The sequence below is a fragment of the Rhineura floridana genome, chromosome 8 (genome assembly GCF_030035675.1).
Source record: "Rhineura floridana isolate rRhiFlo1 chromosome 8, rRhiFlo1.hap2, whole genome shotgun sequence".
NCBI lineage: Eukaryota > Metazoa > Chordata > Lepidosauria > Squamata > Rhineuridae > Rhineura > Rhineura floridana.
Genome location: NC_084487.1, coordinates 91,513,974 through 91,586,062, shown reverse-complemented (window position 1 = coordinate 91,586,062; position 72,089 = coordinate 91,513,974).

Below are 72,089 nucleotides of genomic sequence, written 5' to 3'. Positions count from 1 at the left end.
GAACTGTTGATTGTTCTCCGAAAAGAGAAAATGCCTATTGGTCAAATCTCCAAGGCCTTGATGCTATGGTCTTTGGTCTTATATTGTCCTACAGATTTTAATAGAAGCTCCTTTCAGGGACTCAAAAAATGAGTGAGGACTCAAACTGTACAGTGGAAGGGGGTAGATGTGCCAGCCCCACCACCAATATTGGTCCCAGTTGCTCCTCTCAACTGTTTGCACACCCCCACCCTCTCCTCTTGGGAGTGGGAGCAGCATTCACACCTCTGTGCCCCTTCCCAGTTTGAGTTCTTACCCATTCCTTTGAACTAGGGATGGAAAGATCTGTCACTTGAAGTTCTCTCAGTTTCTCATTTTTCCCAAGCTTCAATTCAGGTCTCCACATTTCTGCAGCAAGTTGCAATTTTTTTAAAAAAAATCCTCATGAAAATTCTCCACCGTTTTAGTGTAAATTTCTCCTAATAAGCACATTTTTAAGTCAGTTCTGACTAATGTACACATTTTTGCAAGCCATTTCTCATCATATAATATATTTTTGTGTGTTATTTTCACTCATATATTCATTTTTCTGCTCACCTTCTTCTAACATATGCATTTTTGTAAACATTATTTGGTTGGCGAACTGCATTGCAAAATTCAAATAAGTGTGAATTTTGAAGGATGGCTATGTCTCAGTTCTCATATACATTTTGGAAAGTGAGGATTTGATAGATTTGGCTTGTAATGCAAACTGGATCAAATTTCTCACCCATCTTTACTTTGAATCCATGAAAAGGGCTTTAGGTGTCACCAGCGTTGTTAACAGTACAAAGTGTCTCTGCATGTGGCAAACAGAGGTTTTGATCCTGCAGGGTGCTGCTATGAAGAAGGCTCTTAGTCAGAGAAGGGGGAGGAGCATCTCCTCTTGCAGTCTGTGGAGGCTTCAGTCCCTGATTAAACATGCAATTGGGAGGGTCGGTGGGGAAGGAGAGGCTGCCATTGCTCACCCCCTCCCAACTGCATGTTTAATTAGGAGTTAAAAGCCGGATTAAACATATGATTGGGTGGGGGGGAAGGAGAGGCTGCCATCCTCCTCCCCTCTCCCCCTAATTGCGTGTTTAATCAGGGTTTTAACCCAGAAAACCACAGGGGTAAAGCGATGACATTAGGGGCAACATACTGGCATACAGTCCTTTCCCACTATTTTCATGGGGGAACAGAAATGTGCATGGGTGGAAAGAGTGGGGGAGTAGCAACATGTCCAATGGCATTCATTGTTGTGTCATACCACGCTCACTAGTGTGGATGAAATACAGTGCGGCATGGTGGCATATTGGTCAAAAAACCCACAGTTCCATAATGCAACAGGGATTGCAGTGTGAAAGGAATGTCAGAAATTGGGACAGAAGTGCTATCATTATAATCAGTAAAGCTAATGCAATAAAGCACCATGCCTGAATGCAGCTTATATTTGGACCTTTGAAGGAAACATGGCTCCAACATAAAACAAAACATGAGGTTATCTCACACTGTAACAAGGGTGGGTAAGTGACTATCAGGCTGAAGATAAGGAAGGGAAGCAGAGATTGGCCATATACAGCTGGCTCCAGAGCACCTCACCCCCCCAAGGATTTGCACCCAGCTTCACACTTCATGGGAGGCCCCCCACCCCCACCCCTTTTGGTGGAAGGAGAATGATTGCTTCATTTCATATACAAGCACATCCACTAAATTTGATCCCATTTTAGGACTGTGAATCTGAGTGAAGTATAGATTTAATATGTACTATTGTTATTTTGAAATTCCTAAGAGAAAAAAATCTGAGTGCCATAAGGGATAATTGAATATTTTGCAAGATTACAAGAAGTGGAACGTGGTTAAATATGTCAAATGAGACCGAGAGAAGTGACACTTCTTTTCTTAATGGAGAATTTACAACAGTCATACAATAGCTGTTTTTGCTTGCTGGCTTTCTGTGGTACTGGGTATACCATCCAGGGTTCCTGGAAAGAAGGATGAAACAACAACCTTTAGCAGCAACTACAACTACAGCATATTGCTTTGCATAATAAAATATTGTTGATTGTGTGATATAATGGCTAACGTTTTTTAAAAAATGCCTGGTTTCTCTGTGATTTGAAGGGCCACAGCTCAGTGGTAACTCCCAGATTCAGTCCCAGCCTTTCCATTTTAAACAACCTCTGGTTATGGCCATTGGGAAAGGAATGATCTCTGCCTGACATTGCATAACCAAGGTGTCCTTTGTAGTAGGCAATACTTCTATGGGGTAATTTTTGGAGTTGCCATTGACTCCATGATGCAGTCAGAGGAAGTCAGCCACAACAGGACATGCACACAAGCCACGGTCATTTCTGCAATATAAATTTAAAGAAGTGGCTGGCTGGCTGGCCAAAGTCACTATGCTACTTTGCAGGCAGGTGGGTCACTGTTGCTTACCAGAAGGGAGAGATGAAGGGGCGAGGTGATAAGAGTGTTGGCAGGATGAAAATGCGCCAGCATAGCCAATCCGGCACTCCTGCCAACATATTTGCACCATGCCAAACTCCCCACCCCCTCCCCCTCCTGATGAGCAACAATGACTCACCTGCCAGGAAGCTAGCATAGTGGCTCTGCCCCCCCCCGGAGAGCCACTTCTGATACTGTGAGTGGAAAGCATAGGGTTGACTATCAACCACTTACAAATGCTTGCTCACACTGGACAGGGAACTCAGTGGTTCCAAGGGGAGGCATGTTCCAGCAAGCTTTATTATGGCTCTCAGTTATAATTTTCCAGGAATGACAGCTGGGAAATTTGAAGTGGCATAATATTGTGGAATGAATGAGCCAGAGACATAGAACAGGATCCCACACTGCATACTTTAACATCATTCTGTGGTAGAACAGAATCATATAGGACTGCGATCCTATCCTGAAGGACACTTCAAAAGATGCCCAGCAGGTTTTGCCTTTTTCTGTTGTGTGGGGTGAAGGGCATTGAGCTATTTGTATTCTTGTTTACTTTTAATTCTCCTTCATCCTATAATTTAACTTTGGAAATGGCTGCACTGGTCCATGTGAAGACGCCTTATCTATATGAGGATAAATTTAAACGTAAGAATGTTGTATTCCAAACACTCTTTTGGTTATAAATAGCTAATTGTGTGATGGGGATGTTGGTTTCTTCTTCCTTACTGAAGCCAGAGAGAAAGATTTTGCTGAGGTTCTGTTGGCAGTCTGCCAAGAAGCAGTTAAACTGATTCTATTGCTGAGACGCTGATTAGAATAAGAAAGGTCAGGATGTGATATGCGATGCTGCTGCTTACCAGGATGGGGTGAGGCAGCAAGGGGAGGGGAGGGGAGCTGCCACTACTGTCCCTACCACTACTGCATGGTGGGGTCACAAATCTGGGGTTCTCCTGACCTTGCCACTGCCTTGCCCTGCCCCATCCCTTTCCCAGTGAGTAGCTGTTTCCACTGCTGGGAGGGTACCTCTGTTGCTTAACATTTATAGGCCAACGAGGTTGCAGAATTCCAGTGAGAATCTGGTAACTGGTTGGAGGGTTCAGACTGGAGAGAACAAAAGGGCAGGATCAGCACTGTTCAAGGGAGGCTGTGAACTTATTGGTGGACTTAAGAAGAGACTCTGAAGTAGGGATGGGTGAGAAATTCAATTTGGCTCACATTTAAATCTGCATTTATCAAATTCGTGCTTTCCAAAACAATGCGAGAGCTGAAACACAGCCATCCTATGACATTCTAATTTATCCGAATTTTGCAATGCAGTTTGACAACCAACCAGTGTTTATGAAAAAATGCATATATATGTTTATAAAAATGCATATATTAAGGAGAAATGCATATATTGATGAAAATGGCATTCAAAGATGCATTATATGAAAAATTTCTTGCAAAAATGTGCACCCTAGTCAAAACTGCATACAAAAATGTGTTTACTAGGAGAAATTCACAATAAAATGCTGAAGAATTTTCATAAGGATTTCTTTTTAAAAAGCACAAATTTCTGCAGAAATGTGGAGAACTGAATTTAAGATTAGAAACATGGGAAACAGAGAGAACTGAAAATGACAGATCATTCCGTTCCTACTCTGAAGAGATTAGAGGCAAGTCTGACAGAGTTGACCTTAGGGTTGCGGTCACCAGAGGAAGCAGACAGAGTCCCGAGAGGGCCTAGGAGCTCAGGATGATCATTAAGCTCTGCAGAAGAAGCCTTGTTTGCAGCCCCCTCACTAAGTGAGATTCATAGTCCAGGGATCCAGGGCAGGGCTTTCTCTGGAGTGGCTCAGTGACTCTGGAATAGCCTCCCCTCTGAGTTGTGGCAGACCCCTACATGGCCAGTCATCAAAATGAAAACAAAGATGCATTCCTTTGACCTGGCCTTTGTAGAGGGATGAGGAGCCATGTTGCTTTTATTTCGCTTTCCACTGCCTGTGGACCTGCCTGTGATTGTTTTAGGAGTTTTATGATTTATTCTTCTTTGGGTTTTCTTGAAAATGGTTTTATTGTTTACTGCCAGCCTGGAACCTTAGGGTGAAGAGTGGATTACAAATCTCTAAAATATTGAATAATAAATAAGCCATTAATAAAAATCACAAATTAATAAAGCTGAAAACAGCAGCCGAAAGAGAAAAACAGCAAAGAGAAGCAGTAACAATCAATACATTGAGCAGCAGGAGAGTCAAAAATCTTGGTTAAAAGGAACATTTTCATTTGCCTGCAGAAGGCAGATAAAAAGGAAGATGGTCTAAGCTTTTGGGGCAGAGAGTGTGCCACCACAGCCAGGATTGGCCCCAGGTATGCTAGGGCCCTTGGGCACAAGCCTGCCCCGGGCCCCAGTGCTCCCCTTCTGTGATTCGCGGCAGGAATCCTGCCATGGATTGTATGGCGAGAGCTTTGGAGCCCCCAACCATTCCCTTGCTTCAACCTACCTTTCTTGGCTGTTGTGTGGTTGTGCGTGCAGCACTGCCATTAACCAAGATGTCAGCTGAGGTTTCTCTAACGGGCTGAAGCCTCTGCCACCATCTTGGTTCATAGCAGAGATGTGCGCATGTAGCACACATGCTCCCCTCCCCCTCCTCCCCTCTGCCCTCCCTCCCCTCCCTCCTCCTCCTCCTCCTCCTCCTCCTCCGTCGCCATCCCCTGTGGTCAGTTTCACCTATCCTAAGCATGATTGCAGGGGAGTATATCCCACTGAAATCAATAAGCATGCAAATGATCAATCAATTCTCAGCAAACTTGCACAGGATCCCATTTCTTACCTCCAGGATTAAAAAGCAGAGAAATTCACTAATAGGCAAAAAAAACCATGTGGTCTAAGAACGTACCAATAGCCCACAGATATTTCTATTAAACTTTAAAAAGCAGGGAAATTGGGCAGCTATAGTGAATGCACCAGGGGAGCAGGAGACCTGAACTCCTCTCTGAGATATTGTACTGCCCTACAAATTTGTCAAAATGCAAACACAACTTGGGTTGGTCTTTCACAGTCCAATCCACTTCCTGTGTAGCTTGGAACAATTTGGTAACATGTGCCTCTGAGCATATGGTGAGTGGTGGCAACAACTGCAATCAGCCCAAATAACAGAAAGAAGACATGTGCTGTGCTGATCTTGTTTTAGCAGGGAGGAAGCAACATTATTAAGACAGTTGATATACTTCAGATGGTCACTTTAAATATGTCTGATTTACTTTGCAATTTTCGTTAAGTTTCCTATGGGAAATCATTTTCTTTTGTTTCTATTTCTGTGAATATGTGAAGTACAGCAACACTTTGCAAAATTTACACTAAAAAAACTTCAAAAATAATTGTGGAATAATGGCACTGACTATTCTGCAGAATAGTCTCCAGTGGACATGAGGAGTGTGTCAATTTCCACAAGATAAAACAGTGGGAGGTGAAATATATTCTAGCAAAACTCTAGGTGTACTTTATGTTTTTAATTGACCGTGCCCACCTTGCCTTAAATGAAGTGGCTTAAACATAGCAGGCTGAAAACATGCATCCTCTTTTTTTCCAACAGCTAGAGTCATTGCTGAAGTAGCAACATATTGTAATCAGTCTGATTTTACATCAAACTGCAGTTTCAGATTCAACTGTTAATGCACCCAAAATAGAAATAGGACATAACTTCCAATTTGAAACACAAAAAAATGCTGTCTTCACCATCATATGACATTGACCAATAAAAAGGCTTTGAAATTAATAAAAATAAATTTGACACAGATTTCTAGGATGAATGAGGGAAATAAAATTTTCTAGATAAGATTCTCTGTAGAAACATTAGTAACACAAGAAAGAAGCAAAGTAAGAAGAACACCAACAAACATACAAAAATGTAATTCTCCATCTTTGGAGATGGCAGGTGTTGCCACCACTCACCATATGCTCAGAGGCACGTTACTAAATTCATCCAAGCTACACAGGAAGTGGATTGGACTGTGAAAGACCAACCCAAATTGTGTTTGCATTTTTACAAATTTGTAGGGCAGTACAATATCTCAGAGAGGAGGTCAGGTCTCCTACTCCCCTGGTGCATTCACTATAGCTGCCCAATTTCCCTGCTTTTTAAAGATTGATAGAAATATCTGTTGGCTATAGGCACATTCTTAAACCACAAGGTTTTTTGCCTATTAGTGAATTAAGATATCTTCATAACTTGCATTCTCCATTATCAGCATAAGTTAGTCCAGTGAACACAGTCAGGTTATCAATCTTGTATTAATTATAGTCACAGACCAACATCCACTGCAATGTTCTGGCTGCCATATCACAGTGAGACATCTTTCTGTTATCTGTAATGTGAAATATGGGTTTAGGAAGCAGGAAAGTCTGAAGTCAGAGACTAATGCCCAATTTTTGCATCGCTCTCTAAGAAAAGCATATTGCTTGTGCAATGTTGCCTTATCATTCAGGGACATAGGGTTTCTGGAATTAATTATAATATTAGGAATTAGATTTTAGCTATCAAGACATTGATTTGCACTGCCCTGAAATAGGTTTCCAGGAACCAAACCCCTCCAGATGCAATAGTTCTGGGAATGAAGACACAAGGCAATAGGTCAAGCAGGTAAATGTGGAAGGCAGTGGATTAAGTGCTCAAGGGCAGTGGCATTCTTTGGAGATTTTAAACTTTGTTACAAATGCGTAGTGTGCAGAAATGTTCCAATCCCACTTACAAATGAACACAGCCGATGTGTCTTCAGACCAACTTGACAAGTGGAAATGAGCAATGGTACAGAAGCTGTAATTTATAGGGAATCAGGAAGTGAAAACACAGTATTCTGGATGGAGGCATTGTGAATGAGGCTGCAAAAGCCTTATAAGCCATTGATTAAAGACAGGAAAAAGACACCAAGAACCGCTTTCTAATCATCACTAATGTGCTTGGCCATTTCCATAGGCATTTTTATGCCATCTATTACTGAGAAAATGAATTCAGAGTGTTCATATACTTAGAGGGAAAAACCTCTGGAGTTTAGCAGTTATGGGCTAAAGCTGTGTAAATCGGAAGAACATAGTAGCCATTTTCACTGTTTTATTTCCCCTATGTTTGCTTCATTCTTTCTTTTCCCACCCATGGGATTAATAACTCCCTTTCCCTGTTTTGGACAAATGGATTCTATTCTTCCGTTCTCCTCTGTGTAATTATATCCAATAGTTAGTATTTTGCAAAATAGCTTTTTGCATGTTGTTTGTCTGCACTGTATTCTGCCCCTTCCCCCCACCAATTTTTCATTCTATTCCATCTGGGATGCTATAATATCACTGTCTGGCCAATTGGTGGGGCTGGATGACCCTGAGCCCCAGTACTGCAGAACACGTCTTGATAATAACTAGATTTATTGATTACGATTGGAATATATAGAGTATCTACAGAGGAAAGCTTACACCTTCTCTCTCTTCCATGTTGATCTGGTCCTCTAAGATTCAATAGAGAGGCACCCCCAGTCAGGCCATCAAGGTTCCTTGGTGGTGGTGTGCCTTCCAAGCCCAGGGCAAGGACAAAAGATGTACCTACCAGCATAGAATTTTAAGGACCTGCTCCCCATGTCCTGAGAGCCTTTCATCAAATGAATGTTCATTGCCACCCCCTTCTAGAAGCTGGGCATTCCCCCCTCCCAGATTCACAAGCATCTCATGAGCTTCTGCTTCTCATTAGCTCTTTCCTCCTTTCAGAATTTGATACTGAAAGCATTGCTAGGCCACTTTCAGGATTGTCTATACTTCTTGGCTTGACAATGTTTATACATCTGCAAGGTCAAGATAGAACTTACTCTGTGGCAGGCACCCAAACTGGATAGCTAACCAACCTTGTGCCAGCACCAAATGGATACCGTGGGATTATGCTGAGTTCGTCTCTTGAGAAAGATGAATGACCAAAAATTCCCAAGCTTTACTCATCAGTGTCATCTCCACATAAAACTGCTTCTTTGCCTGGCACAACTAGTTAAGAGCACAAGACAGCAATGAAGCTGTACAAAGGCCTACTTCACAATAATACCTTATTACTGAAAATAAGAATCTTTGTAACACTGCACCTGTACTACTATCTGTCCATATTTCTCACCACAATCATGCTGTGACATTTCTATATTTCCCCTCTCCCCATTCATTAACTCTATAAATTCTTCAAAAAATGAATACTGTACACGGTCCTTCCGAAACACTCACACCCAATGGAAGCATGAACTGGGCTATGGAGGTCACATGTTGTCATCGTGGACTTGTGGTTTGCATGATCTCTGTTATGGTAATGGCATGAGACAATGTATTCTGTATGTTTCCCGTTATTGTAAAAGAAATACATTAAAAAACATTTTGGATGCAATTCAAATCTCCACCCTAAACAATAGGTCTTCATGGAAGGCAGGGCCACTACTGCAGCCCTACCACACATGGTGGCTGGAGCAGAAGGAGGGGGGAGGAAGATCACTGTACCAGCCTGGCACAGTGGTTGTTCCCAGTGCTACAGTGCAGCAGCTGTGGAACTGGCTCCAAAGGGTGCTGGGCTGCACCCGCAGAATGCCTGGCCTAGAGCTTTCCACTGGCTGCTGCAGGTGGAGAGCTTCCCAGCAGCATTCCTGCTGACAATTTTAGTGGCTGGCAGAAGGTTGGCTAAGCTGGCAGATCTGGTGGAGGGAAACCTCTGCCCAATCCACCTCCCCTCCCCAATCTGGCACAAAGTATGGATTGCTCTGCCCATCCTGAAATAAAATAGCAAAGAGAGACAAAGGGGTATGTTTTATTCTTTCCACGAGATTATTTGATGCTTTGTGTATAAAATGTGCAGTGGGTCATTAACATATTTGGCTGGGTTTCATTTAAACACAATTAGTTGGATCCAGAGTAGGGTTGGTATCCGTTGGCTGGTGCAGGTTCGAAAGCATTCCATCGATCTAACAGAGTGATGAGTGGGAAACAAATGGATACAATCTACAGTGTTAACTAAAACCAAGAAGGAAAGAAATCCAACCTAACCAAACTTAGAAGAATTCAGTTGGGCTAGATGATCTATCTGTTCAAACTTTACATGTAATTTTATTCTGTTTGAAATGGCTATCAGTCATAAGACATAATTAAAAATTCCCATATGTATCAATACAGTTCCTTGTGCTTGGTATTTCTAACAAATATAAATTTAATATACATAAACTGGCTAGCAATCATAAAACCATATATAAATTCACTAATAGGCAAAAAAAACCCTACCTAACAATTTGGGTTGGACTTTCACAGTCCAATCCACTTCCCATGTAGCTTGGAAGAATTTGGTAACATGTGCCTCTGAGCATATGGTGAGTGGTGGCAAATCTGCAATCAGCTCAAATATGGTGTTTGCATTTTGATAAATTTGTAGGGCAGTACAATATCTCAGAGATGAGTTCAGCTCTTTTGCTCCCCTGGTGCATTCACTATAGCTGCCAAATTTCCCAGCTTTTTAAAGTTTGATAGAAATATCTGTGGGCTATAGGTATGTTCTGAATCACAAGAATTTTTTTTGCCTATTAGTGAATTTCTCTGCTTTTTAATCCAGGAGGTAAGAAATGGGATCCTGTGCAAGTTTGCTGAGAATGGACTGATCATTTGCATGCTTGTTGAGTTCAGTGGGATTTACTCCCCTTCAATCATGCTTAGGATAGGTGAAACTGACCACAGGGGAGGGGGAGGGGAGCAGTCAGGAGGGGGAGGAGGGGGCAGGTTTGATTATTTGCATGTTTATAGAGTTCAGGGGGATTTACTCCTGTGTAATCATGCCTAGGATAGGTAAAACTGACCATGGAGAGGGAGGCCTTGAGTGAACAGGGGAGGAGGAAAAAGGAAGGGGCAGGAAAGGAAGAAGGGAGGAGGAAGGGAGAGGAGAGGGGAAGGAGGGGAAAGGCAGGTCTGATCATTTGCATGCTTATTGAGTTCAGTGGGATTTACTCTCGTGTAATCATGGCTAGGATAGGTAAAACTGTCCATTGGGGAGTAGGAGGCGAGTGGAGAGTAAAGGGAAGGAGGAAGGGGGAAGAGGGGAACAGAAGGAGGGGTGCGGGAAGGAGGCGATTGGAAGGGGAGGGTGAGGGGTGAAGGAAGGGGGAGTGAAGGAGCAAAAAGGAGGTGATGGGAGGGAGGAGAAGGGGAGAGCAGGTTTGATCATTTGCATGCTTTTTTAGTTCAATGGGATTTACTCCCATGCAATCATGCTTAGGATAGGTAAAATTGACCATTTAAGCTGTCCCTGGCCACATCCACACCAGACCTTTATTTCACTTTAGATAGTCATGGCTTCTCCCAAAGAGTCCTGGGAAGTGTAGTTAGTGAAGGGTGCTGCAAGTTCCTAGGAGATGCCCTGTTCCCCTCACAGAGCTTCATTCAGAGCGGCTGACTGTTAAACCACACTGGCCACTGGAGCTCTGTCAGGGGAATAGGAGTCTCTCTCAGCACCCTTCACAAACTACACTTCCCAGGATTCTTTGGGGGAAGCCATGACTATCTAAAGTGAAATAAAGGTCTGGTGTGGGTGCAGCCCCCTGATTAGGCAAGCCCAGCAGCTGTGAGTCTGGGTTTTAGAACACTGACAGTTGGTTCTTACTGAGCATGCCTGGGCTTATTATTGAGTTCAATGCTATATTTCTTAAATTAATTAAAAATCAACCAGGCATTTTTTAAAAACTTTTAAACTGCAGAAGGTGAAGGTCAGAGTATAGGCGAGGTCAGTAATAGGATTCCAGGTACTCTGTGAACATGGCTGATTTTTAATGAATTTCAACAGATTATGAGAACTCTGAGAGAAAAAAGTCCAAAAGGGGTCTAGTTTTTCTCTCTCTCTTTTTACACTTTGAACTCTTGATTGTCTCTGATTGTTTTGTGTATCATCATGAAAATTTAGAGGTTTTGTTTTGAAATGAGCTTATGGGAAGCATCAGAATGGCATAGGGGTTTTTCAATTTAACATTGTGGAATGCAAAAAAATCCATGCTGACTATAGTATGCAGCCACTCTCATGGCTGTATAAACAATCATATATAACAGTAAATTGTCCTGTGCTGAACATATCCCAAACACATTTCAACCTACACAGGTCTTCTTCAGTGGAAACTGTAAATGTTTATCACTTAAATGCTGTTGTGCTCCTTAGCATTCCTAGATCCTGTAAACAATAAGTGCAACCTACACTTTTTCTATACAGATGTATATTTTGTGCAGTCAGTTGAGACTGAAGAATAAATATGAAGGATCCATAGTAATGCAGGCCTCTCTAATTCAATGAAATTGCTTGTTATCTCAGCCAGCTACAATCTACAGTGTGCCATTGAGAGAACTGATGTGTTCCTGGAGAGTTGTCTTGAGGTCTTTGTGCAATCACAAAGATCGCTTTGAGAGTGGAGTTTGAATTAGGAAGCTGTGATCCGCAACCAGAGGTAAGACCAAAAAGAAATCTAAGTGCACCACAGAGACTAAATCTCTGAACTAGGTTCCAGATTAGGACATTGCCTGTTGAACTGCTGTGATTCTATTTGTATTCTTTGCATGCTAGTGGAGATAGGAACTGTTTAATGTTTTTAGGAATTATTCTGATAGTTTTCTGCAGTACAGTTTTGATGTTTAAGATAACATGCCTGTTAGATTTTGTGTGTGTGTGTGTGTGTGTGTGTGTGTGTGTGTGCACCTGTTTAGAACAGAAAGGGAAAATTATGTGTGTGAGAGGGCTTCCTCTGCTACAGTGGCACAAGGAAGGTCAAAGAAGCAAGGCCTTTGGTAGTAGAACCCTAGTACTGAGACTCTGTATCCTGGCTTAAACATGTTAGAAGCTCATTATCTTAGGCATGTCAAGTATGGGGACCAGGTAAGCTTCATGAATAGAGAACTTTGACTGTGAGTGCCAAGAAAAAAGAGGAAAGCTGAAGAGGTTGTAATTAACAGAAAACATGTTTTAAAGGAATGGGTTACTTTTGTACTGGTGTTGGATGGAAATGTATGTGCTATGGCTATGTGCTTTTGGTGATGTATGTTCCAATGTCTATTAACCTCTCTCTGTTATTTCACTACAGGGAAAGCTGTTAATCTGTCATTTCTTTGTAGGGCTAGGATACAAACAAACAAGGGGTAGTGTTGTAGGATCAGGGATCTGGTCTGGATGATGTCTTTGTGACTCCTCCAAGCCTGTAAATCTGTATCTGTAAGGTTGGAATCTGTAGTAGAAGGAACCTGCTGAATGGTAAAACCAATCTCTTTGTTAACATAATGGCCCTAGCCAAGTCTGTTAACATGAATAAAGAGTTGGCCATGTTGCCATAGGAACAACTGGCTAGTGATGCTCTTTCAGGAGGGAGTTGGCCTCCCCTCCTTCACCTGTCTGGAAGTCATCTTGTAGGTTGGAGAACTAGACCCAGGGTCTAGTTTTGCTAGTCTGATCCAGAGTTGGGAGCTGGAAAAAGACAGAGGCTGGACTTGCTCTCTCTGCTGAATCCAAAGGTATGCATACCAAAGGTATGAAGCCCCCCTGGAAATCTGAGTGAGCAAGATCTGTTGGAGCGTTTATTTATTTATTTATTTATTATATTTGTATACTGCCCCATAACCGAAGCTCTCTGGGCGGTTTACGGTAACTAAGAACAAATACAATTTAAAATACATCTTTTTAAAAAACAATTTAAAACACAATTTAAAAATTTTAAACAATATAAAAACAATTTATATTGTCGGTACAGTGTTGGTACTGTCAGCCCTTTCATCTTATGCTCAGCTGTATAAAAAAAAAAGCAATATATCTTAAAGATACCACAGTCTCAAGTTGCCTTCTTTCCAAGGAAACCAGATCCTGGGTAAGTGCTGGAGCCCTTGCTTGAGGTCGGCCTGCACACAACATTTGATTGGTGAAAAGGCAAATGAGAGATATGATGGAATGTATAAAATTAGTCATGGTGTGGAGAAAGTGGGAAGAAAAAACCTTTTTCTCCCTCTCTCATAATACTAGAACCTGGGGCCAGCCTAGGAAGTAGAATGTTGGAAGATTCAGGTCAGAGAAAAGAAAGTACTTCCTCACACAGCATATCATTAAACTGCGGAATTTGCTCCCACAAGATATTGTGATGGCCACTAACTTGGATGGCTTTAAAAGAGGATTAGACAACATGAAAGATAAGGCTCTCAGTGACTACTAGCCACGATGGCTATGCTCTGCCTCTACTGTCGGAGGCAGTATGCTTCTGAATACCAGTTGCTGGAAAGCACAGGAATGGAGAGTGCTCTTGCTTTCATGTCCTGCTTGTGGGGTTCTCATGAGCATCTGTCTGGCCACTGTGGGTACAGGATACTGGATTAGATGGGCCTTTGGCTTGATCCATCAGGCTCTTCGTATGTTCTTGTAGCCAACTGTTGCATGCATCCTGAGGTGATGTCCTGAGTCAGCTGCTTTGGATGGCAGATGTTGAGGGGCAGAAGTGGACAGAGCTGTGTGTACCTTGCAGCCCACCCTGTACCCTCTAAGCTAGACTGCTGTGCTCAGATGTAGTGGAAGATGCCGTCCCATAGCCAGTGCTGAAATAACATCCTACTGCTAGTCTGGTGAGCTTTCATCTATAGAATGGAAAGAAATGCCACCTTGTCCTTCACTTCAGACCACCAAGCATAGAGCACTGGTCCTGCATGTGTCTGATATACACATTTTCTGCTCAAGTTTACTTTAGGATAGTATATTGTTGGAAGTAATTGACCAAGGCTGAAATCTTTTGCCCACTTACTTGGGAATAAGCGCCATTGATCTCAACAGGACTTACTTCTGTGTCCTGTTGCACTGTAACAGACTTGGATATCTATGATGCTACGCAGAACCCCAAAATGTGAAGATCTACAGACATCTAAAGTAATTGAGTTCTAACATAGCTTGTAAAGGAGCACTAATCTTACTGAGTGCAAATACTAACACTATTCTTTGCTTTAAGACATTTCTAACCCACATTTCAGGATAAAAGCATCATAAAGCAGACTACAATGTACTCTTAGAAAACAGAGTACATAATAAAAGCATAAACCCAATATACAATATTCAGTTCTTGTATCATTAATATAACAAATAAGATAGCAGAGCAAATAAAACCTCAGTTAAAAGTACACTACACTAAAACTAACCAAATACAGGCTGGATTTTTTTTTAAAAAAATCTTTAAAATCCATCTAAAGTTCAGTAAAGAGCAAGTCTTGCTTATTTCTCTGGGGAATGTACCATGATGAAAAGAGTAGGTTTCTATGTCCCTGAAGAGAAATACATCCATGGCTCAGGATCCAGCTGTAATCTGAGAACTGCAGCAGTAGTTTCACCAATTGCAAAGAACGTTAATAAGTACCAAGCATCTCCTCCAGTCAGATCCCAAGAGAATGTAGTTAGAGAAGCTGAATGGATTACTTCTGTGTGAGCCTCACCAGTGTTATTGGCTGCATCCTACATATGACATGGTCATGTTTCTTGACTTTCAAATGAATGTTGTGGGAGATCTACATGGTACAATTGCATTTCCATGATTTCATTTTCATAGCCAGGAACAAATTATCCAGGTAATTATGTTTTTATAATATGTATTCAGATTAATTCAAATCAACTACAGTTGCATTCATGCATGCAAAAGCACCAGGGAATATTAATTACATTGCCAGGAAGAGATAAAAGCATTCTGTACTTAGATAACCTGATTAAGTTTCTAATCAGCTGGGTCACTGCTGTACATTCCACACCCACACCCCAACTCTACTAACACGGGCAAGAATGGTAAATATTCCTCATAATATGACTACTGATTTTACTTTCAGAGTAAATCATCAGTTAGTTCTTCTGTGTGTGGTAGCCATGAATTTGAATAGGATACGAGGCATTCTTTGATCTGGGGGCCTCTATCTATTGTCATGTAGTCAAGTATGGGCAAGAGGGAATCACAAAGACAAATTAAAATTTAACTTTTGCGATTCTGCTGCTTTTCCTGGCTATCAGAGCAGGTAACCTCATTAATCTTCAGAATATTTCTGTCAGATGCGTCTGTCAGCTCTCTCAGTAGACTTTTCAAGATGGGAAAGTATCTGCCTGGATGGGTTACCTACCCCAGTGCCTGGATTGTCAGTTGGTTGACTTTTGAACTTTCCTTGTCACAGGACAGGCAGTGGTCCACTCAGATTCGCCCACCATCTGCAGGAATAAACTTGGGTTCATTTCAGGTCAAACTGCACTTCATTGGATTAGTTGCAAAAACTGACCCTTAGTTGTTATTTATTTATTTATTTATTTGTTTGTTTGTTTGTTTGCTGTTGTTGTTGTTTATACATAGTAAAATAGATTCAGGATGTTGATGTTATTATAATTTAGATAGTGCTATGAATAGGCAGTGCTGTGTAATTAAGGCTGCAGTATTAATCCTCCTTTTTGGGAGTAAGTCCTGCTGAATTCAATAGGACTTACTACTGAGTAGACAATAAGATTCACCATAACCCTGCAAGTCCACCAGGTCCCATTTAACAGATGAGTAACAGAGGCCAACAGGTAATACCCAAGACTACCCAGTGATGTCATAACCAAGCTAGAACTAGAGCACAGGCCTCTCAGATCCAAGCACAAAAGAACATAAGAACATAAGAAGAGCCTGCTGGATCAGGCCAGTGGCCCATCTAGTCCAGCATCCTGTTCTCACAGTGGCCAACCAGGTGCCTGGGGGAAGCCCGCAAGCAGGACCCCAGTGCAAGAACACTCTCCCATCCTGAGGCTTCCGGCAACTGGTTTTCAGAAGCATGCTGCCTCTGACTAGGGTGGCAGAGCACAGCCATCATGGCTAGTAGCCATTGATAGCCCTGTCCTCCATGAATTTGTCTAATCTTCTTTTAAAGCCATCCAAGCTGGTGGCCATTACTGCGTCTTGTGGGAGCAAATTCCATAGTTTAACTATGCGCTGAGTAAAGAAGTACTTCCTTTTGTCTGTCCTGAATCTTCCAACATTCAGCTTCTTGGAATGTCCACAAGTTCTAGTATTATGAGAGAGGGAGGAAAACTTTTCTCTGTCCACTTTCTCAATGCCATGCATAATTTTATACACTTCTATCATGTCTCCTCTGACCCACCTTTTCTCTAAACTAAAAAGCCCCAAATGCTGCAACCTTTCCTTGTAAGGGAGTCGCTCCATCCCCTTGACCATTCTGGTTGCCCTCTTCTCAACCTTTTCCAACTCTATAATATCCTTTTTGAGATGAGGCGACCAGAACTGTACACAGTATTCCAAATGCGGCCGCACCATAGATTTATACAATGGCATTATGATATCGGCTGTTTTATTTTCAATTCCTTTCCTAATTATCCCTAGCATGGAATTTGCCTTTTTCACAGCTGCCACACACTGGGTCGACATTTTCATCATGCTGTCCACTACAACCCCGAGGTCTCTCTCCTGGTCGGTCACCGCCAGTTCAGACCCCACGAGCATATATGTGAAATTAAGATTTTTTGCTCCAATATGCATAATTTTGAAGCACAACACTTTATTTACTGGATTACACTGACATTCATCTGTATATACCAGTTTGACCTGATAAACTGCAGTAAAAAAATGGTTACTCACACAGAAAGCTATCATCTTAGCCATCCCATGGCTTGTTACTAGTGATGGGCAAATCTATCAGTTTTATCTTCTCTCAGATTCTAATTTTCCCTGTCTTAAGTTCAGTTCTATATTTCCACATCAGTTTGTGATTTTTTTCTAAAAAAAAATCCTTATGAAAATTCTTCAGCATTTTAGTATGAATTTTGCCTAATATGCATGTTTTGTATGCAATTTTGCCTAATATATACATTTTTTCAAAGCCTGTTTTCTCCAGTGCAATGCATTTGTATGTTATTTTCACTAATATATGCATTTTTATGCACACTTTACCTTAGTATATGCATTTTTGTACATATTACTTGGCTGGAAAAGTGCATTGCAAAATTCAGGGATGTACACATTTCAAAGGAGGGCTATGTTTTGGTTTGTACATTGTTTCAGAAACTGCAGATTAGGTAGATTTGCCTTTAAAATGTTGTCTTTAAATGTGAACTGAATCAAATTTCTCCCTCATCCCTACTCATTACTGCTGTGGATGATGATCCAGAAAATTGTGATGTGACAAACATGTTTTTACTGTCTTTTACATATACTTTTAAAAAAAACTGTGTTGAGGCTTTTGCTAGAATCAAGCATTATATAAAATTTTATTACATAAATGATAGTTCAAATGACTGCCCAAGATTGCCAAAATGGCTACTTCACTATGTTTTTGTAAAACATAATTGCTTGGATCATTTTTTATTTATCCTTATGATAGTTGTCATGGGCTCTGTGGAGCGTTCCTGGAGTGATCAGGTAGAGGAAGGAGAGATCTGGGACCTGGGGGAGGGATCCAATGAGTTACAACAGCAGAAGACTGAAATAGAAGGCTTCAGGACTTTAGGCAGTGACAGCTCCACCCCCTCAGTTTCAGTTGCAACTGAAGAAATGCTGCTGTCTGAAAATGAGTTGGCCTCTGCTCCTCCTCTTCCCCCTCCCTTGTCATCCCAGCTGCTGCTGCCTCTTCTGATTGAAGGGGGGATGGAGGCTGGACCAGAGACAATGTCCAAGGAAGATCTGCCAGACCTGCCTCTGCTCCCATCACCAAGGACGCATCAGCAGATGCGCCAACAGGCACTATTAACACCCACTCACCTTGTTTATAGGAGTTGTTAACCCAGTCCCATTCAAAGACACTTTCCCCACACAAATAGAAAGCCCGCCCTGAGCCTTTTAAAAAGTCTTGAGGGGTGTGTCTAGTTCCTGCAACATCTTAGCTTGAGTAGTCATGCTCTGTACTGCTGTGTAGAGACACATAATCCCATAAGCTGATTTATGGAAAGCTCGAAGATGACATTTCACATTAAACATAATGGAGAACAACACACTAGTGAGTCTGAGCCTGAATCCCACAGGGTTGGCTAGGACAGTGGAATGCTGTCCGTGGCTTACCCATCATCACAGTGACATACTAGAATTTGTATGGTCATAGTCATGATGGTCCCAGATGTACCTGCTTCTGAAGTACTTTCTGAAACTAAGCCTGTTGCCTCTCACACAGAGAAGATGAGCATCCTGTACCAATACATCATTGTAAAGATTCAAAGTGCTCTGCCATAACTAAACACAACAAAAATTAAGGGAAGTGTTATATCAACAAGGTGGGGAGCAAGCAAAGCCAAAAGTGCAAGTGCTTCAAACAAGTAAAGTACAGTAGAACCTCACTACAACACGGCTCGCTGTACTGCAGATTAAGATATACTACAGGTATCACTATGTCCTCGAGAACAATATTGTATATAGTACCGTGGTTTTTGTTATAATGTGGAACCCCTATAACACAGGTGCATCCTTTGTCCCCCAACCCCGTGTTATAATGAGGTTCTACTGAGTTTGAGTGCTGATATTCCATTCCAATCCTTCCTTTTGCATGTGACCACCACAGGGGTGTGGCAGTATTCCTAAATGGCTGCATGGAAAGATCCATTTAATCATATATAGCAGAGCTGTTGTTGATCTGCTTGACTCATCTCTTGTCTCTGTCAGTTCTGTGTGTCAGTTCAAGGATAATTTACAAGAGGCCAAATAATAAGGGATGGGTCCATTGGCTGTTGGCGAAATAAGGAGAAGTCCGCTGCTACAGCACCATCTTTCCAATGAGAGCAATAGCAGAAATCAGCGCTGCTATGCAGACATGGGCATGCTTGTTTCCACATGCATTTGCAGTTCCATGTTGGAACAAAGGTGGGATATCCATATAATAAATAGTGTTGTAAGTTGGGGGGGCATTGAAATGGATGTCTACCAGGATCCCTTCCAACTTGATTTTTAAAATTGTAGGACTGAAGTCTGAACAAGAGTCTGCTAAAGTGATCAAGCCAATTGGACAGGAGATTACCTGAATACCCCTAGCCAGGCCTGGCAAGTATCTCTTTATTATTAGCTAAATTAGAGGTGATGTGTTGCTGCAGGAACTGAAATGATCCAAGAAGGCATAGGTGATGGGTTCAGTTGATGTCCTTATTCGCCTTGCTTTAGCCATGGGGAAGAAGCAGGAAGTATTCGTATGAAAAGAATAGATTGGCAATTTGAAGCAGACTCAGGAAGAATCAGAGAGCTAGGTTGTGGGCTCTAAAAAGGGAGTAGCGTCTTGATGTGCTGGCTTTGTCCCCGGAGATCTGATGTAGAACAAAGTGGACTTCGGGTGTCTATTGAAGGGTTTAAGCTGTACCTCCACCTGAAATGGAAACGGACTGCCTTCAAGTTGATTCCGACTTATGGCGATCCTATGAATAGGGTTTTCATGGTAAGCGGTATTCAGAGGTTTACCATTGCTTTTCTCTGAGGCTGAGAGGAAGTGACTAGCCCAAGGTCACCCAGTGAGCTTCATGGCTGTGTGGGGATTCAAATCCTGGTCTCCCAGGTCATAGTCCAACGCCTTAACCACTACACCACCCTGGACCTATGCTCGGATATTTGTAAATCAACACAAATAGGAGCATAAGAAGCTGCCTTGTACTGAAGTGAGACCACTGGTTCATCTAGCTCAGTATTGCCTATACTGACTGGCTGTGGTGCTCCAAGGTTTCTCCTGGAGATGATGGGGATTGAACCTGGGACCTTTGGTATGCAAAGTGTGTGCTCTACCACCAGCCCTTCCAAATGTCTCCCGTTACCTCTTTCCGAAGAGAGCAAACCCTGGATAAGCACTGTGTTCTGAAGCCTCTTATTGCTTAGATAAGTGGAGAGAGTGTTAACAACATGATTAAAGCAGGCCTGTCCCATGGGCCTTCTGTCTCAGAAGGACAACATTATTGTTGCAAGGCACCCACAGATGTAGTGACAGAATCTGACATTTTATGCCAAGAGTGACACCATTAATTTTAGATGTTAGGAGCTTGCAATAGATCGCAACATGTATGCTGCAGCTGGCCAAAAAGAAAAAGGAAAAAAGCTGCTAATATATTAAATGTCATGCTGGTAATGAACTGTCAAAATTTTGTTACTGACAACTGAAGCTTGCCGCTTGAGTCCACAACAAAAACAACAAAACCCATATAATTTTAAAAATAATTCTGAGCTTCCTCTTTCTTTAGGCAAAATTATAATTGATTTTTTAAAAGTCTGGGATATAAACAAAACAAATCTAATTTTTTCCTCATAGCTTGTTTGAAAAGGAATATACTTTCAAATAAGAAAGCGTTGCTTATTCATTCAGCTTGCACCAAGTCATGCTTCAATAGAATCTACATGTTTGATACTAATTATTTCCCTTGTAATACATCCAGTTCACTTTGGGATCTTAATGACATTTTCTTGGGATATAGCATTTTCTTGGGTTTTGAACTTATTCTGAAATACAAATGGATTCCAGGCAGTGCAAATGTAATGGCTTTGCAAGGCATTAAATCATCAATTTTTACCATTTTAAAATAGACTCCAGATGGGACTGTTCATAGTTTGGTGTGAAAATTGCAAAACCAAACTGTGGGCACATTCCACCAAGTAATCCTGCCACAAAATTCTGATTTAGGCTGCAATCCAATACATGACTACTCAGAAGTAAGCTCCATTAGATTCAATGGGACTCACTCCCAGGAAAGTGTGTATTGGATTGCAGCCTTGGTGCTGTGTGTGTTATGTGCCTTCAAGTGCTACAGGGCTGTATTTCCCAAACAGTGGAGGGTGACAGTGCTGAAGCATGCCTTGACAAATAATGTGGATCTACAGTTCTGTATCTGTTGGAAGGGGGAGATTCGGTGCAGCACTGAATTCCACATTTCTCTGCCGGTACATGGAAAGTGACATCCAAAAGTGGCTCACCTAATGGGGCAGAGCCACTATGCTTGCTGCCCAGCAGGTGGGTTCCTGTTGCTTACCAGGAGGTAAAGGGTGACAGGGAGGCAGCGGTGAAGTTGGCACAGTGCAAACACACCAGAAGCATTGAATTGGCTCTGCCTGTAAGTTTGCACCATGATGATCTCCCCACTTCCCCTCTCTCCCAGTAAGAAAAAGTGACCCACCTGCCAGGAAACTAGCATAGCATTTGTGCCCCACTTGGTGAGCTGCTTCTGATGACATTCTGAAGAAGAATCTGGGTAGCTGACAGCTGACAGGGAATCTCAAAGGTGCCCTTTGGATTTGCAACAAAATGCGGTGTGGAGTCTTGCTGTTCAGGGCTCCAGGCACTCCATTCCATACCCTCTGCCCCTAGTTTTCCATCCCCGTCTGCAATAATTCTTTGGCCATTGGGCATGGTCATCTTCACAGAGCTGCTTTTGAGAGCATCCTCTCTTAGAAGTTTTTTTTTTTTTGTAAAAAAAAAAACTGGAAAACTTTGGGTTCTCCCTTTCTGTGTTCATGGAATGTGCCCTTTTGGATACATAACCAATGTCCGAAAGTAGAGGAAATGCCCCCCAAACACAGTGATATCCTGGCATCATGAGTAACTGGAGAAAGGAAGGCAAGGATGGCATTCTGAGAGGCAATGCTAATTGGGCCATCTTTCAGTTGTAAAGAAAAGGGGGGGGGAGATTCCTTCCCAAGAGCTGACTGAGAATATAACTCAGATATATAACATCGAATATAAGAGTGACATTTGCTTCCAATTATAATTGAAAACTGTGCCCCAGGTATCAAAAATTTTGGAATTATTGCTATAGGAATTGCACAGAAATAACTCTCAAATCTACCTGGAGCAATGGTGAATAACACCTTGCATCTCAACAGGGCTACTTGTGGAGTATGATGACTCGTGTGAAAACAGAGTTCCAAACTTCTGCCTGGGATCAATTCATAAACGCAGCTCTTGTTAGGAAGTGAAATGGCAATTGAAACTCTTTGTATCCACCAGGAAGAAAGAAATGACTTAGCCTGCCTGCCAATCTCGATGGAGCTGTAGAATACTTGTAGTTTTGTGACACAGTGTAAAAATGGTTCTGTTTCTGAAGAGCTGTCACACAATGAAGCCAAACCAGTTTTAGATTGACATTATTCAAAAGTATTTCTGTCTCAGTTGCTCCTATGTATTTTTCTTTTACAAAACAAACTTGCCCATGCATGCCATGCATTTTCATCCATACATATGGTGCTTCCCTGTAAAGGGACGGTGTTCACATGTTGAGAGATCCTTACAGAGCAGATAGGGGGAACCAGCCACAGGCAGCATAACCAATGGCCAGGGATGATGGGAGTTGTAGTCTAACAACATCTAGAGGGCCACAGGTCCCCACCCTGCCATAGAGCAGTTCATGCAGGCACCCTGTCAGGGGGCATAATGGAGAATATTATTCCTGTGGCCCCCTCTTCTCTCCCCATTCAGCAGCTCCTCTGCTTGGCCAAGAAACAAGCTCCTTCCTGAGGTTGTGTTCCTTGATGGAGGAGAAAGGAGGGGGCCGCTGGACAGAGATACTAGGGTTGCCAGGTTCAATCCCTGAGACTGATCCTGTATCTTTAGGAGAAAAGAAAGTCAGCCAAGTGCAGGTGTTCTTGCAACCTTGTAATGGGAAAAACCACATGGTGGAATTCTCCCTCCCCCTGCACAACTTTTAAAGATACAAAAGACCTCTTGGTTGCCAGACCCAGCCTCTAAGAGGTCCTTTTTCATCTTTAAAAGTTGTGCAGGGGGGAGGGAGAATTCCACCTTGTGGTTTTTCTCATTAGTGTTGCAAGAACACCTGCACTTGGCTGACTTTCTCTTCTCCTAAAGATACAGGATCAGTCTCAGGGAATGAACCTGGCAACTCTAAGAGATACACGTCTCCCATTCATTGTAACACTATAGTCCTGTTTGGACATTCAAATAATATGTTGGGGGGGCACAGGGAAAGGAGGCTGTGTGTGCCAGCACAGGGTCTGACATCCCCATGTGCACCAGCCTTGCTGATACCAAACCCAATCACCAGTCATTGACCAGAAAGTTTTGAAGAGGGATTCTTGGTGCATTCAGGAGAACCTTCTTAGAAGCCTCCCCACAATTGGGAATCCTCAGTGAAGAATCCTACTTTGGGCCTTCTTCTCAGCACACTGCCTCAGCAGTGCTGGTGCAAGAAACAGCTATGCAAGGGAACAGCTGCAGCACTGGAGAAGACCTTCCCTGGGAGGGAGTACCTGAGCATCTGGGTGCTTGCTTGTTCGCTCCTCTGGGTTGCCTTCTCTTGAGACAGCTGAAATCCCTGGTAAGTGCTGCAAGGACTGGGACCCCCTGTCTGATCCTGACTCCAGGGGCTGCAGGCAAACTTGGAAGTCTCTTGCATCAGCTTCTGGCTGGATCAGGGGGCATAAAAGCCCGGCTGCCCTTCGGCAGTAGGTATGCCACTGGTGGGGTTGCCCCTTGGGGAGTCCTGAGGGTGAAGGTGCTACCCCCTTCTATATTTTTTAAAACAAATCTAGAGGAGATTGGTAGTGGGGAGACTGTATGGCACATGTATAATTCCTGTACGGAGTGAGAGCCTGTGCAATGAACTAAACAAAGGAGAAAGTTGCTAGATGCCTTCAGAGTGAGAGTCTGTAACTGGCAGAAGGCTGCCTTCCCTGGATGTGAGATGTGGGGGGAGTAGATGTGCCCTGTGTGAAAGATATTGAGTGGGTCTGACTGTTCCCAATTCTCTCAGATGCCTACTGGGATAACTGGTTCGGGTAGGTTTTCTTGGTGGGCTCTTGTGTCCATATCAGGTGTTTAGGAGCAGTCTTAGTAAGGAGGAACATGGGTGATGCCAGCCCAATTTCAGTGATTACAGGTAGAGGGAAGTATAGCCATGGGGAGGTGGTGAACTACTATAGAAGAAGAGGACAACGCTATCTATGCCTCGTTCTTCGCTCCCACTCCTCTCATGGATGGATTCCTTGTTGCTCATCTGCTGTGCCCACTGGCCTGTGTGTGCTGTTGTTTAACGCCAGATCGATACATGGATGAAGGTGCCAATTTGGTGTGCATTACCGAGACCTTACCAGGTAGGTAAGCTGGGAGCAGTTAATCTGACCCAGCTTTGTCCACCTGGATACTCAGTGCAACACCAGCACAGGCTGCAGGGACGGGGACGGGGGGAAAGGAGTTGCTGTGGTCTACAGAATTTCCATCTCTGTCACCAGGAAACCACTCTGTCTTGGAGCTGGCTGTGAGGGCCTGCACCTGGTGTTGGAGACAGTAAACTAGGGTTGTTGCTGGTGTACTGTCCATCCTGCTGCCCCTTCTCTGACCAAGGTGGTGGAGGCTGTCTCAGCTGTGGTACTGGAGGAGCCCAGAACGATAATTCTGGTTGATTTCAATGCCCATGCTGGGGCTGCCTCTGTCATTCCAGCTTCAGACTTCATAACCTCAATGATTACCATGGTGCTGTCTCAAATTGTCACCAGCCCAACACATAGGGCAGGGCACACCATTGACTTGGTTTTTGCTCCAGATGAAGGGGTGGTTTGGAGATAGGGGGGTGAATGTCACCCCATTGTCATGGTCAGACCACTTCCTGGTGAAAATTTACAGCTCTAATCCTCCCCTGCAGGAGTGATGGACAGATTAAGATGGTCTGCCCTAGAGACTAATGGAATCCACTGAATTCCTGAATGCCCTGGGGTAGTTCCTAGTAGATAGAGCAGGTGACCCTGTTGAAGCCCTTATCATACTGTGGAACAGCGAGGCGTGTTGGGCTCTTGACACAGTTGCTCCTGAGCACCCTCTCTGGCATTGTGGAGCCCGGACTGCACCTTGGTACACCAGTGAACTAAGGGCAATGAAAGAGGCTGGATGATGGCTAGAGCGCAAGTGTCAAAAGACGTGCTCTGAGGCTGATCGGACACAAGTAAAGCATAACCGTGCCTACTGTGCGGCGGTGAGGGTGGCAGAGAAGGCTCACTTCTCTGCCACCATCTCATCCTCAAGTAGCTGTCCAGAGGAGCTTTTTCATATTTTCAGGGGTCTGTTGATATCAATTCCAGGAAATGGAGTTTTAGACCATTCAGAGGCCCACTGTGAATTGTTTGCAAGGCACTTTGAGGGTAAAGTTGCTCACTTCCATAGCAATCTTGATGACTCATTCACATCTACTGTAGTCCCCAGTGAGGTGTCCAGTGCAACGTTTGCGGCAACTTCTTGGAATCGGTTTCAGTTGATGCATCCTGATGATGTGGACAAGGTGCTTGCGGCGATGCAGCCAACAACGTATTCTCTCGACCCTTGCCCTTCTTGGCTTATTAAAGCTTGCTGAGAGGGTTGACTGAGTGGATCTAGGGTGTCGTTAATGCATCATTGTGAGGGGAGTGGTTCCAGCCACCCTGAAAGAGGCAGTGATCCGACCACTCCTGAAAAAGCCCACCCTGGACCCATTGGTTTGCAACAACTACCACCTGGTCACAAATACCCCCTTCTTAGGAAAGGTGATTTAGAGGGTTGTGGTGCAGCAATTGCAAGTACCCTTGGATGAGGCAGATTATCTTGACCCATTCCAGTCTGGGTTCAGGCCTGGTTATGGGACTGAATCGGCCTTGGTCAACCTGATGGATGACCTTGATCAGGAGAAAAGGGGGAGTGCGACCCTGTTATTCTTACTTGATCTCTCAGAGGCTTTTGATACCATTGACCATAGTATCCTTCTGGGCCAACTTGGTGAGATGGATATTGGAGGCACTATTTTACAGTGGCTCTGATCCCATCTGCAGAGTCATTTTCAGAGAATAGCATTGGGGGATTGTCTTTCGGCCCCCTGGCAGTTGTGCTGTGGGGTGCTGCAGGGTACCATCTTGGCCCCCATGCTGTTTAACATCTATATGAAGCTGTTGGGAGTGGTCATCAGGAGATTTGCAATGAGGTGTCAGCAGTACGCTGATGATACCCAGCTCTATTTCTCTATAACATCTGAATTGGGAGAGGCCGTGCAAGCACTGGATGAGGATCAATAAACTGACTCTGAATCCCAGCAAGATGGAGGCGCTGTGGGTTGGTGGTTCCTGAGTTTGGATAATTGGTCATTTGCCTGCTTTGGATGGGGTCATATTCCCTCTGAAGGAGCAGGTTCGTAGTCTGGGGGTACTCCTGGATCCATCTTTGTCTCTAGAGGTCCAGGTGACCTCAGTGACTAGGATTGCCTTTTACTAGCTTGGGCTGGCAAGACAGCTTCGACCATTTCTGGACCGGGATAGCCTGACTACTGTTGTCCATGCACTAGCAACCTCCAGGCTGGAAACTGTAATGCACTCTATGTGGGGCTGCCCTTGAGGTTGGTCCGGAAGCTGCAGCTGGTGCAAAATGTGGTGACAAGACTGCTCACTGGAGCAGGATATCTCTAACATGTCACCCCACTGCTGAAATAATTGCACTGGTTGCCTATTAGCTACTGGGCTAAGTTCAAGGTTCTGGTTTTAGTGTATGCAATCCTATATAGCTTGGGACCAGGATTCCTGAAAGATCATCTTACCCCTTTTATACCCAGTCGATCACTATACTCTGCAGGTGAGGGCCTCCTGCAGGCAGCATCTTATCAGGAGGCCCATTTTGCACAACATAGGAAATGGACTTTTAGTGTTGTGGCACCTACCCTGTGGAATTCCCTCCCCTTAAATATTAGACAGGCACCATCCCTGTTATCTTTTCAGCACCTACTGAAGACCTTCCTCTTTCAACACGCCTTTTAAGTTGAGACCTTATCCCAGTCTGTGTCTGTGTTAGAATTGCTTTTTAATATGTTTGAAACCTTTTTTTAAAAAATAGATGTTTTTAAAGCTTTTACAAAAAGATTTAAAATATGTTTTGTTTTAATATGGTTTTAATGGTTGTTTTGTTCTAATATATTTTAAAGTCTGTTTTTATGATGTTTTAGAGTGTTTTTAGTGCTTTTGTTTGCCACCCTGGGCTCCTACTGGAAGAAAGGCAGGATATAAATCTAATAAATAAATAAATAAATTGCACCACCCAAGCAGCCCCCGCTCCTCCTCTTCATCTCCCCGACCCTCACACTACTGCTACCACCTCTCTTCCTCTGCCTCTCCCACCCCCTCTTACTTTTCCATGTTGTCATTGCTTTAGTGCTGGCAGTGTTGCTGAGGCACTCTGGCTCCTCCTCTTCCTCCCTGCCTCAGTGTAGGAAAAGCCAAGAAGGTCCTTCTTCAGATATTCTGGAGATATTCTGGGCAATGCAGCCACTAGAGCACAGCTGTTGTGGTTTGCTGCAGTGGCTACAATTGCTGACTAAAAGTAGCTTTTAATTGTTGCCTTTAATGATCTTTTGTTGTTTTATCTACCCTGTGAGTTCTATTATAAAGTGGTATTACAAATATAATTAGTTAATTAATAAACTGTAATGTTACACTCCCCACCCCCACCTCTACATTTAGGCAGCATTTATAGCCACTACAGCAAACTGTGGTCGTAGCACAGTTGCTCTCATGGCCTAGAATGCCTCACTCATACGAAGGACTCCTTGGCCCTTCCTAGAATGAGGCAGAAGGGGAGCCTCGTTGGGTGGCTGGGTAGTGGTGGTGGCAGGGGTGACTGCAATGGCAGCAGCAGGGCCAGTGATTGGAGGCAAGTGAGCGGTGGACCCAGGGTGGGTACCAATTCTCCACTCCCTCTGTCATTATTATTATTATTATTATTATTATTATTATTATTTACATTTGTATACCGCCCCATAGCCAAAGCTGTCTGGGCGGTTTACAACAATTAAAACATTAAAAACAAATATACAAATATATAAATTTAAAAATGCTTTTAAAAACACATGCTAAAATGCCTGAGAGAAGAAAAAAGTATTGACCTGGTGCCGAAAAGATAACAGTGTTGGTGCCAGGCACACCTCATCACAAAGATCATTCCATAATTTGGGGTGCACCACTGAGAAAGCCCTCTCCCTTGTTGCCAGCCTCCCAGCTTCCCTCGGAGTAGGCGCCTGAAGGAGAGCCTTTGATGTTGAGCGTAGTGTACGGGTGGGTTTGTGTCAGGAGAGGCATTCCATCAGGTATTGTGGTCCCAAGCCGTGTAAGGCTTTATAGGTTTGAATCGAGCTCGGAATCATACAGGCAGCCAATGCAAGCAGACCAGAATCAGTTTTATATGTTTGAACCGTCTGGTCCCTGTTACCAATCTGGCCGCTGCATTTTGCACAAGCTGCATTTTCTGAACCGTCTTCAAAGGCAGCCCTGCGTAGAGTGCCTTGCAGTAATTTAACTTGGAAGTTACCAGAGCATGGACAACTGAAGCCAGGTTATCCCTGTCCAGATAGGAGCATAGCTGGGCCATCAACCAAAGTTGGCTACCTGAGCCTCAAGTGACGGAGATGGTTCTAGGAGAACCCCTAAGCTATGAACCTGCTCCTTCAGGGGGAGTGCAACCCCATCCAGGACAGGTTGAACATCCACCATCCGGTCAGAAGAACCACCCACTAGCAGCATCTCAGCCTTGTCTGGATTGAGCCTCAGTTTATTAGCCCTCATCCAGTCCATTGTCACAGCCAGACACTGGTTCAGCACATTGACAGCCTCACCTGATGAAGATGAAAAGGAGAAATAGAACTGCGTGTCATCAGCATACTGATGGCAACACACTCCAAAGGTTCCGGATGACCGCACCCAACGGTTTCACATAGATGTTGAACAGCATGGGGGACAGAACTGACCCCTGCAGAACCCCATACTGGAGAGTCCAGGGTGCTGAGCAATGTTCCCCAAGCACTGCCTTCTGGAGCCAACCTGCCAAGTAGGGGTGGAACCACTGCAATGCAGTCCCTCCCACTCCCAACTCAGACAGTCTTCCCAGAAGGATACCATGTTCTATGGTATTGAAAGCTGCTGAGAGATCAAGGAGAATCAACAGAGTCACACTCCCCCTGTCTCTCTCCCAACAGAGGAGACTTCATGGACACTTCAGGCAATTGCCTCAGTTTCCTTAATGGAAGGGTCAGTCCTGGACCTGAGGCTGCAGCTGAGGGATGGGGATGTCAACATCTTTTTAGGTGGATGTCTGAATAGGGCTTAAATGTCCATGTATGTGTGCTAGGGAGAGGAGGGTGGATCCTGACCTCTGTTGTGCCTTATGGAGATCCCTCAACACACAGATCCTGTGCCTATATGAGGAAGGATAGTACCCCTTATCCATTACTGATAATGTGACACAATACATTTATAGAACTCAACTGGCTGTTACAAAATCGTGCTATTACATTTATAGCTTGAAAAGAAATAATGGTGACAGGGTGTCTATTTCTATCTCTTCCTGCAGGCGTTGTGTGCCAGTCTCCAGAACTGGGTGAAAGTTGGATGAAAAAAACTATAGGATATTCAGTTGAACAGGAAAAAAAATTGCTGGCTTTTCCAAGCAAATAGCGTCAATCATGATCAAAGTCCAAGTTTTACATAGGTCCTAGGGGCAACAGATAATTAGTGGGTTTTAGTTCTGAGTCCATAGTGTTGTGTAACCCCAATTCTTTTTCAGAAAACTATTATTTTTTCTTCTGAAGGTCCATAACACTCATATCCCACCCACAAGTTCTCTTGTCTGTTCTTGCCAACCTACCCACTCCATGCTTGGTCCATTCTGCTGATTTTTTTTATTTAAATGTTTCTAGTATACAACATCAAAATTACAATAAGATCAATAAAAATATCAATTTAAAACTGGTTGGGAAAAAGAAATTCAGGGTTCAAAGGCCTGACTGAATCACACAGTTTTCATGAGATGTCAGTTTCAGTTTCAGTTTATTGTTTACTGCCTGGCCATAGGCCTTAGCAGGAGATGCCAGTACAGAAGGCAATTTAAATAAGCATAAAATTTATACAAATTTATAAATACAAAACGTGATATCATTACCCACCAAAAGCAGGGATTAAAACATGTACATAACAGCAGCTGTCAGGCCGACTGCTTGTCGGCTAGATACTTTACCCGAAGCTTCGAGGCCGCTAGGGCAAAGAGAGCCACGCGGTACGAAATCTCCGGGTCAGTATCTGACAGAAGAAACACAATAGAAGGAACTAACTGCTCTGGGCCCCCCCCAAGGCAAAAGCCCATCTAGAAATTTGGCCCGAGGGTGTTTGTAAAGTGGACATTTTAACAAATAATGAGGAAAGGTCTTCCACCTCGGGGGCTCCACAGATACATAACTGCTGGGTCCATGGAATGCTATTATATCGGCCAGACAAAGATGCAGTTGGCATTGTCTGGAACCTGAGAGCTGTAAATGCCTGTCGTAATTTCAAAACTGAGATCTGGTCCAGATAGTTTGCTCTGCAATGATCATATTTGAAAAGGCCATACCACTTGGAGAACTTAGAATTCATTATTGTTAGTATATCAAGCCAAGCACTATGATGAAAAATGGCCTCCTTGAGGCTTAACTTGCTGGTTTGGTCTAATAGAATCTGTTGAGGAATATGGTATAACTGACAGATCTTAGCCAGTTGAGAAGACCAAAACTTGTCCAGCAAAGCGGTTTCAACGCCTATTTTTAGGGTTGACTTGGAAGAGGAAGGATGTGAGCTGGCCCTCCAGTAGTTTAGTAGGGCCAGATGAATTCTGGCTCTAATGGAAGGAAAGCCTACCTCTGATCTTAAAAGGGATGCCGGGGTGCTTGATGGTAAGAATAGGAGTTTTTTTTAAATTTATTTTGAATTGACTCTAATATATCTAAATATGAGTCCTCCCATCCCCAAACTGGGGCCCCATACAGTATCTGTGCAAGTACCTTACTCTGGTAGATTTTCAATGCCAGGGTGATCAAATTACCCCCCACTGAACGAGAAAAGGTGAGTATTGAACCACACGTTCTCAAGGCGGCCATTTTTGTAAATTCAATGTGCTTCTTCCAAGAGAGGGAGTCGGTAAAATGGACACCTAGATATTTGAAGGTCCTACATTGTTCAATTGACTGACCATTGAGTGACCATTTATGGATAAGAGACCTTTTGCCGAAAACCATAATCTTGGTTTTGGCACAATTTACTCGAAGATTTTTGGAATCACAATAGCTGGCCAGTCTTGTCAGGCCCCGTCTCAGTCCGATGCGGGTGAGAGATAATAAAATCATATCATCCGCATAGAGGAGTAGCACTACTTTCCTAGCACCCAATGAGGGGGGAAAGAGATCTGGGCCCGAAATCGCTTTGACAATATCATTTAGATAAACATTAAATAAAAAAGGGCCCAAAAGGCAGCCCTGTTTTACCCCTGCTGTGACTGAGAAAGGGTCTGTTAGGGAGCCTTTAATACTTACCCTAACTCTAGCAGAGTTATCGGTATATAGTGCCTGTAGCAAAAGCAATAGGGGTCTATCAATATTAGATTTGGCCAGTTTCTCCCAGAGCCTAGCTCTATCTACAGAATCAAAGGCGGCTGCCAAATCAACAAATGCTGTGTATAGATGTTTAGTTGGGCCACTAATTGATTGTCTGGCTATAAAGGAAAGAGTGGCGCAATGTTCTATTGTGCTTTGGCCTTTTCTGAACCCTGCTTGTTCTGGAAAGATAATTTGGTTTTCCTCCTCCCAGTCCTCCAGTTTCTGCAAAAGAAATTTGGCGTAAAATTTGGCTCCAATATCCAACAGGCTGATAGGGCGATAATTATTTGGATCTTGCCGCTCCCCCTTTTTATAAATTGGAACAATAATACTTTGGTTCCACCCGTTGGGAAGCACGCCCGTATTGTTTATTTGGGTAAACAATCTGGCGAGGACCGGTGCCCACCAATCGGGAAAGTTTATAAAAATTTCAGGGGGCAGCATGTCCTCACCAGGTGCCTTCCCAGAACTAAGGGAGGCAATAAGTTCTTTAATGTGGCTGGGTGTGAGTGGAGGCCAAAATGGAGATGAGGGCTCACTTCGCAGGAGGAGGGGCTCTCGGGCTAACTGCTGAGTTTGATGGCTTTCAGCAAAGTGATCGTACCACACTCTTGCAGGGATCAGACATGGGGTCAGGGGGAAATTAGAGCGAGACCCTCTGGCAACCAGCTCCCAAAATCGTCTGTCATTTTTATCCTTGACTGCTTGTGACAGAGATTGCCAGCCAGTTCTAACAAAGGACTCCTTTTTATGTTTAAGCAGAGCCTTATAGTTTGATCTTAAAACTATTAAGTTCTCCCAGGAAAAATTTAGTGGGTCTCTAATAGCCCTCCTGGCATAATTCATTAGGTATTTCCTGGCCTGTTTGCACTCTTTATCAAACCAACTCTTGGCCCGATGATTGATAGGTCCCTGTAAAGGAGACTGGATTAACCAGGGTCTCAGAGCATTGATAATGTCTTGATATTGAGTTAGGGGTTCTCCCTTCCCTGTTATAAAGTTTTGCCGACATAATTGGAGGGGAGCACTAACCAATAATTGTGATATTGAAGCATATGTGGTTGGAGACCAGCGGATTCTTCTTTCTGTTGGCAGGTGACCCTCATGGATAAACCGGTGAGAGGGTAAAAGAGAATGGGGGATCTTAAGAAATAGCAAAAGAGGAAAGTGATCACTTTCAACCCTATTGCCTACATCGAAACTTAGTACCTCTGAAAATAAAGCCCCCGAAACAAATATATAATCACACTAGCTCCTCTATTGGTCAAATAAGTATATGCTCCATGGGATATATCCAGCTGGAAGCCATGAAGTCACTCCAGGTGGAGCAAATTGATTATCTCGGCTAACCTGCATCCCTGTTTGTTGGACTGAGTATCCTGAGAGACCCTAGCATCCAACTGCGGTGTAAAACATGGGCCCTGATTCGAAGAGGCCTCAACCAAGGAGCTGCTAGTTCCCAATCTAGCATTAAAATCACCACATAAGATTATATTCGTACCGGGAAATAGGCGCCCCACTTCCGTCAATGTATCAGACAATTGGTCCCAAATGGAGTCCACTATCACAGATCTAGCTATAGCTGGAGGAAAGTAAACATTAATGCAAATAAGTGGGCCAAAATGATTATCCTCCAGTCTAACAACTTGCATATATTGAAGACAGCCAAGGGACAAAACCTCCGCTTCTATCAGAAGATCAACAGAAATAAATGTACAAAGGCTGCCACTGGCTCGACCTGTAGAACGATATTTAATTGCAGGGCTGGAAAAAGCTCGATATCCTTGGAGGAACGGAACTTTCTCAGAGGACACCCATGTTTCCTGGAGGCAAATGATCTTATATTTTTGCAAATAAGATACCCATTCTGTGTCGTAAAATTTATTGTCCCATCCCATTATGTTCCAAGAAAGAATGGAAAGAAGTCAATCTTGGGACGTGGTGATGTCATCATCCTCAGGAACGTAGACGCAACCATTCACCTTAATATGGGAAGTTGGGGGTTTCTGGCTCGGTGTACCACATTCCCCCAAGTTTGTTCCAGCAGCACACAGGGATCCCTCCACTCCCTGATCCATTCTTCCTTGTGGCTCAGCCAGCTTTGCAGAGCTTAATGCCTTTGCCTTGATGGATATAGGAACAGGGTGACATCTCTCCACCTGGGGCACAGCCGGAGGGGGGGAGTTGCCCAATTCACCTTCCTCAAAGTGCCTCATCTTTTGCTAGGCATCTGGAGAAATAGAGTTGACCTGCACTCTCTTTAAAAAAGGGGGAGGGGTAGTTTCCACAGACCCTGCCAGGCAAAAGTTACACCCAGCTTGGCCACTTTCCCCCAAACTGGATCCTGCTTCTGGGCAGCCGTTGGTAAAGGGGGAAGGTTCATACCCCTTTCCATTTTTTTCCCCACCCAATGAGGATAGAGGCATAGATGACTGCACATGGATATTCTCAAGGTGGAGCTTCATTTGATCCAATCTGGATAAGATCTCCAGTCTGCCTCTAGATGGGAGGGAGGAAAATGAATGTAGCAAGGCCTTTTCGTCCTCGTCAAGGGGATCGAAAGGCCAAATGGTCGGCTGTTGCATGCCTTGTAAGGCTGAGGCCAATAAACGGTTACTTGTGGAATGTCTTTATCACCTGAGATGTAAAGTTCAGCAGGATCCAATGCGGGCTGAACACTCAAGCTCTTTGAATTTGGTTTTGAAGCTTGCGAGTGGGGGTCACGTTGCGTCTTTTGAGGAATCAAAAGGTGAGGAGATGCTTTGTTTTCAAAATATCAGTGAATGACAACACCTTGCCTTATTAAAGTCTGTTTAAAATAGAGAAGGTCTTTGGGCAGCTTCGTCGAAGAGAAGGAAACTACTGCTCGTGCGTTAATTCCGTTAAAATATAGATATTCCACCTCTATTATGTCCCTCATTTGGAGGGAAATTGGGACGCAGAATGATAAAAACTCCAATAAATGTAGTTTCCGATCAAGTTGGGACAATAGGTCAGGTGGCTTGGGGAAGTTTTCGAGGACAATCTTACGTTGGACCCAAACTAACTTCCACTTGTAAGGAAATAATGGGTCTGGCTGGTCAATAGGTAAAGCCTCCATAGATAGGTCCTCATGTTCCGCTACCTCTCCACTGAAATTTCTTTCTTGGCCCCTTGCTGATTCTTTTTGTTGCGGCATGGCCAGGGCAGAAAAATCAATCTTTGATATAACGACCTCTAGCTGTGTCAGAGAGTCCTTCTTTAAAATGTCTTGGGTGGGGACATCCTCTTTACTCTTGGCCTGCGGCTGAGGTTGACCCAAAAGTGCAAATAATTTCTGAAAGTTCATCTTATTGCCTCTTATCGTCTTTAAGTTTTTCAAATTCTTAGTTTTTTTTGCCTTGGGTGGAATCTTTTTCTTTTTCTTTTCCTTCTTAGTAGCCTCACTGGTAAAAGAAGATGGGGCTAAGGGGGCAACTTCTGAAGGAGCTTTTACTGAAGGGATCACCCATACAGAGGCCGAGGCTTCCCTCTGGGATTGAACAGATGATTTTAAGTGAAACTCCATGAGGGTCGTTAAAAGCTGATTACATTCAGCAAGAAAGGCTTTTATGTGAACTAACTCAGCAGCCAACTTACACACACCCTCAAATGTAGGGGAATGCTGATTACAATCTATCACACTTGCTTGTGTTCCACAGTTTTGTAGTTCTAATGTCTTATGAATATTAGTGATGTGTCTCTTCGGCCTCTCCTCTGATTTTCTTGGCTCCGTAGATCTGCCACTTTCCATGAGAGAGCTCTCATTCTCCAGAACTCCTGCGTCAAGAGGGAGTTGTAAAGCTCTTTCCAGTTCCTCAATCTCTACCCTCGCTATTTCAGAAGCCAGGTTCAGGGTTGAGGACAAATCCTCTTTCCAGTGTATGAGGCAGAGCTTGGAAAAGTTACTTTTTTGAACTACAACTCTCATCAGCCCAATCCAGTGGCCATGCTGGCTGGGGCTGATGGGAGTTGTAGTTCAAAAAAGTAACTTTTCCAGGCTCTGGTATGAGGTCTTTAGTTGTAAAAGACCAATCACTGGGCGTTGGAGTTGCCAAAAACGTTTGTATAGGCGGGTCCTCCTGCTGGCTGTTTGAAAGGACCGGGAAAAAATGGGTAAGCTTTTGCTGGTTTTCTCTAACATCATTCTCAGAGGAGAGCGAGGGGCTCAAGGCCATCTTCTTTCTCTGCCTGTTGTTCCCGGAAGATATATCTTTAGGTGGCAAGCTGACGTCTAACATTCTCCGAACCTTCCTAGTCAAAACCATTTATGCGGATAATTATAATATATAAAAGTTGTAAAATGTTCCGGTTTATTTTTTATAAAAACACACACCGAAACTGAGTATTTAGACAGCACTGTGTTCTTCTGTCCGGTGTACAAGTAAGGATGTGGGGGGGGTTCCTCTTGGCTGCGGCCGGGAGTTAAGATACTAGCAAAACTTTAATTAAAACATCCTCACCAGAATAAATCACTGACAAGGTCTGTGCTAATAGACACTATGGTGAGGGAGTGAGCGAGTTAAAAGGTTAAAAGACCTGAGTTATATATTAAAACAAAAAACAAACAAGAGCAGGGAAAGTCAGCAACTCACCCTGTACTATGCCGGAACCGGAAGTCCCATGAGATGTCTAAAAGTAGGCAGAGATGCCTGCCAAGTCTTGGGAGTTAGTGCCATTGAACTCAGTGGCACTTCCTTTTGAGTCAACCCGGTTAGGAATGCATGCGTTTAGTGGCGTAAACCCACTCTAGCCCATATAAAGTAATGACACAAATGTGTTCATTGTCATTGGAATAAATGGCTTTTTTCTTATCATCTTCATTATCAGTGATTATGATTACTATCATCATCATTATTAGTGTAGTCTTAATGGATAAGTATGTAGCCTTAACATGACTTTCTTTCAAATAAGTAAAAGAACCAAATGCTTACTTTGTGGTGTTTCTAATAATTTTACAGGAATTACTTAGCTGTGATTACCAGTGCAATCATCTGCATTTTATTCCATTGTCTCCAGGTGCTGTGAGGCTTACTCTCATTTTAAGTTTATGTAGGTGCCAAGTACTTGTACAGCTGCAGTGCTTAAGTGTCCATAGTATTTTTGCAAGGAAGGAGGATGGAGAGAAAAACTGACCTTCTTGGCCCCTCCCACATGACTGCCTTTGCTGCCAAGTTGCCCCAGCAGGTCTAATGGCCGTCAGCTACCAATGTATGCACTCATGCATGTATGCATGCATGAATAAATAAATAAATACATCTGAGTAGTCAGGATTTAGGTTAAGCCCCATTGATTTCAATGGCAACAAAGTACATCTAACAGCACAATCCTAAGCATGTCTGCTCAGAAGTAAGTCCTATTGAATTAAATGGGGCTTATGTCCAGGTAAGTGGGGTTAGAACTGCAGCCTAAGAAAGTCTGGATCCAAATCTATGTGCCTAAACACTGTGCCTGTTACTAACGAGTGTGTATAGGAAAGATTGGCAAGGCATCTGTGCTCAGAGAGTCTAGGGAAAGAGAGAGACTTTGCCCAAGAATGTATGCTCCTCAGAAGTCCATTCCACCTCTCAAAGTGGAGAGAATGCTAGCAGTTGGATGTGTGGGAGATCTTTTAAAATAACTGTGCATAGGTGAATGAAAAACCTGTTGTCCACACACATTCATTTGAACTGGAATCATGACATTTGAGCAAATCATGTATTCCTTACCTGGGAGTAGGGATGGAAGGATCTGTCAATTTCAGTTCTCCCAGTTTCTCATTTTTCTGGTTTTAAATTCAGTTCTCCACATTTCTTCAGCAATTTGTGATTTTTTTTAACAATGAAAAAATTCTCATGAAAATTCTTCAGCATTTTAGTGCAAATTTAATAAACACCTCTTTTTATGCGGTTTTGACTAATGTAAACATTTTTGCAAGCAATTTATCCTAATATAAGCATTCTGGTATGATATAATCATTTTTATGAACACTTTCCCCTAATATATGAATTTTTAAAGACATTATTGGGTTGGAGAACTTCATCGCAAAATTCGGATAAGTGCAAATTTTGAAGGATGCCTATGCTTTGGTTCTCATGTTGTTTAAGAAAGTGTGAATTTGATAGATCTGTTTTTAAATGCAAACTGAATCAAATTTCTTCCCCATCCCTACCTGGGAGTAAGTTCCACAGAGCTAATTGGGGCTTAGCTTCTGCATAGACATGCATAGGATAGCAATGTATGTCCCACTGAACTCAGTGGGACTCACTCGTGAATAGCCAGGTATATTATTTCATTGTTAAAGGGATGGATGATATCAATTCTGCACTTCAGGGAAACCTGGAGGCGGAGAGCTTCCAGAGAGCATACAAAGACATTCTCCTGGGACTGCTTCCCCAGAGTTGGGAGCTGAAATGTTCCCTGAAGCCCTAAATCTTTGTGGGGCTTTTGTACACTTCCTTCTACCGTTCGGGACTTGGAAAAGAAATAGTTTTGAGGGAGGCAGTCCAAAGCACACTGCAAAAAAGAAGGTGCTTCCCATAATGAAAGCAAAAATAAAACGTTTCTTCTGAATCATTTATTACTTGAGTGTTCTCTTGCCTTTACTCCATGGAGCTCACAGCAGTGTACATAGTCCCCTCCTCTTTTATACTCCCTATAGCCCTGTTCCTAATCCTATTAGCCTGAGAGAGATTAAATGACCCATTAGATCAAAGCAGTGAGCTTTGATGAAAACCACACATACATCTGAACGTGCAATTAATCCCATGAGGGAAGTTTCTAGTGGTGCCTATGTGTGATTTTCAATGGGACTGCAGCAGGGGGGAAAGGGTTACGCTTACATCCTGTTAAACTATAAACCATAGTTAAACTATGGAATTTTTTTTTTTTTTAATAATTTTTATTCAAATTTTTCCAAAAACAAACAAAACAAAGTCAAAAAGACATAACAATACATCAACAAAAAAATGAAAATAAAATAGTTGACTTCCGATTTGTCGCAGATCAGCTATAAGTATATAATATACATCAAACCTGTCCCTTAATGTATACATACAGAGTCCCTTTTCTCCATAGGCTGTCTTAATTAATCGTCAAATCCCAGTATCATCATTTTATTTTGATCTTTCAACAAAAAGTCTAAGAGACTCTTAGACTCTCTTAAACTATGGAATTTTTGTGGTTGAATGAGGATTTGAACCTGCATCTCCCTGGTCTAGTCCAACACTATCCACTACACCACAACGCAGATCTGCTCATCGGTCCCAGTTGCATCTGATCCAAAGATATGTTCAAATAAAATATGTTTAAACCTCTGGCCTTGGGGGCAGGCTCTTTTATATGTTGGTGGGACAGACCAGAGAAAGGCTGCCTCAACCTAGAACTTCCAAGCCTAACTCTTGTCCTCCAAGTCGATGCTGTTTGTGTGGCTGGCCATGAGGGAAGCGGGCCTGATGCTTCTAGCAGGCAAGCACAGCATGAGCAGCTGAGATATCGTGGCATCACCTTATCTAGCCTCCCTATTCCACACCTACACACACCAGTTCTTCCACTATCACCATTATTGGACAAGAATATCATTGCCAGTTTATGCTTTGAGTCATCCCAACAAAATGTGCTGTGTCTTCTTGATGGAAAGCCTGAGTTTCTGTAAGCAACTCAGAAGATAAGCTAACTGAAATTGTGCAGACGTGCAATATATAAAATGAGTATTCTGCAAAAGTGCCTTCTGAAGCATATCTTTCCCCTGTAGCTGTTCTGACCATTCTACATCTCTTTGTTTATGCACTATTACCTCTGAATTTAAATCTGAATCTTCAAATGAAACCCTCAACTGGGAAGTATTTCCCCTGAACATTTTCTACTAATGTTTGTTTTACACTGATCCACATTGGACAGTCACACTGGAAGCCACAGTAAGTAAATAGAAATGGCCTCACTCTTCAAAGAATTTTGCATATTCCATTCCTCTAGGCAACCAAATGATTCCTTTTGGAATATAAAGAGAAATAGAAAATGGGCTAATATTTTCACACTTAATTCTCTTTGACGCTCTTGTTTGTCAATCTATTTTGTGTACAACTTCAGTTGAACTCATTTATTCATCTTTTTTCCCGTCTTTCTTCATGTTTTTTAAAAATGTTCTCTGGTAGAGTTCCTGCCAAATTTCACCTAGGAGTGAATTCTGGTAGCAACTCAGGCTGATGACAATTATCCACAAGAATCAACAAAGCTGTGTCTAGGGTCTACTAGACCAGGGGTTCCCAAACTGTGATTTGTGGACCACCAGTGATCCGTGAGATTCATTCAGGTGGTCTGCAACATGTCACATTAAATGTTCTTTTTTATATTTAATTGTATTATCACTTATTTTATTTCTTGTATTGTATTTCTATGGAATGCAAACTGTAAAACAGCAAAATACAATATAAGAAATAAAAGAAGCAATAAAATACAATTTAAAAATTCATAGAGCATCTAGCACAACATATTACAATTGGTACAACAGGAAGGGAAATCATTAAGTGGTCCACCGAGACCATCAGCAATTTTCAAGTGCTCCGTGGTGGAAAAAAAATGGGAACCACTGTTCTAGATTTTTCATTCCATATAGTGTCTTTCTTTAAGCAGTGAGCTGAAATCATAACTGGATCAATGTCACTCCAGGAAACTCAGCTGTAGTGGCATACAGTATACATCATCCTACATTCTTATTCCATTCAATAAAAAGGCATGCTGACCACAGGCAGTGTTAGAAATGAAATCTGGAAATAAGACAGATGTGACACATTCTCTACGTATCTTCACATCTAAACAAGCACATAGATGGGTTTCCATCCTTTCTTTCAAAGCAGACTTGTCCTCATTTTGATGACAGACACTTGTCTGGTGTTATGGTCAGCAAGAGAGTATGTTTTTTCCACTGAATGTTCCACCATTCAGTCACTCTAGAAGAGGGACTCTAAAATGAAAGAGATAAGAGATATGAGAAAAGTATACCCAGTGATGGAGAATATGTTGTACAAAGAACAGGTTCAAGGAAGTCTTCATGCACTTAAGTGAGGCGACATGCTCAGGTTGTTGGCTCTAAACCTGATACGGAGATATTTCAGACCAAATAAAGGATTATGTAAGCTTGTCACTGGTCTTTTCATGAAGAAAAAAAATTCCAGGGCTTCGTGACAGATGTTTACCTCAGGTTTGCTGCCCGGGCAACTGGTGGAAGCATCCCTACTGCAGTATAATTTTGCACTTAACTCGTGTTAGTTGGGTGATTAATTGCTGCTGCAGGTTCAGCCCTTTCCTGAAAGAGAAACAGAATAAGTATGTGATTAGTGTACACCCTAGCAGAAACATTTGGAAACAGTTGCTTTTTCAAACGCAGGGCTGTAGGCCAGCCTCCATTCCAAGATAACCTGGGGAATCCCCGTTCTCAACTTTGATAAGACACTAGCCTTATTCACTTGTTCTCTCTTCCCTCTTTAATTACTGCTCTGGGAGAGAAAGAGCAGGGATGATCCCATTGGCTCTGATTCCTACCTCCTGCAGTGTTCCACATGTTGAGGCCAGGGCAAAGAACCTGATCTTAGGGGGGGGCAGATCCTTATCTCCCCTACCCATCCCAGGGCAAATTTGACACATAGGTGGGGCTTCCCACCTATCAATCACTTTATGTCACAATGATGTAAGGTTATTATTGTTGGGATTTCAAAGCAGTGGTGATGGTGACACAAAACCAGATGAGTGTGGTGCTTTGAAGCACTGCTGATCAGCAGATCTGAAGGCTTTCTGGAGGAACCGGCTGCACAGCTGAGTTCCACATTGGAGGGGGGATACTGGCAGCAGGAAGCTGCTCTACTCAAGTAGGGACACCATGCAATGTAGATCTTCCTGGGTTCGTCACTGTGTGGACAGCCAGTTCAGGAAGAGCATGCTGCAGTCAGCCTCCAGCATGTGGGAGAGTTCAGGGATGGTGATGGGGATTTGCAGGATGGGTTTGGCCACTAGACTTGCATTCATAGGGGCGGGAGATGAGAGTGCATGAAGAGGGCTATAGTTGAGGGTCACTCCCCTTGACCCACAGCCGGACTGGGAAGCAATGCACTCAGAAGCATACTTCTGCCAGCCTGAGAAGGAGATTGGCAGTGTGAGAAAACAAAGAAGTATCATATGGATGGGGAAATCTGATTCACATCACTGTCTGATCCTTATAACTTTTGCACTCCCCCCCATAATTCTGTTCCATTTCAGTTCTGTCTTAATCTGCCTTTTAAAGAAGCCTGTACTCAAAATATGTCAACATGCATTTTAAGTATTTAAATGCATATATTATCTCAAAATTCATATTTAACGGTGTATTTTCTTTCAAAGAGTAAAGCACCCAGCTCCCTAAGTGGTACACAAGCTACCACTTAAGGGCTCATTTGGAAAACCACACAGGCTTACTTGATACCAAGAAATATGGGATATTAGCTGCCACTTTTCTTCTTAGCATGAAGGCAAAGTAAAGCAGAAGATCAGTAGCTTAAATCGATGCTGTCTGAGTAAACAGTACAGAAGGAAAATATTTTTCTGGCTGCAGTTGATGTGGGAATAAAGTAATGCTATTTGAAAAGTTAGGTGGCAGTAAATCAGCTCCATGGCCACGTTTATTCTTCTTTTCAAAGGAAGTTCAAAATTCAATATTGACCAGTAGGCAAAGTAGTGAATGGCATTGAAGGTAATCTTTTAGATTTTCTACTTGTTTTGCTAATCGTTTGGCAGTGTTTTACTTTGCTGGTTTTCTGCTTAGATAATTAACAGGAGTATATTTTAGTATATGTTTTTAATGTATTTCACATAACCACCGTGCAGTTGCCTTCTTCAAAGGTTTAGCCTAGAGAGCCACAAAATGCTGTGGGTTGCTGAATAATGCAATTGTCATAAAACTGCATATATGTACAACTGACACAGTAAATCAGGGTCTGTGAATGAATATGTTTACATGTTAAGGAAAAAGAAGCTATGTTCTCCTAAACCAGCTAGTGCATAGGCTGCATAGGGATTGGTGAGTCTCTTTTTCTTGAATTTTTTTCTACAAGGATTAGATCCAGACATGATTAGAGTAAACCCACTAAATCAATGAGACTTAAAATTAGCCAGTCTCACTGATTTCAGTGGAACTACTCCCACAGCTGGATCAAACCATAGCTCTATTCCATTTCACTTCTGCATTAATTTAGGTATGTTTGCATTTAAATTGTCTCCAAATACATGTTTTAGCATGGATTTAAATGCTTATTCTCTCTGAAAAGATACATTTAAACAGTGTTCTTTGGTTAAGATGCATTTAAATGCATATTTTCAGATGCTTCAACTGCCAAGAACTGTATCGAAGGACTTAGAGAAATGTGAAATCTGTTGGACAGCCAAATTCCAAACCCTACATTAGTCTCAGAGGTATGGATCAGGGCATGCCATATAGGAATTTGCAGAGATCAAATTACTCAAGCAAACCTAGACCTTTGCAGTCCCTTTCAGGTATGTAGTTGTAAATGCATGTCTGCTGTTTTAACACTATTGAGACTGAGGATGCTCAGAAATGGGAGTATCCTCCTTAAAATATAGGATATGCCAGTGGCCAAACTCACACAGATTTGAATGAAGCTGGAAAGGGCACTCTTGTTTGAAAGCTCATAGAAAATAGTGTCCCTCAAAAATATGCCCTTCTTCACTGCCACTATTAATGAGAGCTCTGCCCCCCTTCATGACTCATGTATTTCAGTTCTCATGTGGTTGCATTGGGTGAAGATGAACACAACTTCACTAATATGAAAAGTGCAGAGCTGCTGGACTCCATTTCTGTGTTGCAGAGTAGTTTTTTGTCTTGCTGCGGGAAGGCAGATATGGCTATAATGTTTAAACTCAGGGGTGTCACTACCAGGGTGCGAAGGGTGCGGACCACACCCGGGTGACACCATGAGGGGGGTGACACCCAGAGCCGCCCCAACGCCATTGCCTGGCAAAGGAGCCAAGAAGTGCTCCAGGTCAGCGTCAGAGCAGTCAACTCCTCGGAGGCGGGCGGGCAAGACCGAAAGCAGGCGCCCGCTCGCTGGCGGTGAAGCCGGGATGGGCCTTCCACCATCAGCCTGGAGCGTGGTGAATGCGCGCGCGCACACACGCAAGGCCAGCCACCCCCGTCCATGCACTTGGGAGGGCGTGTGCCGGAGGTCCGCACCCCCCACACTCCTGCTAGTGACGCCGCTGTTTAAACTGCATCTTTTACTTAACAATGTCAGCCATTACTGGTTGCAGCAGAAACAAGTAGGAAAGGTGAAAGAGAAACTAAACGAAAACTCGGGAAGGGCACATTAATGCTTTAGTGGGTTTTTTCTTCTCAATACAGTAGGTTGTTGCTTATTCCAACATTCTGAAACCAGGTGGAAACTGGATAACTTACATTTGGTGCTATATGTGGGATCATATTGTTTTATTGATCAAATTAATTCAAAGTACTGTCCTTTCATGCTGTTTATTAGGATAGCAATTTATAGATGTGTGAAATCCAACAGAAAAATGTTGTTCCTTTTATTGAAGTATATTTGGTTTTCCTTAGAATTCCGCTCCCTATGGACATGTCATTTGCTGACAGCCAGGAGGGGAGAAGCAGCAATGCCAAGTGTGTACATACACAGGTGTCTTCATTGGGGAGAGTGACCATGGAGTTTAGAATCCTACTCTTGAGTAAACACATTAAAGTTAACAGAAACAACTAAGTTAAGTTCATTAATTTCAATGGGTCTACTCTGAGTAGGACTTAGTTGAATACAAAACATTGTTTGGCACGAAGGCAAAGAAATATTAATGGGAGAGAAGGAAACATGTGAGCACCCTTAGGCACCTTTGAACATGAAGAATGTTTCTAGAGGCTAGCTGTTATGGGTTATGGGGCCCTTAGCCTGGATATGGAACATTCTTGAGGCTGAGTTACTGCACCTGCCTAGAGTTATAGGGCCCTAGGATGGGGCAGGAGGCCTCTCTTCTTACTGGAAGGTAAAGCCCAGGTTTGGGGCTATTCCTTGCCATGGGTGATGAGATTAGCTACCCACCCCTCTTATTTCTCTTGCAGATGATAATAATAAAATGTGGCCCTAGTTCAACCTGTTTTATGTGTCTCGTCACTTTATTCTGGTGTCCTGTTGCAATTCTTCCGATGTTTCACCTAAGCAAGAAGAAATATCAGTACAAAATCAGTTTGTGTTAGTTGAATTTTTAATGGCAACACTACACAGCATTCTGTCTTGTTTGTGGATTATGCTCCTGGTACATATCATTGTAATTTTTCCCGAGATACTCTGCCACTGTGATTTCCCTAGCATTTTCTCATTGCACTCCAAAGAGGCTGTCGTAAAACAAAATAAAACAAACTACTTAATCCTCTTTTGAGTTATTCATGATTGTAGCCATTCATTGCATAGAAAACACCAAATTCTACAATGTGCTAGGCTTGCAGTTATCAATGTTTCCCATGAATAAAAAGCAAACAGATGAGTGTTCGTTAATTATAATTTGGCTCCACAAGTCAATACCATTTCTAATTCAAGTGCTCTCAAGAGGCAATGTTCAGAGGGCTGAAGAAATGTTGTGTTAAACAATATGAAACCCTGTATGTTTACTGACACGTGTGCTTTATGTGGTTTTTAAATAAAATTTCCTGAGAATGAACATGTTTGTTCTGAAGCTAGTCATGACAGAAAACAAGTTCTTGGCTAATTCTCATGCATACTTTAAGTGTTTGCATAAAGTGTGGAAAATAAAGCTTTTGCCAGAGCTTGGAAAAGTTACTTTTTTGAACTAAACTCCCATCAGCCCAATCCAGTGGCCATGCTGGCTGGGGATGATGGGAGTTGTAGTTCAAAAAAGCAACTTTTCTGGCTTTTGCTACAAAGAGCAGCAAACCTCCAATAATAATATGTGTCCAGAGCAGTTTACAGCCACTACAGACATGTATATCCATAAAAACAAGAGATTCCCAGGAGATTGTCATAGCCAGCAGCCTGCCATTCAAAGCATCCAAAAAGAAAAAGTGTTTAAAAAGTTGCTGAAAGAACATTAAAATACAACATTTTTTCTTTCAAAAAGCTAAAATTCCTATGGCAGCAGCCCTTCCCCCATAACAGCATGGGATTGTCACTTATGTGACTTCCTCTTACCCTATGTGTTTGGAGCTCCTGCCGCTCATCATTTTTAACATCGTTTTAACATCTTTTGGACATAAATATTCTGTGCCTGTGCCTGTTCAGGAGTGTGAGGAAGTTGCTTGGGATTGTATTTGGTATTATTCATCTTACCTTACCCCGAGAATTTGCCTTGAGAACAGTGGCGCAGTGGAGCAGTGGCTGGATAGTAGTCGCGGTGGGCTCTGAAGGGAAAGGAAAATCGAGGCCGGGGATGAGTAAGGCCTTTTACCTTTGTCGGCTGGTGTGTGCTGCACTGCGTGCCTCTTGCGGCTGCTGTTTGTTGCGGCTTGCGTGGTCTTCTGGGCTGCTGCCGTTGCGTGCTGCCTGCTGGGCATCCCCTGGGCCATCCCCGTTGCTTGTGTCGCTGTGTTTCGTTGCGGCTTTTGGTGTTGCCGCCGCGGTGTTCCTGTCCGCTGTCGCCATCGCTGTCGCTGTGTCCTGGTTGCTGCTTCCTTCGTCGCGGTTGCTGTGCCCTCTTCGTTGCTGCTGCCGGGCTCTGCTCTCCTCCCTGTGGCTTGGTTTCCCTTGTCGCTTGTCGGGGGGCGGTGGCTGGTCGCTGCTGGGCTGCGGGTCCCATTCGCGGCATTTTGCCGTGGGCGTGGCTGTGCCTGATACTGTTGGTGCTGTCGCCGCATTTCTCGCTGCCGTTTGGGATTTTCATCTTTATCACTGCAGGGTGCCTTTAGCCTTGGCGGCTTACAGCTCTTTACCATCGCCGTCATCTGAACTTCATTTGAATTTTCATCTTAACTTTTGAGGACGGTGCCTGCGAAGAAGAGAGGACCAGGACTGTCGTCCATGTGCGGAGTGCGGGATTATGTATGATGTGTGAATTTTAACTGGATGTTTGGTGCTTGCTGAATGCATGTTGTGTATGAGTGTGTATACGGCCCCTTTAAGAACGATCAGTGTTGTTAACCTAGTTGCGACTCTGAGATTGCAATATTTTAACTCATTGCTGCCACCTGGATGTAATAAATATGCTGAATGTGTATTATGTTTTTTTGTGAATGATTGAGCTGTTAGTGTTTATGCGTCTTTAGTTGGAATGTGTTGTAATGATTTAATATTATTTGAGTGTATTTTGTGTATGTTTATTGTATTATATTATTGATCAAGTGTGTGTGTGTGTGTGTGTGTGTGTGTTTTATTATTCGTGTGAATGTGATTCGGTGTGTGTGTATTGGTGCTTTTATCTGTTTTAATATGTGCCTGGGAGAATGTATTATACACCAACCGGGGAGACCTTCGGGGGCCCCAATTAGCGTAGTGACGGGTAATGGGAGGTATGGTGTTGTGAGGAGGACTTGCCAGGTAAGGGGAGCCCATCCCAGACAAGTAGTGTCTGTGACCCGTTCCGGTTCTCCTCATATCCCCAGGACTGCTGGTTGTCCTATCAGTCAGCCTTCGGATCTCCATATGCTGTTGTTAAACGCCAGGTCGGTACAGCATAAGATCTCCCTTGTTCATGATTTAATTGTGGACGAGGCGGCTGACCTGGCGTGCATAACCGAGACCTGGGTAGGTGATACAGGAGGAGTTGCTCTTTCCCAGCTTTGCCCACCTGGGTATACGGTTCAGCATCATGGTAGAGCCGAAGGTCGGGGAGGCGGGGTCGCCGTAGTCTATAGGAGCTCTTTCTCACTCACTGAGCACCCTGTACAGGTGACAACTGGATTGGAGTGTCTCCACCTTGCGCTCGGCCAGAGAGACAGGCTGGGAATTCTGTATTGTTGCAGTCCCCTAGACTGCTGGTACTGGGGGACTTCAACGTCCATGCCGAGACTGCTTTATCTGGGGCGGCTCAGGACTTCATGGCATCCATGACAACCATGGGGCTGTCTCAGTTTGTTACTGGCCCGACGCATGTGTCGGGACATACCCTTGATTTGATCTTCGCCACTGGACAGGGAGATGGTGATCTGGAGGTTGGGGTTTTTTCATCTACCCCATTGTCATGGACAGATCACCGCTTGCTGAAGTTTAGGGTCACAGTGACCCTTTCCCTCTGCAAGGGTGGGGGACCTATTAAATTGGTCCACCCCTGGAGACTAATGGATCCTGAGGGTTTCCAAAGGGCTCTGGGGGATTTTCCGACTGAGAAGACTGGCGCTCCTGTCGAAGCCCTGGTTGAATTGTGGAATACGGAGATGACCCAGGCGGTTGACACGATCGCTCCCATGCGCCCCCTCCTATGTAGAGCTCATACAGCTCCATGGTATACCTCGGAGCTGAGAGTGATGAAGCAAGAGAGGAGGAGGCTTGAGTGCAGATGGAGGCGGACTCCCGATGAATGCAATTATGCCTTGGTAAGTGCCTGCTCTAAGCGATATACAGCAGCGGTGAGGGCAGCAAAAAAGAGATATTTTGCTGCCAGTATTAAGGCATCACTCTCCCGCCCAGCGGAGCTTTTTAAAACTGTATGAGGGCTTTTACATCTTGGCCCTCGGGATACTATAGAGTCATCTGTAGCCCGCTGTGATGAGTTCGCTGGACACTTCCAGGACAAGATCGCTAGCATTCGTCGGGACTTAGACTCCAATATTATAGCAGTTGGATTCAATGAAGCATCCAGAACACGGTCTTGTCCTTATTTATTGGATGAGTTTCAGTCTGTGCAGCTTGAGGATGTTGACAAGATCCTTGGACTGGTGCGGGTGACCACATTGGTGCTGGATCCTTGCCCCTCTTGGCTGGTGAAAGCTGGTAGGACCAGAACCGCCGACTGGGCCAAGGAGGTAATCAATGCCTCTTTGCGAGAGGGAGTGGTCCCTGACTGCCTAAAAGGGGCGGTAGTGAGACCACTCCTGAAGAAACCCTCCTTGGACTCAGATAACTTGAACAACTATAGACCTGTGGCGAATGTTCCGTTCCTGGGCAAGGTTCTGGAGCGGGTGGTGGCCGACCAGCTCCAGGGGCTCTTGGATGACACTGATTATCTTGATCCGTTTCAATCCGGTTTTAGGCCTGGGTTTGGTACCGAAACAGCCTTGGTCGCCCTGTATGATGACCTTTGTCGGGAGAGGGACAGGGGGAGTGTGACCCTGTTGATTCTCCATGATCTCTCAGCTGCTTTTGATACCATCGACCATGGTATCCTTCTGGGAAGGCTCACGGAGTTGGGAGTTGGGGGTAATGCTTGGCAGTGGCTCCGCTCCTACTTGGTGGGTCGTCAACAGAAGGTAGTGCTTGGGGAACACTGCTCGATACCCTGGACTCTCCATTGTGGAGTCCCACAGGGATCGGTACTGTCCCCCATGCTTTTCAACATCTATATGAAGCCGCTGGGTGCAGTCATCAGGAGTTTTGGAGTGCGTTGTCACCAGTACGCTGATGACACGCAACTCTATTTCTCCTTTTCATCTTCCTCAGGTGAGGCTGTTAACGTACTAAACCGTTGCCTGGCCGCTATAATGGATTGGATGGGAGCTAACAGACTGAAGCTTAATCCAGACAAGACCGAGACGCTGTTAGTGAGTGCCTTCTCTGCCCAGACGGTGGATGTTCACCCTGTTCTGGATGGGGTTACACTCCCCTTGAAAGAACAGGTTCGTAGCTTGGGAGTTCTTATCGACTCTTCCTTGTCTCTTGAGGCTCAGATAGCCTCAGTGGCACGGAATGCTTTCTACCATCTCCGATTGGTAGCCCAGCTACATCCCTATCTGGACAGTGACGACCTCGCCTCAGTCGTTCATGCTCTGGTAACTTCTAGATTGGACTACTGCAATGCGCTCTACGTTGGGCTGCCCTTGAAGACAGTTCGGAAACTACAGTTAGTCCAGAATGCAGCGGCCAGATTGTTGACGCAGACAAGAAGGTCCGCTCATATTACACCCATTCTGGCTCGTCTGCACTGGCTTCCTATTTGTTTCCGGGCTAAATTCAAAGTGCTGGTTTTGACCTATAAAGCCTTACACGGCATGGGACCGCAATACCTGGTGGAGCGCCTCTCCCAATATGAAACTACCCGTACACTGCGCTCAACATCTAAGGCCCTCCTCCGAGTACCATTCCATCGAGAAGCTCGGAGGTTGGTGACTAGAAATAGGGCCTTTTCGGTTGTGGCTCCCGAACTATAGAATGGTCTCTCCGATGAGGTGCACCTGGCGCCGACACTGCTATCTTTTCGGCGCCAGGTGAAAACCTTTTTATATTCCCAGGCATTTTAATGCGTATTATTATATGTATTGTTGTATTTTGCTACTGTTTGATTATTTTTGTTTACCTTTGTTGGTTTGATTCCATTGTTTTATTGTATTTATATATTCCTGATTGCTTTATTTTATGTACACCGCCCAGAGAGCCCTTGGGCTTAGGGCGGTATATAAATTAAATTAAATAAATAAATAAATAAATTTCATATCTCATATTATTTCATATCTCTATCTTTTTTTCTCATAGTGATGCAGGGTGCTTGCATATCCTATCAGTCTGATAGTGAGATGGACTGCCAAAAAATTGTTAGCATTGGAGCTGAATGCTGGCAGAAGCTGAACTGTAACAGGATCCCTGTTGAAGGAGCACATTTTACCCTGGATACAATCACACTGAGACTATGGCTTTTAGAAAACAATAAACTGGCATTTATTAACAGAAATACATGTCTGATAGGAAATATCTCTGTTTTTGGCTAACAAAGGTGGAGACTCAACAAGGCATCTTGTTCCTGCATCTCAAGAGAAGAGGGATCTGAAACGTCTCTTCTCTATGGGAGGAGTGGAACAAGAGAGAGAAGTTGTACGAAGTGAAGTCAGAAATCCTAAGAGTATCAGTCTAGCCCTGGAAGGAAGGCCAACACAGGTTCATTGGCGATCACTCGTGGCCGAGTAAGATTGTCTTCCAAGATAAGGTCTTTGCTTGGAAGATGCCTGTGTGTGAATTTGTTTTATGTGGGGAGATCGGCACACAATGATCAACACACAATCTTGACAGAAAAAGGCTTTGATCCAATGGCATGGATACCACGACGATTGGAAGTCTTTTATCTGCTGCAGCCTTCATCCGCCTTCACAGCTGTTGTAACGTACACATTGTTATCCTCCGCCTGTTCTGCCATTGAGGACTTTCTTGGATCGTTCTTTGTCTGGTTCCTCTCCCTTGACCTTACTGCCATGGGTGACCCTGCTGGGAGTACATGACTTCAGATGGCATCACTCACAGGGTTCATTGGAACACGCAAGCCCACTCACCACTGCAAGGTGACGATCCAGCGAGGCTCAGCCTCCAAGAGGTCTTCTGTATCTTTAAAAGTTGTGCAGGAGGGACTTCCGGGAAGGGTGACTTAGCCTGTGCCTGCTTTTGAGACGGGCTCCTGCCTCAAAAGAAGCTTATTCAGATATATCAGTCAGTTTTTTCTTTTTTTTTTGACTGATTAAACTTCTCCCGGGTAGGGAGAAACGAAGAGATTAACCTCAAAGCCTATTTTTGTTGGGACGACCAGATCTCATTAATTTATGGGACGAGGTCCAGCCGACGAAGGTGGGACGGATTTTCAACAGCAAGCTCTATCTGTTAAAGCGAACGTTCATCTTATCTTCTAAGAGAGAACGCACTAACAGGCAAGCACCCTTCTTTCTATATTTTTCTTTTACTTGACTTAAATTGTTGCTGTTTAAAAGAGATTTGCCAGATTGATCGGTTTTTGACATCTCACTGGGGAGCCGTAACTTCTCTCTGCTACGCACTAATTAATAGCTTATCTCTGTTTTTGTTGCAAAAAGCTGTCCTGGATTTGCATTCTAAAGATACACACAGAAGAGGGATTTCTATTCCAGATTTTTATTTTGAAAAATATTATACTGTTTTGAGACTACTCTCTTTTTGGTCTATTTTATTTTGACGAATCTGTTTCTTGACGATTGCCATTAATTGCTTCGATCCTGGGAACTGCATTTTGTTTACTTAACTATTGGAGAGATAAGGCTGTCTGCTCTGTTTATACTGTGATGTCACCAAGTTTGGAGTATTAACCCAATTGTTGCTGAAATAAGAAGTGGTTTTCCTATATTTTTCTTTTAAAATGGCAATTAAGAAAGTGGCTGAGAATCTGGAAATAACTATGTTTCAGAGAATAATGAATGAGATTGAGATAACGAAAATTGAATTGAGTAAAATGAAGCAGGAGATTAAAGATATAAGGGTCCCTGTGAGAGAGGTGACCCTGGAAGGGGTCCCTGTGAGAGAGGAGACCCCGGAGATTGGAATAGGGGTCCCTGTGAGAGAGGAGACCCTGGAGACTGGAATAGGGGTCCCTGTGAGAGAGGAGATCCCGGAGATTGGAACAAACGTGGAACAGGAACAAGATTTGGAGTCTATGGACTTTAGAAATAAAATCTATTGTTTGGAACTCAATGTTATCTCTGAAGAAATTAATGAAGATTCTAGAGATAAAGTTATCAATGGCATGGATTATCTTCTGGACTGGAATGATGTGATGGAGCCCAATATAGAGAAAATCTATGGAATTAACTGCAGCCATGTGACAATGGAAAAACTTTTAAGAGATGACCCAGTGTATTTTGAAAAAAAGAACAGAGATATGATTTTACAGCAGTATTTCAGCAACTTATTCAGAATGGATGGCAAGAAAATATTTGGGATAGAGGTAATTCCCATCAGACTCTTATTATATGACTATGGCTTTGACAGCAAGATTATTATGGAATACTGATAATGGAAGATTGGATATTGAAATTACTGGACTTAACAAGACTACTGAAGATAGAAGATGGAAAATGGAACTAATAGAGATAATAGAACAATGGCTACTGAAATTACTGAACCTAACAGATTCTGATGTGATGGATTAATTGAAATGTTTATTTTGACTATGGTTATGACAATAAGATTATCATAATTAGTAATGAGATGGATTAATCGATATGCTTATCTGGAAAAAAAAAATTGATAGATATATTTCTTAAAGAATTGAAACCTCTCTTTGACTTTTTGTGGAAAGAATAAAGTAATGTTTATGAGATTTGATGATTAAGTAAGATAACTACTGGAGGAAAGTGATTTTATAATATGACTTAAGAGACAGGATTGCTATATATTATAGACTTATAACTGATTTGATCTTTGACAAATGGGAAGTCAATATTTTACTCTTTATTTTTTTTTTTGTTTTGTTTTGTTTTTTTTTTTTCTTCTTTTCTTTTTTTCTTTTTGTTTAACTATTTTTGATTTTGTTTTTTGTCTTTGAATGTTTTATGATTTTGTCTTGTATGTTTTATGAAAATCTGAATAAAAATTATTGAAAAAAAAAAAAAAAAGTTGTGCAGGAGGAAGGGAGAATTTCACCTTGTGGTTTTCCCCATTACAGTGTTGCAAGAAAACCTGCACTTAGCTGAATTGTCTCTTCTCTTAAAGATACAGAATCATTCTCAGGCCCTGAGCCTGGCAACCCTAAGTTGCACCCCAGTACTTCCAACAAAAATAATATAATGGTTTCTACATGCTCAGAGGAGCTCCCCAGATATGAAGAGGTTTGTAAACTAAAATAAAAATGCAATTTGACTACCAACAGCACACACACCCTGCCATGCCTGACATGGACCTGTGAGTGTCAAGGAACACAGAACGTTATGTGTCATTTTGGTGAGGGATGAAACTGGAGGTGGAGGGAAGGAAAGTATCCTAGTAGGTGGGGTGAAGGTTAGGGGAATGGGCAGTAGTGTAGGGGCAAATTCAAAAGTGCAGGGTCCCTTAATGTTAGTTACAGCCATGCCTCCCTTTTTCTTGCTGCTGGATTAAGAATGAGATCCTTTTTAAACTGTCTCCCACAACAATAGATATCCCTAGAAGCTGATCAGCATGACAAGGGAGTGTGTTAGCTGCTGAGAAGAGTCTTCTCAGTAACTAACTCACTTGCTTTCACTCTGATTGGCTCCAATGAGCAGGAAAGGACAAGGAAGCATGTTAGAAGACTCTTCTCAGTGGCTAACACACTTCCCTTTCATGCTGATTGGTTCATAGGATGCTGGAGACAGAGGGACCCTGCTCCGAAAAAAGTACCGAAAAGCCTCCCTAAGACCCTGGACTACTACATGCCTGGAAATGGGAGTCATGAGGTTTAAAAAATTTTGCTCCCATACAAGGATGTTTCAGGAGAAAATAGGAATGGGAGGTTCTATCAATTCTGGTTCTCTCTGTTTGTCATTTTTCCAATCTTAAATTTAGTTCTCATTTCAGCAGAAGTTGTTTGCAAAGACAATTTTTGATTTTTTAAAAAATCCTTATGAAAAATCTAAAGTATTTTAGTGCATATTTCTCCAAATAGACATGTTTTTGTACAAAATTTTGATGAATGTAGACATGTAGATATTTTTGCTAACAATTTTCACTAATATAGTCATTTTTATACAAACTTTCCCGATATGTATTTTTGCAAACAACTGTTGGAGAACTGCACTACAAAATTTGGATAAGTGAACATTTTGGCTGGGTTTCAGTTGTCAAATTTTTTCAGAAAGTGTGAATTTGATAGATTTAGCTTTAAGTGTCAACTGAATCAAATTTCATTCCCTTCCTCTAGATCCACCCATACTATACAGCCTGCTCTAGCCGGAGCCTTCTAACTGTATATTGCACAGCAGGCATATAGAAGAGTGGGAAGGAAAAGGGAACTTTATTGATAAAGACTATACAGGGGTGTAGTTGTCTGGGGTCTCAGGGGGCCTTAGACCCCTTCCTTTTTTGGGAGCAGGGTTCCAATGTATTCAGGGACTTACAAGCCAATCAGCATGAAAGGGGATAGTGTTAGCCACTGAGAAGAATAATCTTACGTGCTGCTGATTGGAGTGAAAGGAGCTGACTAAACCACTGGCAAGACACTTTGCAGTAGCTAACACACTCCCCTTTCATGCTAATTGGCTCCTAGGGATGTCTATTAGTGTGGGAGAAGGTGTGCACTGATTGAGGAGTGTGGAGATGATGACTGCAAGCAAGCAAGCAAGCGAGGGGGAGTGGTGTGACTATCATGAAGGCACCCTGCTCTTCTGAATTTGCCACTACACTACTGCCCACACACACACAGAGCTTGGAAGATTACTTTTAAAAAGTAATAAATTACAGTTACAATTACATGGCCCCAAACAGTAGTAATTACCGTTACAATTACAATACCTCTGAAAGTAAGTGATTACTTTTTCTCAAAAGTAATCAGTACAATTACATTTCAATTAGTTTTTTTTAAAAAATGCCTACAAGGTGCTGGCCTTGGCTGCTACACATCTAAGAAGCCTAAAACAACATTAAAAATAAACACACACATACAGAGGTAGTAGAATAATTCTTTTTATCCATAAGATAGCAATGATGGTCTCTCCGCTGGTAAGGGAGGTGGGGAGGGAGGCAGAGGCCACTACTCAGATCTTTGTACGTCAAACCAAGTGCAACCCCCCCTACCCAGCCAGCCAGCATAATCTCTCTCACTTAATCACCTCCCGGACCCTGCCCTGCCACCAACTAAGGGACAGTCACCCAAGCAAACATTTTCCCCTGACATGCAATAAAGTTAAAATATTGCAAATGCAGCACAGTAGCCAGAGAGGGTGGTGGAAGCCACTTTGTGTGCCATGTCCAAACACAGTATTCACACACACACACACACACACACACACACACACATTGTCATCTTTCACCTCCACAGTTCTTTATATCCATTCTGCTGCTGCTGCCTCCTTCTCCTTTATCCATGTTCTTGCCCTCCGGCTCCTTTTTCCCTCCACTCCATTTTTTTAAACAATTGTTTTCTCCACTCCACCCTGTCTCACTCTCCACCTCCTCCCTCATTGCCTCCTACCCACCCACACAGCATGAGGTAAGAGCAACACTGCACAGAAGCCCAGTTTGAGGCACATGATTTTCATCTACAAATCAGAGGAGCAGAAGATTTCCTCTGCTCCCTCCCCTCTGCCAAGTAATGCCAAAAGTAATGCTGGAAACATTACAATTACTCCACAAAAGTAATAAAATTGCTCCTAGTTCTATTACGATCAAAATGTAAAGGAATTACCCACTTGCTCCTCAAAAAATTAATGAAGTAATTACTTGTAATGAATTACTTCCAAGCTCTGCACGCGTGCACATGCATGCGTGCACACACACACACACACACACACACACAAAAGAGAGAGAGAGAGAGATTATCCTTTGTATATAATATATAATACACACTTTTATATGGAATTGGGTCTCATTCGTGGTTGAACTGTAAATTGCACTTGTCCACAGCATAATTCAGTCTGGCTTATTGACTTTTGCTTTACTTTGCATTAGTTACATTCATCTAGAGTCACACAGCAATAAAATCTGGCTGCACATCCAAATGGTTAATAACAGCTACTAGGAAACACCTGATCTTGTCCTGAATTGAAAATCTCCTAAATAGATAAATGTCCTGAATATAACAACATGTTTTGCAAAGATCTAATATATAATTTTCTTCCGAGCTGGCGGGTAGTACTGCCAGTTGGCAACCCTAGTTGTGCCCTGTGATCTAAAATAATTGAAGGGAAATATATAAAGAAGAATTTATTCTTATCCCCCCCACACACACTTGTTCCTATTAGTGCCTTTCTTGAGTGCAGTGGATTTGGCCAAATAAAACATGGTGTACTCTCTACATGCTGGGACAGATTCAAAATTGTTGCACAGCTCTTTAAGGAGAAAATCTACTTAGAGTAAAGACCTGTCATCAAAAGGAACATTTTGATCAATAAAGTATAATTTACAGAGTCTACAGGGACAAAGTAAGGCAGCAGTTTAATATTCAGTTTCATTTATTGCCATAGATCCATTATGCACGGTAGTCTTATGTGATGTATACATGTAAACCTGTTTCTAATTAAGTCATACGATGAAAACCCTTTGCAATCAACTGACTTGAGCTGCTAACTTAGGTTCATTTACTTCGATGAGTCTTCTCTGATTAAGTCTTAGTCAAACGTAACCCATACACACATGCGCCCACCCCTACGCACTCCACTCAAGGCAGTTTTCCTTTCTAAAGCATATATTAAAATACAGTTAAACAGAACATACTAAAACCACTTCAGTACCTGCAGAATTATCAAAGCTACAGAGCCTAGGTTCTGATACAGTTAGGAGCCACAGTGACCCAAAATGTTAGTTAGGAAATGTGTATCATAATCTGCACTGCAAAGAGGATGAAAATGTGTGCCCCATCTGCCCTGTGCTTCATATCAATATGTTTATTTGGATGCAGTCTGCGTGCTTGATTTGGCCAGCAAGGGACACCTTGGACAAAGGCCTGAGAACTGAGACTGTGTGCAGCCCCCAACACTCACCGGCCATTCACAAAGGTAGGTAAGCTAGGTAAGACCAGCAGAGAGTTCTTTGGCCATTTCTTTTTTTTATGCCACAATAGTTCAGTGCCTATGTGTGCACATCTATATATGGAAGGAATATCTGCTAGGGTAGCATTGCATCAGCAAAATAATAAGTCACTTTCTTTTCAAAAATAAAGTCAAAGTGACTTACAAACAAAAGACAGAGTCAAAAGAGGACACAGATTTATATAAAAGTGGCATATGCAAACAAATGTAAATTTAGAACTGATTAGTATACAGTAGGGCCCGCTTTTTGGTGTTCTGCTAATACGGCAGCTAAAATTAGAGTAAGGCCCCACTCATACGGTGCTTGTTCCGTTTTTTTGGCATTTTTTGGGCATTGGGTGCCATTTTATTGAAGGAGTTCCGCTTTTTGGTGGGTTTCGCTTTTAGGCGGGGGTCTGGAACGTAACCCGCCGTATGAGTGGGGCCCTACTGTAGCTTATTACAATACACCTCACCATAGTGGGGCTGACTGTGGCCAGGTGAATCTGTGTACCTGCTCAGTCTGCTGTCCTGATGGGCAGCTTCTGCATCTATATTAGAACTATTTTTAACCATTTTATATAGGAAATTGTTTTTAAATAATTTTATATATGAAACTGTTTTTATTTTTTAATTTATTATTGCATTTATATCCCATCTTTCCTTCAAGGAACTTAAGGTGGCACACAAACGTGGTTCAATTTTTAACTGTACAACTGCCCTGCGAGGTAGGTTAGGCTGAGAAATAGTGAGTGGCCCAAGGTCACCCAGTGAGCTTCATAGCACAGCAGGGATTTGAACGCTGGTCTCCCAGGTCCTAGTCCAACACACTAACCAGTACACCACACTGATGCTCTCTGGTGTGTTTTTACACTTTTGTTGTTTTATGGTTGTAATTGTTTTGTTTTATAATTGTATATTTATTATTATAACCCCTTTAAGGAAAAGGTAAGTAAGACGTCTAATAAACAAAATAAAAATGTCAAGTCCCTTGTTCTTCCTTCTCATGGATTTTTGTCTTTAATCTGATTGGACCAGATAGAGGACTGTCCTCAGTAAAGCATGACACATGGCCATCCTAAGAACCACTGCTCAAGACTTGGAGAGGAAGCTCTGAAACATAAGCCATTGTTCCTACCCTAGATCTTCAAGTTCTGAGTGTGTTACTATAAGAAGTAGGGATGTGCTAGAATTCCACCCAATTCAGATTTGATACCAAATTTTCCATTAATTTGCTTATTCGCTATCATTGCAAAAGGGATTTTCCGCAGCTATTTTTGGACATGTATTTTTTTAAAAAAAGAGCTGTGTCTAAAATATTGATATTAATTTCAATATTGTAATTGATATTTTCTGCAATTTATCAATATTCCTTTAAATATGTATATTAATATCAATATTTTTTCCAAGGGGAAAAACAACCCAGATTGGTAAAAACAGTGGCTAGCAGACAAACAATGAACTCGAATCGATTCCAGCCTGTTAGATCAACAGAATGCTTTCGAACCGACACTGGCCAACAGATCCCATTCCTAGTCAGAACAGCAAACAGGTCAGTGCAATTATATTAAAAGTGAAATGGGGAAAATAATTTAAACTTGCTATAATGGAGGAAAAATGGGACCAGGTCTATAAATTTGGGACAAATGTTTTGATAAGTTTTTTACTGATTGTGGGGAGGGGGTGGAAATTATCCATTGGTCGCATTATACATCAGACATATTATTACAAATATATCTATCTAAATTATGTTGTAGGTATAAGAAAAAAGATTCATCTGCCGACATATAGTGGGAATGTAGTTTGATTAAGGAATGTTGGGGGGAAATCATTTTATTATTCAAGAAGTAGGATCTGACATACAATCAGACTGGGTTACAATGCTCCCAGGATAAGTGAAACATCCATCCAGAAAAGATACAATTGTTTTGGTATTCCATACATTACTAGCTGCTGAGACTATGATTGCCAAAAGTTCAGAAAGTGCTTTGGTTCTGACAATCAATCAGCAGAGAAAGACCTGGGACATTATGGTAATGAAAAAACAGGTAACAGAGACTTTTCAAAAGAACTGGACTTTATTTATTTTGTACTGGAACCAAAGTAAAACTGATGACATGGCTATTATTGATATATGAAGCATGATATTATCTGATATGTGGTGTGATTATCATGAAGGGACCCTGTACTTCTGAATTTGCCACTACTATGTGCCAGAAGAATGGAACACACTACAGTTAAAGCAAAAATCTTTGTTGTGTACAACACACCCACAGCGTTTAGTTTTTGAATTAATATTGCTTAGTCCTGTTTACGACTCCAAGCTTGCTTGCTTGCTCTCAGTCGTCATCTCCTCAGTCCTTCCCATGGACACCTTCTCGCACAACAACAGACATCCCTAGGAGCCAATCGTCATGAAAGGGGAGTGTATTAGCTGCTGCAGAGTGTCTTCTCAGTGGCTTATTCGCCTCCTTTCACTCTGGCTCCATTCAACATGAACGGATGAAGAAGCATGTTAGAAGATTCCACTCAGTGGCTAACACTCTCCTGTATGATGCTGGATACATAGGATACCCTGCTGGAACCCTGCTCCCAAAACAATAAGGGGTCTAAGACTCCCTGAGACCACAGACAACTACACCACATATGGGTTTAAGCAGCAGCAGCAGCAGTGAACAACATGAAACAAGAAGCAGTAGAACAGCTCAGTTTTACCTCAGTAAAGCAGGTCAACCATGCCTGCAGGTCAACCATGAACTTCTTCAGTCCATATTAGGGATGGGGGAGAAATTTGATTTAGTTTGCATTTAAAGGTGAGCCTACCTAATTCACACTTTCAATAAGGAAACTGAAACACACCTGCCCTTCATAATTCACACTTCTCCAAATGTTGCAATGCAGTTCTCCAACCAAGTAATATGTACAAAAATGCATATACTAAAAAAGCATGCATAAAAATGCATGTATTAGTGAAAGTAACATACAAAAATGGATTATATTAGGGGAAATTGCTTTGCAAAAATGTGCATAGTAAGCAAAAATTACACAGAAAATGTGCACATTAGGATAAATTCATGTTAACATCTTCATGAGAACTTTTTTTTAAAAAAAATCGCAAATTGCTTCAGAAATCTGGTGAACTGAATTTAAGATTGGAAAAATGAGAAACTGCGGGAAACGGAAATTGACAGATCCACCCATTCCTAGTCCACACTCACTTGGACACTGCCAGTGGAGGCTGATCCATTAGGGCAAATGGGGCGATGCCCCACCAACCTCAGTCTGCCATCAGCCAGCGCTCACCTGCTCTACGTTCTTACTTAAATCCAGTCTAGGGGGTGGCATTGCCTATCAGCTTTCCCCTCCTTAGTCTCAGTGGTGTTCCTTGTAAAACCCAGTGAGGGAGGGTGGGGCAAATCTAGCATTAGTTGGCTCGACTCCAAATGGGCATAAGCAAACACTGGGCACTGCTGGAATCCACCAATAGTATGACTCCACAGTAAGGATAGAAAGATCTGTCACATTCAGTTGTCTCATTTTTCTCATTTTTCTAGTCTTAAATTCAGTTCTCCACATTTCTGCAGCAATTTGTGATCTTTTTTAAAAAAAAATCCTCATGAAAATTCTTCAGTATTTTAGTATTCTCCTATTAAAGCCCTTTTTAAGGCAGTTTGCAATAATGTACAGTTTTCTAAGCCATTTCTCATCATATAATGCATTTTGGCATGTCATTTTCACTCATATATTCATTTTTATGCACACCTTTCCGTAATATATGCATTTTTGTAAACATTGTTTGGCTGGCGAAGTGCATCACAAAATTCAAACCAGTGCAAATTTCAAAGGATGGCTGTGTTCAGTTCTCATATTGTTTCAGAAAGTACAAATTTGATGAATTCGACTTGAAATGTGAACTGAATTGAAATTCTCACCCATCCCTACTGCACAGTGACTGCTTCCTATCTTGACTTCTTCCAACATCAGCCAAACAGTATGGGCAGATAACTACACTTCCTTTTAGTCTCTACCCAGTGGTAGCAGCTGCTCATGGCTTTTTGCTCTACTTCACCAGTTCTCTAAAAGGTATGTGACAGCATCCAAAAATAATAATAATAATAATTATTATTATCTTTATTTATACCCCGCCCTTTTTCCAAACTGGAACTCAAGGCAGCTTCCAGATAAAAATAGTACATATCATTAAGAACCTATAAAAATATAAAACATATAAACATATAAAATCAGCATTAAAACAGGATTAAACTATTAAGATGTTAAAACCAGTTACTCTTAAAAAACTGCAGCCCAGTTTAGGAGCATACAAGTAAAACAATAACGTACAGCATCCTCTTCAGTCACTACCCTTAAAACCTTCAGTTCCAAAGGCCTGCCGGAAGAAAAAAGTCTTTAGCTGTCGGCGGAAAGACTGCACAGAGGAGGCCATTCTTGCCTCCCTAGGGAGGGAGTTCCAGAGCCTAGGGGCAGCCACCGAAAAGGCCCTATCTCGTGTCCCCACCAGTTGCACTTGTGAAGGTGTTGGGATCATGAGAAGGGTCTCTCCTGAAGATCTCAGGGCCCGGGCAGGTTCATATAGGGAGATACGGTCTGACAAATAGCCTGGACCTAAGCCGTATAGGGCTTTATAGGTCATAACCAGCACTTTGAATTGTGTCCGGAAACAGACTGGCAGCCAGTGGAGCTGTTGCAGCAGGGGAGTTGTATGGTCCCTGTAACCATACAGGAATGCAGTTAACATTCTGGCTGCAGCTCGTTGCACCAACTGAAGTTTTCAAACAGTCTTCAAAGGCAGCCCCACGTAGAGCGCGTTACAGTAGTCTAAGCAGGATGTAACTAAGGCATGTGTCACCATAGCCAAATCAGACAACTCCAGGAATGGGCGCAGTTGGGACACTAGTCTGAACTGTGCAAAAGCATTCCTGGCCACCGCAGAAACCTGGGCCTCCAGGTTTAAGGCTGAGTCCAGGAGCACACCCAAACTGCGAACCTGCGTCTTCAGGGGGAGTGTAACCCCATCCAGCACAGGCTGAACCCCTATTCCCTGATCTGCCTTTCAACTGACTAGGAGCACCTCTGTCTTGTCTGGATTAAGCTTCAGCTTGTTCACCCTCATCCAGTCCACCACTGCTATCAGACACTGGTTTAGAACCGAGACGGTTTCCTTGGAATTAGGTGGAAAGGAGAAGTAGAGTTGGGTGTCATCTGCATACTGATGGCACCAAACCCCAAACCTCCGGACAACCTCTCCCAGCGGTTTCATGTAGATATTAAATAGCATGGGGGACAAAACTGAACCCTGAGGGACCCCACAGGCCAACGGCCAAGGAGTCGAACAAGAATCCCCCAGAACCACCTTCTGGGTTCGACCCTCCAGGAAGGAACGGAGCCATCGTAAAATGGTGCCCCCAAGTCCCATCCCGGTAAGGCGACCCAGAAGGATACCATGGTCGATGGTATCGAAAGCTGCTCAGAGGTCCAACAGAACCAACAGGGACACACTCCCCCTGTCCAGTTCTCTGCGTAGGTCATCTACCAAGGGGACCAGAGCCGTCTCCGTCCCATAACCAGGTCTGAAACCAGACTGAAATGGATCTAGATAATCCGTTTCATCCAGGAATCCCTGTAGTTGGGAGGCCACCACATGCTCTATTACCTTGCCCAGGAATGGGATATTAGACACTGGCAGATAATTATCCATAATAGAGGGGTCCAGGGAGGGCTTTTTCAACAAAGGCCTTACAACTGCCTCCTTTAGGCACATTGGAACTCTGCCTTGTTGTAGGGAGGCATTGACCACTTCCTTCACCCACTCGGCTAGGCCCCCTCTGGCACTTTTAATAAGCCAGGAAGGGCAAGGGTCTAACCGACATGTGGTGGGCCTCACCTCTCCAAGGATCCTGTCCACATCCTCTGGTTGTACAAGTTGAAAAGAATCCATTATTATTGGACAAGCAGGAGCCAAAGTTACATCCACTGAGCCTGTATCAACCATAGCATCCAGGTTGGAATGAATCTGAACGATTTTGTCTGCGAAGTGTCGTGCAAATTCTTGACAGCGGGCTGATGAGTGGTCTAAATTACCCTCTCGGGAGCCAGAATGTAGGAGACCCCTGACCACTCGAAACAACTCTGCAGGTCGGCTCCCCGCAGACACAATGGTGGCTGAAAAGAATAATTTCTTTGCTGCCCACACTGCTGTGGAGTAGGCCTTCAGATAGGCTCTAGCCCGTGTTCGGTCAGACTCGCTCCGAGTCTTCCGCCAATGTCGCTCTAGTCTCCGTCTCATTTGTTTCATCACCATCAGCTCCCTGGTAAACCAGGGGGCTGGTTTGGCTCCATTCCGTGAGAGGGGACGCTCAGGAGTGATCATGTCCACTGCCCTGGCCATTTCCCCATTCCAGAGGTCAGCCAGAGCTTCGACAGAATCGCCTACCGAGGTGACAGGAAAAACCCCAAGAGCTCTCAGGAAACCATCCGGATCCATCAGCCTCCTGGGGTGGACCATCCTAATCGGTCCCTTACCCCTGCAGAGGTTTTGAGTCCCAGTGAGTCTGAACCCAACCAGGTAGTGATCTGTCCATGACAACGGAACTACAGAGAGTTCCTCCACACCAAGATCACCATCATCCCATCCAGCACAGAACACAAGGTCCAGAGTGTGGCCAGCAGCATGAGTGGAACCAGATATTACTTGGGACAGACACATGGTTGTCATGGAGGCCATGAAATCCTGAGCCACTCCCGCCAGAGCGGTCTCGGCATGGATGTTGAAGTCCCCCAGTACAACAAACCTAGGTGATTCCAACACCAACCCCGAGACCACCCCGGCTAGCTCAGGAAGGGAGACTGTTGAGCAGCGGGGTGGGCGGTACACCAACAGAATCCCTATTCTGTCCCGGCCACCCAACTTCAGATACACACACTCGAACCCTGAAGACTGTGGGATAGGGCACCTGGTCAGGGGAATGGTATTACGATAGACCACTGCAACTCCACCTCCCCGCCCCCCAGGTCTTGCCTGCTGCTGTACAGAGAAACCTGGTGGGCAAAGCTGAGAGAGATTAACCCCCCCATCTTCATCCAGCCAGGTCTCTGTAATACAAGCCAGGCCGGCGTGCTCATCCAGTATCAGATCCTGAATGGCTGTTGTTTTACCATTCACCGACCTGGCATTCATAAGCAGCATTTTCAACCCAGGGGGGTTATCACCCCGGCTATCCAGACTACTTGGGCAGGGAGACAGCTTGGGGGCAACCAGCACCCTGTTGCACACCCATCTCCTCTGATGACATAACTGTCTCCCCGCTCTGTATCTCCCTCTGCCCTTCACAACACTAATGGCAGCCCCCTGGATCCCTTCCTCAGCCCTCTTTAGTTGAAAACACATCCTTCCTTTGTAAAAAGGCAAAAGCCTTGCTCTTAAAAGCAACACGCTATGCCGACCGGCAGCTATAAGCAAATAAAAATCTTATTATTGTCACCCAGGTGGGCCAGGCAAGTCAGTTGGATGGCTAGTAAACTGCTAAGTCAAGGCCCTAATCTTGATCTTGAGTCAGGGCCTTGGTCATAGTCCTGCAAAGAGCAAAAAATCTCTGTGTAAAAGATCAAGGCCCAAAACAGCCTTCACCAGTTCTCTAAAAGGTATGTGACAGCATCCAAAAAATAATCCTCTGTTTTGTTTCCTAATACTGTTACAAGCTAATGGCCTTCATTTGAACATTTTCTAAAAATCCTGACATGGGAAAATTTCCAGAGGTCATCAAAGAATACATATAGTGGCTGAGACATGGCTAATGAAGATAGTCATATTTACACCTGTTGAAGATCATTCTGGTCTTTCAGAGAATACTGTGTATTCTGAGAATATACAGGGGATGGAGCAACTCCCTTACGAGGAAAGGTTGCAGCATTTGTGGCTTTTTAGTTTAGAGAAAAGGCAGGTCAGAGGAGACATGATAGAAGTGTATAAAATTATGCATGGCATTGAGAAAGTGGATAGAGAAAAGTTCTTCTCCCTCTCTCATAATACTAGAACCCGTGGACATTCCAAGAAGCTGAATGTTGGAAGATTCAGGACAGACAAAAGGAAGTACTTCTTTACTCAGCGCATAGTTAAACTATGGAATTTGCTCCCACAAGACGCAGTAATGGCCACCAGCTTGGATGGCTTTAAAAGAAGATTAGACAAATTCATGGAGGACAGGGCTATCAATGGCTACTAGCCATGATGGCTGTGCTCTGCCACCCTAGTCAGAGGCAGCATGCTTCTGAAAACCAGTTGCCGGAAGCCTCAGGAGGGGAGAGTGTTCTTGCACTCGGGTCCTGCTTGCGGGCTTCCCCCAGGCACCTGGTTGGCCACTGTGAGAACAGGATGCTGGACTAGATGGGCCACTGGCCTGATCCAGCAGGCTCTTCTTATGTTCTTTTGAGAAAAATACTGACGTACCTAGTTATTCCATGTAGTGATATAAACAAATATGCATATTGGAACATATCACCAAGATGTCACATTACAACGAGAACATTACTGACATTTCTGGTGATTGCAGCATCTGTAGAAACATAGATTTTCCCAGCTGAAGCTGATACAAGCCACCCCTATTCATCCATGTCAGATGAACATCTGTCAGCATTAGCACTCTCCAGTTCAAGAGTAATAGTGCTAGTTTATCGGAGTACGTCTGTTTTATTGATGACTCAATTTCAGAAAGACACATATGTTTGTGTTCTTATTTTGAACAGAGATGTATTGTTCCACAGTTTAACCATGACATATTTATGGGACAAAAAGATACCTCAGTATTGTTTTCATCCAACAATAGATTTGAAATTACTACAGTCTGCTTAAATTGGGATTTTAATTTTCATCAAGGGTCTATATATAAATTTTATTTTCTTGCTTCAAGGCTTGGTAACAAGGCCTGGTAATAAAAATGGTTTGGGCAATCTATGCTGATGCTCTTATTTACCGGAGATCATTCTGTGAGGAAAGAAAGCATTAGAAATGTTGAAAGAGAATACTTGTCAGTAAATTGATCTGCTTTAAATTTTTAAAAAATGATGTACTAGCTTCTGAAATATGACCAAACAGGTCAAAGTCTTTAATTTGAGTTTGAGGGGAAAAATAACAAGATTCATGGAAAACTACTGAAGTGGCACATTGGTGAATGAGTATATAGCATTTCAACATGGAAAACATTAACTTAGAAAAAGTAAGATTTAAAAAATGCATATTTGCAATTACTTTCCAGAGTTACTTTAGGCTGCGATCCCCGTGGGGGTGGAAAACTTTTTCTGTGAAGGGGTGTTAAGCCACAGGAAAAAGTCAGTTTGGGAATGCTGATGATGAATGAAAGCAGAGCCCAGAGCCTGCAACACTGCAGGACCATATAACTCTTTTATTCACTCTTATATTTGGTGTAGCACACCAAATATGCATACAATTAGGATAAGGGCTCCCCATACCACATTACACACTGACCTCAGAGTAAGCTCCATGGAGTTTAATGGGGCTTATGTCTGAGTAGACATACATAGATTTACTGTGCTAATCAACCATTGTCATTGTTAAAAAAAAACCTATGTTATAAACGCTCCAAACTCTGCTTGAAGTATATGTCATGTATGACAAACAATGATATGTCAGAAATCTTTAACTCTGACAAAATGGAATATGCATGAAGGAAAAGAAATTAGAATATGATCACATTCCGTAAGAATCTGAGAGTGATATTTATATGTAGATCATTCCCATGCTTGTGTATTTTTTTTAGTTCTGCATTTCAGTCCAAATATCAAAATCTAGACACTAATATAAACACAAGCATATTTCTGAACTGTTCTCACCTCAAGGATAAAGGGAAGCGAGTAAACATTGCAAAAGAGAGAGAGAGGCAAAAGTAAAGGTATGAACTGTACATAATGATGAAGGTGAAGGGCTAAGAATTTATTCTCAGAGAAGTCCAAGTCTTTCAGACTCCAAAATCAAAGGTCTTCAAAGTATTTCTATTTAGATAAAAGTAATGCAGGCTAAATGGTCACTAAGGTACCAACCCTGAATATTAACATATTCAAAATATGGTCTGTCTGCCTTACAGATAATTGTAAGATGCTCCTACCTCTTCAGCTTCACTTTACAGACCACAAAGAACATAAAAGTACACTTCATATGGTATCCCTTCTTGCAGAAGGTAACATGACTTTGCCCTACTAATCACTGAGGTGGCAATTCCATGCCTGGACTGTACTACTCCAGAATATGCATGAAGATTTACATGACTTGACTGGCTTTTCATATGCCACCACCATCACCCCCCAAAACAGAAAATGTTGCATCTCAGGGAGAAGGCTAGGTTAATTCTCTTCTCCATTATATTCAACTGAAGCATTTTTTAAATGGTTATGGAGAAGTATTCAATTTTGTAAGCCCCCATCCTTGGTCTGAAGTGGTACAGCCCAGAAATAAGTTTACCACCTCTGTGGGAACTGGGTCATAATTAGTTGAGTCCATTAAATGCATTGCAGTTCATTACTACTACTTCAAAAAGAGAAATAAAGAAAAAAGGACACAGATTTACACAGTGCTTTTTTTTTCATTAAAAAAGGAGGTGCCTGTACTCATACATTGATAAAAGAGCTGTGAGTGCCAGCACAAAATGGTTACCATGGGTAGCCCCCCCCTCCCAAAAAAAAGAGGTGCCGGTATTCCATACTGGTGAGTTTCATCACCAGAAAAAAAGTACTGGATTTATGTATGCTAATATGTGTGTATGGATGCACATTTAGAAAGAATTACTATAATTTAAATATAAATATACAATATATCTCATTGTAGTGGGGAAGACTGTGACCTGTGTGCCTCTTCAGTCTGTTTCCCAGGTGTAAACTGTTTAGGAGCAACTTCCCATGGCCCCTGCTCTCCCTTCTTGTCATTTCTTATCTTTAAACCAGACTTGGAATGGATAGTCCTTCAAATAGATGACTCCTTCAAATGGAATACTATCTTCAGACAGCTCTTCAAATAGAGGGCTTGTAAGAAATTAGATATAGATATAGATGATATAGATATATGCTCACACTGGGGGCTACTGCCCCTGCTCGCTTCATTCCACCTATCATCATCAATGCTCCTCTACCCCCATGGGTCATCAAAGCTGCCCCCATCCCCTCCCAGGTCACCAAAGCTGTACTGCCTGCCCTGGGTCACCAAAGCCCTCCCCCCTCCCCCACAGGTGCCAGAATGCCCCCATCCCCAACAGGGGTCAGCAGAGCTCCCCTAAGAATCACCAGATATCCCCTTCCCCCATGGGTCCCCTTACCCACAGTGTATCAAAAGCTGCCCCCACCCCCACCACTGGTCACCAAAGGTCCACTGCCCCCACAATTAACTCTCTCCCCCATCGCCAAAGCCCTCCCCCCACAGTTTGCCAAAGCTCCCCCTGCCCCCATGGGTCTCCAGAGTTCCTCTTGCATATCCCCAAAGGTTGCCAAAGCCCCCACTGCCCCCTCCACAAGTCATTGAAGTTCCCTCTGTCCCCATGGCTTGCCAAAGCTTGCCCCTCCCCCATGGATCACCAAAGCTTCCCCCACCCCCCATGGCTTGCCAAAGCTCCCTCGCCCCCATTGCGCTTCTGCAGGGGAGTGCAGAAATAACTAGTCTGTTAAGACTGATAAGTGAAAGAATGCAGAAACCTAAGGTTTATTACTATAAAATGGTAAAGTCATACATACTGAAGCAGTCATGTGGTTTTCACTCAGGGAGCCATGACTAACTGACTGAGAACTAAGATAGGAAGAGAAGGTAGAAAGGGGGGGGGGACAAAGACTGGAAAAACAACAAACAATTTAAAGGAGGAATAAGCAGAGGAACTGGTTCAGGTCACTAGTAAAATCTCTGTAAAGAAGGACAAAGGCCACCCTAAGGTAGTTTTAATGAAGTTTTTCATTTCTAACATGGTGAGAGCCAGAGATAAATATGCAATTAAACTATTAATCTCCCCCACCCCACCTCAATTGTATAGACAGTTTTTTAAAAAAATTCTATAGAATTTTTGAACCAGCAGAGGAAGAGCTTCTGCTTTTAGAAAGGTGAAACAAATTCATCAGAACATAACTGAATCTGCTTGTTAATGTTTAACACACTACAATGGCCTATTATCAACTACACTACTGTAGTTAGAGCACATTTTAAGATCTATTATCTAATTTTACACACTGTTATGCATTTTATTTGCTCTGTGTCTCGAATTTCAAGCTTTTGACACATATCATTAGACATACTCTATACTTATGTTTTTCTGAATGTTAATATGTGCCATCTCTTTTCATTTTACTAGACATCTCATCAATATCTAGATAGGACCTTATTTTAATCACAATGCAGCATTAGTATTTAAGTATCAGCATTAAGGTTTAGGCTCTTATATTTGATACTATTAAATGATAAAATACTGCTGAACTTTTCATGCAAACTAAGACAGTAACAATGCACTGGGAGTTAATGTTACATCTTGGAACCCTATAAATTCAGTTTGGTTACCTCGGAAAATTGTCTCACTCTGGCTGTTTTTCCATTATTCCTGCTCCATTCCCAACAGAATTATTTGACTACAAAGTAATTTATCCTAGCTCTGTAACCTCAGAACCTGAACCAGCATGCATTAACCTCCTGAAGAAATAAACTAGATGCATAGTTCTTCACGCTTAGACAGTTGAAGCCTTCAACCATATTTTTTCTGTTTTCCCCAAGGTATCAATTATATTGAAATTAAAACTATCCACCTGTCAGATTTGATGCTGATATGCAGTGTGCTTCCTTCCAAAAACACAGCCATAAATCTGGATTTTATTTCTCAACATAGTGTTGACCTGTGTTATTCTAACTTCACGTAAAGCACGATGAGTAAAATTTCATGGGTCAAATCCAAATCTAAACATGCTAGCCTCTTGGAATCCTTGGATCAGAGGTTTTTGCTGTAGAGTTGTCTACTAAAAACCTAATATCACTGTTCCAGTTAATGAGTTTCTGGCATGTTTCCAAAGAATACCTGCAGAATGATTTTGGCTAAGAACATGGAAACAGCTTACAAACATTATAGCCTAAGGTTGATTACACTTGCTACATTATACCTGCAGGCCTTATTCCTCAAAACCTGAATATAAATTTTGCTGTATATGGATAACTAAGAAAGTATAGTGGGAGACAGTCATTAATTTAGGGTGAATTCTCATTGAAGAGGGTAACTCCTATCAGGTATTTGCATGATGATCTTACATAAAAGATGTGATATGCCTATCTTTGTTCCCCTATGAATCATGCATTCCATAATCAGACTTGAAAAACTAGGGTTTGTATGGCACATTTACATGTTTACATTGCTGTGATTATCCAGAGTATCCAAGTTTGCACAAGACCACCCCGTGAGGACACACATGAACAGAGACGTTAGCTCTTCCAGTTCAAGCTCAAAACCTATCTGACCCTTCAGTCTATTCACATCTTACAGTGTAAGCAGCAAAACATTCCCCATTGTTGATATCTGATCTTCCATTCCAGCAACACACAAAAAGTTCAGCAAGAGAACCCCAATACTGATTTTAAAAGAAATCAGTGTCATAATTGTATCTATTTCACTAATGGCACCATCCTATGTGTGTCTATTCAAAAGTAAGGCTGAATGAGATAAAATAGAATTTACTTCAATATAAGGATTGCATCCTTAGTGTATAGACAATTCTGTTCATTATCAGGACAACAATTTAACCTGTTATGCCTAGGAATGTGGACTGGCCACTTATGCTGGATCATAAGAATGCTCTTGATTCTTGTAGATTTTTTAAAGATGGCATTCAAAGCAGATAAACTACTGATGGCCCTTTCTTTGGGGCTGTGAACTTAATAGCCTGTTAGATCAGGTCAATGGCCTTTCTAGCCCAGCAACCTGTTGTCATAGTGGCCAGCCAGATGCCTATGGGAAACCCACAAGCAGAACATCGCCTCTTATTCCATGCCAGTCAGTCTCATTTATTTTATTTATTTATTTATTTATTTTGTTCAATTTTTATACCGCCCAAAGCCCGAAGGCTCTCTGGGCGGTGCACAGCATAAAATTATTACAACTATAAAATACAATAAAATCACAATAAAAACATCAAAACATACATTTCAAACATTCAACATCCTAAAACATTATTAGCTACAAGTGAAATATGTTAAAATAAGTTCAAGTATTAAAAATATTAAGAATATTAAAATGCCTGGGAGAATAAAAAAGTTTTGACCTGGCGCCAGAAAGATAAAAGAGTGGGCGCCAGGCACACCTCGTCGGAGAGACTGTTCCATAATTCGGGGGCCACCACTGAAAAGGCCCTAGATCTCGTTGCAACCCTCCGAGCCTCTCTGTGGGTCGGAACTCGAAGGAGGGCCTTTGATGTTGAACGTAGTGAACGGGTAGGTTCGTATCGGGAGAGGCGTTCCGCCAGGTAGTGTGGTCCCGCACCGTGTAAGGCTTTATAAGTCAAAACTAGCACTTTGAATCTAGCCCAGAAACAAATAGGCAGCCAGTGCAAACGCGCCAGAACAGGTGTAATATGCGCAGACCGCCTGGTCTTCGTCAGCAGTCTGGCTGCAGCGTTTTGCACTAGCTGAAGTTTCCGGACTGTCTTCAAAGGCAGCCCCACGTAGAGCGCATTGCAGTAATCCAGTCTAGAGGTTACCAGAG